Here is a 72,089-nt window from a genome sequence, read left to right as displayed (position 1 = left end):
AGATGAAGGTGGCATACTTTGAGAAACGATCCACCACGACTAAAATAGAACTGAGGCCCTCTACCTTTGGCAGACTAACAATGAAGTCCATAGAGATGCTTTCCCAAGGACGTTCTGGAATTGGTAGAGGCTCAAGGAGACCGGCAGCCTTCTGGTTTGTCCCCTTATCTTGCTGACAGATGAGGCATGTCCGCACATACCCCTCAACATCGTCTCTCATCTGCGGCCAATAGTAGCCGCGCTCAAGGAGTGCTAAGGTCCGCTCCTGACCAGGATGGCCGGCCCATAGTGTATCATGGCACTCCTTGAGTAGCTCTCGGCGAAGGCTTCCCCACCGTGGTACAAAGATGCGTCCCCCTTTTGTTACCAAAAGGCCATCCTGTAGCCAAAATCGTCGAGTCTTCCCTGCCTGCGCCAGAGAAACAAGGTGTTGTGCGGTCGGATCCTGCTGTGTACCCTCGCGGATGCGAATCAGCAATGCACCCACCAAATGCACTTCAGAAGGCTCTGCGCGCGCAGCAGCTAATTCAGCCCTACGGCTCAAAGCATCCGCCACAACATTGGTTTTTCCAACCTTGTACTCTAAGGCAAAGTCGAACTCAGCCAAAAACATCTGCCATCGAGCTTGCTTGGGCGTCAGCTTCTTTTGCGTCTGAAAATAGCTGGTGGCCACATTGTCCGTCTTGACGACGAACTCGGCACCCAAAAGGTAGTGCCGCCAGGTCCTGAGGCAATACACAATGGCGGTCATCTCACGTTCGTGCACTGTGTACCGCCTCTCTGCATCCTTCAGCTTACGACTCTCATATGCGATCGGATGCCCGTCTTGCATAATAACCCCGCCAATGGCAAAGTCTGAGGCATCAGTGTGGACTTCGAAGGGTCTCGAATGATCAGGCAGTCGCAGCACTGGCTCTCTCACTAAGGCTTTCTTCAAGCCCTCGAAGGCATCTTGGCACGCTCCTGTCTAGAGCCATACCCGATTCTTCTTCAACAAATCTGTGAGGGGCGCAGCAATGAGAGAATAACCTTCGATGAAACGCCGATAATAATTTGCCAAGCCGAGGAATGACCGCAATTCTGGCACTTTGCTTGGCGGAACCCATTCCTGGATGGCCCTTATCTTCTGCCCATCCATACGCAGCACACCACGCCCCACAACGTGGCCAAGGAAGCTGATCTCCTCCTGCCCGAAGAGACACTTTTCTCGTTTAACACAGAGGTCATTCTCCTTCAGCACCTGAAACACTGTTCGCAAGTGCCCGACATGTTCCTCCATGTTACTGCTGTAGATCACGATATCATCCAGATAGACTACCACAAACTTGTCTAAGTAAGGGTAGAAAATTTGGTTCATTAAAGTCGTGAACGTGGCTGGAGCATTTGTCAACCCGAATGGCATTACTAGAAATTCGTAAGCACCATAGCGGGTGACACAAGTTGTTTTCGGCTCATCACCTTCGGCAATCCTCACCTGCCAGTAACCCGATCGCAGATCTAGCTTGGAAAAGATACGGGCACTGCCTAGCTGATCGAACAAGTCTACTATCAATGGCAATGGGTACTTGTTCTTCACTGTGACCTTGTTCAAGGCCCGATAATCCACACATAACCGTTTAGAGCCATCATGTTTCATCTGAAAAAGGACCGGGGCACCAAATGGGGCTTTTGATGGACGAACAATGCCTGCGTCCAACATCTCGTCTAGCTGCCTGCGCAGCTCCTTCAACTCTGCTGGCCCCATACGGTATGGAACCATTGTGGGAGGCTTTGCTCCCGGGGTCAACTCAATCTTGTGGTCGACCTCGCGTCTTGGCGGAAGACGCTTTGGCAATTCCGGAGGCATCACCCCCCGAAACTCCTCCAATAGAGGGGCTAGGGTCGGCGGCACTGCTGCTTCTACCTTCCCTTCATCTGCACGCACTGCAACTAAGAATGTCTGCTCTCCATGCTTGACACCCTTCTTCAGTTGCATTGCTGATAACACTGAAGACTTGCCTTTCTGCGTAAGGCATTGCACTGTGTGGGACAGGTCTGATCCCATGATCGTCAACGTGTTAAACTTTGGCAGCATCATCACATTCTGGCTTCGCAGAAACTCCATACCCAGAATCACCTTGAAATCGTCCAGGGGCACCACAGAGAAGTTGGCTTTGCCGACCCAACTCCCCACTTGAGTAGCCACATCTCTTGCTTCACCAAGAATGGGCTTGGCCTCAGAGTTTACTGTTTTGATAGTCCTCTGTTTTGGCCCAGTTTTCAAGCCCAACCGCTCTGCCTCTTCCTGCGAGACAAAGTTGTGTGTGGCCCCGGAGTCTACCATTGCCGAAGTAGACTTTCCATTCATAATGACTTCTACGTACATAAGTTCCTTACTGACCTGCATGTTCTTAGCTGCGCAACTTCTAGCTGCGTTAATCGATCGCATGGCGCCCATCCTCGGTTGCATGGTCTCAGTGTCACTGCCTTCAGTATCGCTGCATTCTTCCTGTGCAGTATTGGCTTGCCCGTCGTCCTTTACAAGGCGCTTTGGGCATTGCCGGGCGATATGTCTATCACCACAGAACCAACATGTCACAACCGCACCCTTGTTGCTGTTGTTATGCTTTGTGTAGTTCTGTTTCTTTTCGAATTTATGGCGTGTCGACGCCTCACCTTTATCGTTGCGCTGCTCATCCTTCTTGCCTCCGTGGTCAGGCTTCTTCCCAACTTTGGTTGATGGGGTGAAAGGTTTGCGCTGAGTATCAACTAAGCGCTCTGCCGCCACATATGCATCTTCCAAAATACGGGGGTTGCTCCTTTCCACTTCGGACTGTGCCCATGGTTGAAGTCCCACAATGAACCAGTTGAGCATGTCATCTTCTGGCATGTTAGGTATCTCCAGCATAAGCTTCTGGAACGTTCGGACATAGTCTTGCAACGAACCAGTATGTTTGAGTTCACGAACCATCCGGTAAGCCTGTCTCTGCGCATTTCTTGGCATGAAGTAGTTGCGCAACTCTACTTTGAAGTCGTCAAAGGTGTCTATCACACATTGACCCCTCTCCATGTCATTGCGCTTCCGCCTCCACCAAGCGATAGCATCACCATCAAGTAAGGCCGCTGCAGCCTTGATCCTCAGATCTTCAAGGGTCACATTTTGGATATCCAAGTAGTCTTCTACTTGGAACAAGAAGTTCTCAATGGCCTTGCTGTCGCGAGAACCATTGAATTTTGCGGGTCTAGGTACATCAATCCTTGACGGTCTCTCACCATTTCCGCCATTCAGGGTCACCGTCCGCTGCAACGTACGGTTCCTCAACTCAAGATCGGTCACTGTAGTCGTCAACGAAGTGACCTGCCCCATTAGTAAGTTCACCTGCTCTTGCAGGCTCGCCACCACATCATTCAATCCATTGAATGATTCACATGCGCGTGAGATCGCTTCATCATGCGAAGTCACATCTTCCACCAACTTGTTAACAGTTGCAGCCAACTCTTCTTGGCCCCGAGGTGAACCCATCTCCTCAGCTTCGGCAACTGCCTTGCCTCTGGTGTTGCGCAAGTGTTGATAAGGCGCCACGATGTCTTGCTCACAAATCGCAGCCTGTCGGCGTGTCTGTCGACACCGACTCCGGAGTCCCTTCCCCAGCACGAGAACGGGCTCTGGTACCACTTGTCACGGGCCTATTTCCTTCAATGGGCCAGCGCGGCGCGACGGTCCTTCCTTACCGCCGCAAGCCTACTCGTCAGCTCGCTTGCCGGTCGCGGAAGCTTATGATCAGAGTGCAAGAGAGCAAGAGAGAATAGAGGGAGAGAAGTTGCAATCACAAGAAGCAATCACAACGAGGGTGAACAAAAGAAAGCTCAACGCATTTAATTCATTCACAATTTTGCCCGCAGGCTATTACAGTTCAAGTATACGGGCTGTCCCTTCGGGGTATTGATTCACCTGAACCGGGCAGCTTACATCAGACTCAACAAAAGCAAAACAGACTCTAGCGCAACTGTACAATGTAAGTCGCAAGGGAACAGCCATATTTCATTGCATTAATTAGGGTATTTAAAACCAAACACATCGCCGCTAATCTTCCAAATTGCATCAGAAACTTAGACGATATTAAAGTTGGTCTGGATATCAAACCAGTTGGTATTGGAGGAGAACTAGAGGATCGTGACACCGCTGAGCCTGAGGAGTCGGCTGAACAGCAGCGGCGAGTTGAAGTCAGTTATCAGTGAAGGCGAAGTCGTCCCACCTCTTTCTTTCTTTGATGGCTGCCTCATCAATGATATTAGGGGGTGAAAGGACGCTGTCATAGGTGAACACTCAACACTCGGATCATAACAACCTCCGACAGACCCAGCGTGTTTCATAATTTTATTTTTTCAACAAGAAGGGCAAAATGGAACCCTGAATTGCTTGGACACGTGGCAAGAGCAGATAAGTGATCTGACATCCTCACCGGTTTCGTGGTAAATACAAATGGGGGTAATAATGTGTTTGCGAGTGCGTGTCAGGTTTACACAAGCTCTCCCCATCGTCGTCGGCAAGAACCCAAGCACAAGCGCCTTCTGGTATCCATGGCTTTGATGACGGTATTGGTCACCGGAGCCGGCGGACGAACTGGTAAATTTTTTTCCTAGGAAACCCAATCACCATTTACTCTCTCTCACTCCCATCTTGAATGAGTGCTTTGTGGGATTTCAGGGAAAATTGTTTATAAGAAACTGAAGGAGAGGAGCGATCAGTTCATCGCAAGGGCTTTGGTTAGGAGAGAGGAGAGTAAGGGGCAACTAGGAGGAGGTGACGATGTGTTTGTTGGGGATATTACAGACCCCAGCAGCATTCTTCCAGCCTTTGAAGGTGGTATCGATGCATTGGTGATTGTCACAAGCTCACCTGACGATCCAAAGACAAAGGCAAACCCTGAACAGGTCTGACTCTGGAGTTTGATTTCTGGAATTCGTGTACCTTTTTTTCGAGCATTTTATGTGCAATTCTATTTACGTTTTACTTTTTGGATTTTAGATTGATTGGTGGGGACAAAAGCATCAGATTGATGCCGGTTGGTATTATTTATCTGTTTTTTTTCTTTGTTCAATAACCTACTATTTTTGGGTTATGCCATTTAAAACACTAAGCGCACAATCTGAATTCACAAAAGAATAAAGAAAGCACCCAGTTTGGATGACAAAAGGCGAACCCAGATTTTTCAAAAGCTGGCTTGTAAACTTGGTTTACCAAAAATCAGATTTTGTTTGTGTTTGGATTAAGGTTTCAAGACTAGGAAGCTGAAGCCGAAATTAATAATGGAAGCGGAAGACAGAAGTTATGCATTTTAAAATATATAAGAAGGGAAAAGCGAAAAATAAAAAAAGAACAATATAAGAATTGAATGAGAATAGAAATAGAATACAAATAAAATGAATTCTAAAATTTGATTATTCTTAAATTTCATGATTTTTTTACTGGAGTTAAATTTTTAACAAAATCTAAAAATAATGACTGTCAATTTAAAGAAAGCACATAAAAATAAATGAATGAGGTGTGATATAAAACACAAAAAACATGAAAAGTAGAGTAAAAAACATGTATAAAGAATATATGATGCCACAGGAGAAGTGTGGAAGAATCAAGTTTCTCATCAAGTTTTAGAAGCGAGAACTATAGCGCTTTTGAATCAAGTTTCTGGAAAGCGGGCTTTCAACTTATCTAATAAGCTTTTAGTAACTCTGGTTTGGATGACAGAAACCTTAAAAACCAAGTTTAGGATTTCCAAACCTCAAAAAAAAGTCAAAATAAATTGGCTAGACGTTTTTCGGCCAACACTGACCGGAAAATGGCAGAAAGTAGAAAATTACAACTAATTGTTAGAAAAAATTAAAAATAAAAAAAATTTGTGGCCATTTTCCAGCCAGCCAGTGGCAGGATCACCCCCACGAGGGTGTTTGTTACACTCAAAAGGAAGCATCATTCCTTTGAAAGGGCCTTTCAGTGCCATGTTATTACGGTTTATCTTTAATTACTTAAAGAGTTATGCAGCTATAAATGCGGGAGCAAAGCAAATTGTTGTGGTGGGGGCCATGGGTGGATCGGATCCTGATCGTCATTTTGCTGACCAACCTCTATATCATAAGATAGTGGTAAGTTGGCTTTCGTTAGAAATTCTTTTAAAGTCCTTTTATGACGTTTTGTTGGTTAGTTGTTTTGGCTTTCATGTCCTTTACTCCTTTTTTTTATTGTTTGACCTGTTCATCTTTCCTTTTGTTTTTTTTTTTTTGAAGAATGATTTTGTCTAAGTTTTTTTTTTTCTGTAAATAATATGAAATGCTTTGCTCATGAAAATTGTTGGAACTTTATAGAGGACTGAAATTGAATGTCAATTGACAATGTTTTGTGCTTTCAGACAATGAAGCGTAAATCTGAGGATTACTTGGTAAACTCAGGTGTACCATATACAATCATAAGGTACCTTCTAGAATTTCTTATGATCTGAACGTATTTAATTAGTTACTATATGGATGTCCTACACAAATTTGTTGGAACATTTCTGTTATGCATCCTTTGGTTCAGTAAAGAAGTGATCATTTGTTTTAATTGGCCTTAAAGATCCTGTTCAGTAATTTCTTTCTCTAACTCGCATCTGCGATTTATGTCCTAGGGAACACAGAATCAACTATTTTTAAGTAATTGCTTTTTTCCGCTTTGATCTGGATAGCCAGATGTATTTTTACTGTCAAAATGTCAAAGTTCCTAATATTATTTCAAGATCTAGATTTTTAGTATTATTTATGGAACCACCGTGTCGAAGAAATAGTGGGTTGAGGCTTAGGTTTGGGTCTGAAACCTAGTATTGTGACGGGACGTCACCATTTTATGTAAAATGCATTACCAAAAAAATACATTTTTTTGGAGTCGAAAGTAACACTGTATAATATGACTACAAAAAGGACAGTCTGAGAGTTTGGAAGGAGTAAGATTTTATCTCGATACCTATTGCTTGCAAGCCATATAGTTCAATTATTTGTTCCACACTATATTATGTGATGTAAACAATGTCTAAATTATATTTATTACTATTTAATGAGCTTATACATGCTGAGCCAATCTGAACACCTACCGTTCATGTTCGGCTTACCGAGTATGTTTTAAGAGTTCGAACAAGCTCTTTAAGAGCCCAACACAAGCGGCTCATCTCATTTCCCAGCCCTCAGCCTGAGCCAGCATAAGTTGGTTAGTGCTTGAATGATCTAAGCTCAGCTTGTTTGGTTGGTTTACCAGCTCTACTTCTCAAATCTTATCAAGCTTGTGTATTGAATGCTTAAATAATAAGTGCACTTCTCCGTTATGCTCATCATTCTTATTCTTTGAATGCATGACCTTGCCAGTTAATTTAAAGCAATCAACCTAAGGCCAAGGTATGTGCATCACAATCATGTCATTGGTCCATGAATCACCATGCTTATGTGATCATAGCCCTATATTCAGTAGCTAGTACCTCCACAGCAATCCAGATGCCATCAATTATGGAAAGTAGAGAATACTCATGTTGGTGTGTTTGCATGTTTGATGCACATTCACAGAGACAACATGGTTAGACTAAATGAGCACAATTTTCCTCTAATCTTCATTCTTATTTGCTATTTGTCCTCTGTGTTCAAGACCTGGAATGTTGCTGGACGAAGAAGGCGGTCGACGAGAGTTGCTGTTTGGAAAAGATGACGAGTTGGGAACAACAGAAACAGTGTCAGTTACCAGGGATGATGTAGCAGAGGTTGGCATTCAGGTATGTTAATAGCTGTGGTGCACAGATGCACATGCATCAACATGTTTGCTGCAGGTTTCCGCATACAACATACAGGCATCCTGTTCTCTGCCTGAAAATTGCTTTGATTTCTTGTCTGCAGGCACTGCAGTTTCAGGAGGCAAAGAATAAAGCATTCGACCTGGTATCAAAGGCTGAGGATGCTGGCCCGCCTACAAAAGATTTCAAGGCGTTTTTCTCACAAATCACCACATCTTTTTGAAAGCTCGGTGCTGAAGCTGAGCTCGCTGTGCATGACAATTAAGCAGCTACTCTTTTATAATCTTGGAGTCATGGCTGACAAACATGCTACAATAAGGCACTATGAAGTACAAACTGAAGGAATGAATTAACAAGTGGTTGCTCATGCATGCACTTCGTTTTCAAATCTGAGTGATTAGGCCACAACTGAAATACAATGCAATATCTGAGCTTACATCACTTCTCTAGACCAATCGGAACATCCAAGTAACCCGTAGTCTGAATGCACCAGTTTGTCTAGAAAAACAGGATAAGTTGGGACATCAGATATAATGCAATATCCCGTTTTATCCCAGCTTCCTGGACAAGTGGGTACATCCAAATCCATTTATCCAAAAAAAGAGGATAATTTGGGACATCAACTTCTGCTCCATAATGTGATGTCCCAGATAATACATCCAAATCCATTTATCCAGAAAAAGAGGATAATTTGGGACATCAACTTCTGCTCCATAATGTGATGACCCAGATAATCCCAGTTTCCTGGACAAGTGAGTGCATCCAAACCCATTTATCCGGAAACAGGATAAGTTGTGGGATCAAATTCTGCTCTATAATGCAGTAACCCAGATAATCTCAGTTTCCTGTACAGGTGGGTGCGTCCAAACCCATTTATCCAGAAAAAGAGGATAAATTGGGATCTGCTCTATAATGCAATACCCCAGACAATCCCAGTTTCCTGGACAAAGTGGGTGCATCCAAACCCATTTATCCAGAAAAACAGGATAAGTTGGGGCATCAAATTCTGAAACCCACAGTCAAGGCTTCTCAGTGACCGTGGGCCCCACCAAATCCCAAGCCTCGGCGTGTTTGTTTCACCCCCTTCAGAAAATGCTCATTTTCATATGAAACAGAACCGTTTCATATGAAAACAATGGGAAGCAAATGCCCCCTATCAGTTAGCATACCTTCTTCAACTAACATGTCTCTTTTCCACTTCTTTCCTTCAAAAATGAATTCATTTCTGCAGTTCCATATTTTCCATACGATGATTTGAAAACAGAGAACCCAGCTGCGGTAAACAGACTTGTCTTTGAAACGGAATGAGCCCCACTTCCTCAATTCACCGTCTAAGGCTATGTTTGGGAGCCTTGAATCGGCAGTTGTGTTGTGGTTTTCGCTATGTTCCCATACTCTCTTGCTGTTTGGGAGCACTGGCATTGCTGAAACAATGCATTGGGACTGCCTGCCAACACCACATTTCAACACCTTTCACGAGAGGGTGTTTTTGGCAACTCCATCTCTCAACATCACATTGGCAAAATGATATTTTGGCAATACGTTGAAACCTTCTTTCCATCCCGTTGCAAATAGAAATTTCTTTCATAAGGGTGAAGTGGGTCTGGCATCAAACGTCATGGCTCAGCAACTTATCCATTTTTTAACACAGGATGGTTCTAGACTTTGCTGAGTTCACATACTGTGGTTCAGACCTGGCCTAAGGCTGTCAACAGGCCGGAGATGGGTTATATATCTGTCCTGCCCAAATAACTAGTTGTCAGATTTGAGTTTTGCTGCGGTAATGAAACAAAATCCCAAATCTGGTTACATATAACTTGAGGAGTTTATTTTAATTAAGAAAACATATAAAATGTGAAAAATGACCGTACTAGATGGAAATAATGTGTTTTTCGAAGAATCCTATAATTTTCAAAAATGCCCAATGTCCAAAATCACAAACATTTAGCTTTAAAAAGACTATTTTACCCTTCACACAACGGACCTCTTGAGGTGAGGTCCGCGTGATATATTGGTCTACTCATCGGTTATCGCAAACACTCACTTAAATGTAGATTCATATGTTTTTTTTCTTTTGACGTCACGAAGTTCACAAAACCAAATTTGTGAACCTCCTGTTAAACTGAAACCTAGAAACTTTGCAAATATCATACTAAATTCTCATATATAACATGAAATTCATGAGATACAATGTGAACGCTATATTAATATATTGTAACAGCACAAATATTATACTAAATTGGCATATATAATACGAACTTTGTGAGATATAGTGTGAACTTCTTATGATCCTCAAAGAGATCTGTAAATATGTGGGGATCTACACAAATAATATGTTGATAATTTTCGAAAAGTTTGCACAGAAAAGAAGTCGGCAAATTAGGTACTAACTTTACAAATCATGTCATTGTGAATATGCTTTTTATATGTGGATTTTTTGAGAAATTTGCAGATTTGTTTTATACATCACAAATATTAGATAGGAATACAATACAGATTTCTTTCTTCTTTGTATATTTTTATATGACCATTAAATGTGAATTTCCTTTATTGTATAAAAATCGATTATCGCACTCCAGGGCTATTTTTGCACAAACTAGGATTTTTTGTGGTTTCTGTGTTTTTTCATACAATAATTTTTGGCGATTCATCGATAGAAAATCATTGAGAGTAAGTTTTGTAGGTAAGCACATCTTTAATAGTTGAATCTGTTATTTTTTTAAACGACTTGAATCAGTTGTTTTTTTAAGACATTAGCATGAGTTAGTTATGTTATAAAAGAATTGCATGATTTTGAGTTATCATTGCATGTTCAATAGCCTATTCTGTTGTTTTTCTTTAATTAAATCATTTGTGTGTGAGAGTTTGTATGATTATATGTTGCATATCTTGTATTATAAATATGATTAGGAAACACTCTTTGTTTCTTTTGGTTGTCTCCTTAACGGTTCAAATTTTTTATAAGCTACTTTGTTTGTTTTTTGCAATATTTTTTCAATAGTCGATACCCTATCTTTATTGCTCGCTTGTTTATTTATATTCAACATGTTATTATAGAAAATTCTGAAATTGTTTAATATAACGACTAAGAATATTGACTTGAAAGGGGCCACATCCACAACATCCAATAGTATTGGAACACAACAAAAAAAAAAGGAAAAAATTTTGCATATTGGGTGATAGTTCATATCATGAAGTACGGAGTAGGCTTGACACATGGGTAGAGAATGTGCCTGATCCATGGCCAAAAGCTTGGGTGATTGATTTTTTCTATAAAAAATGCAACATCAAAAATTTGAGACCCAAACTTTAATGCTCAAACGCAAAACAATTAATACCTTTAATACATGCTAAACAATAGCAAACACTTGAAGTTTGGCCCAAATTTGAGGATGAATATAAGAAAATTGTTGATGAGTTTATAGCCACATTCATGTATCTCATCCCATAAGCATATAAGGAGGGGAAGGGGGACTCAGTGGTGGAGAAGTTCAACCCATTGGCTGACTCTGAGGTTGTTTCTAACTTCAATCTCTGGATAGAGGAAGCTAGAGATGTGGCCACCAGTACTTGCAATGACAATAGCAAGATGGAGACAATACCTCAACAAGAGAAGGATGTGAACTAATGTGGTATTGATTGTGGGTCAGTCTACGATCCAAGATCTGAATGGATCCTCACGTGCAGAATCTATAAACAGGTACGCTAGATTTTGATAGGGTTCAGACTGGAATCATTCAGACTCAGTTACATGCTTAATCTACCAATTATGGCAACATAAAAAATTAAGGTCACGTGTTCGCCTTTCCAATGAACCTAAGTTTATAATTTTCTAACCACAGGTTATCGAGAAATAGCTCATACAAGAAGACTGATGACTGGTTTTGAAACCTGTCACTCCTAGAATAACCCAACTGGGATAGACCAAAATGATGATCTTTAAGGAATCTGCCAAAGTTTCAAACACGAAAGTTTTAGGAAATACTATTGTGGTTTTAGAGAAATAAAAATCAGTTTGATTAGAGTTTGGATGGCTAAGATATGACTCAATCACTGGGCCAGACTGATACACTCCTGGGCAGTCACCTGCGTGATTGTCTACTCTATTCTAGAGAATTTTTTACTGAGTAAATGCTAGAACCAGGAAATAAGCAAAACATAAAACTTGTAGGTGTGTTTGATAGCTTTTTAATAAGCTATCACATGCACAGTTTTGATTCAGAATTAGAGAGTTATGTTCTGAACAAAGACGACTGGTTCTCTTTGAAAGAGTTTGGAAAATCACTAATACATTTATATACTCTTTCAAGCACCAAAAATTATATTAGGCCAATTTTAGTTTATTGTTTAAAGTTCAACTTGCACAGACAATCGCTTTAAATGATGGATTCTATAATGAGGTTTCTCTTCCACCTTACCCCAACTTCAATTAGTCTAAGCAAAGGAATATCACACACACAAAAATAAATCTGTCTAAGCAAGTATTTCTAATAAAATCACTTTTGTGAAATCATTTTTCTTCAGACAATAAATACAACAAACTAGAATCTATTAATGTAAGTTCTAGTCAAACCAGAGTTGCAGACAATAGGCAAATGGTTCTAGCCATATTTCAGAAGTTCATGATGACACCAACAAGTCATGTCCAACAATAACAAGATTCGGTTCAAGATAGCTGATGGAAATGGACAGCAGCAACAATGGACTAAGATAAAGGTTGAGAATTGTGTAGGTCACAGCAGCAACAAACCCACAGTTTGCATATTCTCCATAGGGTTTCTTTAACAATATGAGAAACAACAACTTGACACAGTGATAGTCACGATTCTTTTGGACTAATGGCAGTAGCAAAGGTTCACAGCTCACTAGAAATGGCAACAAAGACTTGGATAACAACTAACGGTTCACTCATTCAGGTTGGAGCTTCACAACAGCAAAATCTTCACCCATACAACAACTACAGCAACCAACACACTAGTCTAGTTGAAAAAACCTTTAGAAAAAATCGTTCAAAGGTAGAGGACGACTATGGAGTTTCTACCATATTCAAAAGTAAAAAAAAAATTAAAGATAGCAGTCTCTTCCATGATTTTCTAAAAGGGGCTTATAGGACTCAGCAAAGGCTGGATAAAGGTTGATGTTTGATTCCAATGCCACCTCCAATGTGGCCAATGGTAGCATAACATTTGAATTTTCTTTTTAAACTTAGCCTTAACTTTTTTTGCCAACAATCAAATGCAATAATAAGCTTACACAAATTTTTTGGGACCCTCATAACTCACCTTTGATGCCCTTTGTGGCTGGTTTAAATAGCTAGAGTGTGGGTCTACATTGGCTCAACCCTAAGGGTGCCAATGTGGATCCAACATGAGTCGTATTGGATTTTTTGCAAGATCCAATATTGCAAGTTAAGAATAAGTTATCCATGATTAACAAGTGATGTCATATCTTATGTTTTAATGTATTACAATATTTGATGTGAATGATTTGAATGTATTGAAATGTATTGCAATGATTTGAAGGTATTGCAATGTTTGAATATATTGCATAACATTTTTTATTTGTTAGAATATGGTTCGTAGAGGTCACAGTCGTCGAGCACCCAGTGGTAGCCAGTCTCAGCCTTCATCTTCACGGGCTGCTTTGATAGGTATATCATTTAAATAATTGTATACTTGATTAGTTTAAATGTGTATTGTATGAATTTCTAACTCATCTTTTTGCCTACACATGACCCACCTACACCAGTTACTCATACACATCACAAGACAACGCCGAATGCAAGGTCTTCTCAGTGTGACACACGACGAGTAATTCAAATAGTGTATATCGATAGTCGACCGTAAGTATTTCATTGTCACTTGTTCAATACTTATCTTATAAATAGTGTATATCGACAGTCAATTGTTAATGTGTATCAATTCATGTGCAGTGTGAGGTTTAAGCAGCAAGAAGTAATATGAGAAACTAGAAAGTCACTACTATAGCAGCTTTCAGGACCGGTAGCGCAATAGAAAGAGTACTCGACGAAGGTGTTGGACAAATTAATGTCATCATTCATGGTATGCAATCGTTTATCATAACTAATATGTTTCATATTTAATTTTTTGTTATACTCATGTGTGCTAACTTTCTGAAAGTATTTATAGGCTTTTCATCGCTTCGCGACTGCGAACGAGAAGAAAGACGCGAGGGTAGTGTGGCAGAAGGTGGCTGCTAATCAATTTGCCGACATGTTGCACAATATGAAGACTATAGCAAAAAAAAACAGTTGGTTGGATAGATGATCCACTGCAGTGGAAGGGTCATGGGGCCTTCTACTATCAGGAGAGATTATTGAGACAGCATGTGCGACAAGTGGGCGTGCAATAAATTTCGAAACCGCTCAACACAGGATGCACAAAACCGAGCAAAGATATTTGATGCCCATCTATACACAGGTGGATATAGGACTTTTGGGAGCCACCAGAAGAAAATGGTAACTCATCAATATATATATATATATATATATATATATATATATATATATATATATATATATATATATATATATATATATATATATATATATATATATATATTGTCAAATTTGTAAGTACTTCTGCATACTTATTAATCAATTTTTTATTATTTAACATTGCATAAAGCAGAAAAAAGAGACATTATGCCTTACAAGGATATGTTTGTTAAAACACATAAACGCAAAAACACGAAAAATTTTGTATCAGAGAAGGCGAGAACGACATCGATATGTATTTATTGTATTAATAATCATTGTATTATACAAGTTACTATGAATTACATTATCATAAATATTGTAATTCTTAATTATTAATTCATATTCTAATCATTACTTTGTATGAGTCATACGAACAACAAATGGTACAACGATATGGTGATGACTCCATTGAGCCTTTTGATCATGCAGCATGGGTGACTGCAATCGGTGAACCCAAAAAGGGTCGTATGTTCTAGTTTGGGAGTAACATGAACACCACAGCAGTCGTTGCCTCCTGCAGCCATGGCTCTCAGAGTTCTCCCGCCAGCATCAACTTCCAACGTCTGATTGACCCTGTTATGTCTTGGGATGGTGTTTGTCAGCGTCTTGAGGACAAAATACAGTACTTTTTAAATAAAGTCATTCTCAACATTATCCGTAATGAGTTGTGCAATTTTTTTCAGGATAGAGGAACTTCGTCTGCATTCAATATGAGCTTCGATGCCCGTCAGGTATAAAGATTTATGTCATTTGTTTTATGTCGTTAGATTTCAAGCTAGTATATGCATGATTGAATGCATATATACATGATTGCCTCACTATGAATTTTTTTGACACCTTATAACACATATATGCATGATTGATTCACTATACATTTTTTATGACACTCTTATAACACATATACGCATGATTGAATCACTATGAAAGTTTTTTTACAACCTTACAACACATATATGCATGATTTCATCACTATAAAATTTTCTTAGTACCTTATAACACATATATGCATGATTGAATCACTATGAAAGTTTGTTGACAACCTTAGAACACATACAAGCAAACTTTCATCACTATGACAACCTTAGAACACATATGAGCATGATATTAGCATATATGAAAGTTTTTTAATGCCTTATAACACATATATGCATGATTGAGTCACTATAATATTTTTTGATTGCCTTAGAACACGATACGCATGATTGAATCACATATAAAGTTTTTTTATTGTCTTAGAACACATATGAGCATGATTGAATCACTATAAAAGTCTTTTGACTTCCTTATAACACATATGAGCATGATATTAGCATATATGAAAGTTTTTTTACTACCTTGTAACACATATATGCATGATTGAATCAATATCAAAGTTGTTTGACAACCTTAGAACACATATATGCATGATTGAATCAATATGAAAGTTTTTTGACAACCTTAGAACACATATATGCATGATTGAATTAATATAAAATTTTCCTTAGAACACATTTATGAATGATTGAATCACTATGAAATTGTTTTACTGCCTTAGAACACATATATGCATGATTGAATTACTATAAAAATTTTCTTATAACACATTTATGCATGATTGAATCAATATGAAAGTTTTTTTATTGCTTTAGAACACATATGAGCATGATTGAATCACTATAAAAGTTTTTTGACAACATTAGAACACATATAAGCTTGATTTCATCACTATGAAAGTTTTTTGACTGCCTTGTAACACATATATGCATGATTGTGATACATAACACATTTATTTGACGGCCTTATAAACCATATATGCATGCGTGAATCACTGTGACATTCTTTGACAACCTTAGAACACATATCTGCATGATTGAATCACTATAAATTTGTTTTCCAGTCTTAGAACACATATCTAAATTTTGTTAATGTCCTTCAGTTTATTGCTAGTCTATGTGTCATTCAGCCATTTACTTTGTTGCATTAGATTAGGTGCATTGCATATAAATTATTTCATTATATTTTGTTTATAAATACTAACATTTTGGTTCGATTGTAGGATGTTGGAGATGATCACCGTAAAGGAGCTGATGGAGGCACGGAGGGAGGGATAGATTGAGAAAATGAAGAGGATGATGCCCAGAATCTTGACGAGGATTAGATTCATTTGTTTAATTTGTTTGATGTACTTGCAACTAATTATAACTTGGCAAGGGTTGTATTTGGTTGTTAAAGTTTGTTTAACTTAGAACTTGTGTTAAATTTGTTTCACATGTATATGTATTCTTTATGTGTACTTTGTTTTTTATAAGCAGGTTATATGAATTGTATAACGAGAAATTTTTCTCAAGTTTCAAAATAACTAAAAAAAATCAATTTTTTTAAAATTTAGTGACGGATTAGCGATGGATAAAATCCATCACTAATTCGTTGCCAATTTAAAGCAGTTGTTGGTTTGCGACAGAATTTAAGTTGTCGCTAATATCCATCACCAAATTGGCAATGGACATTAGCGACAGATACATACCCCTCGTTACAGCCTAGCGATGGATTAACGACAAATTAAATTTTGTCGCATAACCAAATCAGTCTCTATTTAGCGACGGGTTAGCGACAGACATAATCCGACGCTAATCCATCGCTAAGTAGCGATGGATTGGTGACAGAAAAATTCTACCGCAGTTTGGCAACTAGGGTTATGCGACAGACGCTATCCATCGCTAAGTCATTGCTAATTCGTCGCTAAACACGTTAGCGACGGATTTGGCGATGGATTAGCGACAGATAGCATCTGTCCCTAATACACATTTTTCTTGTAGTGTGAATATGATACTTTGTTGGTATTTTTTATATCTGATTTTATGCTAAAATGAATGGTACTAAAAAAGTAAACCCATTACTAATTTTATGCAGATAGTGAGTGCCCAAATAGGGGCATGATTTGAAGAAGGTGCTTATTGGACAAAATGGCTTTCAGTAAAAATTGCTATCGAATTGAATGAAATATACATGGAATGCGAGTATACGTGGATGCATTTACTTATGTATGACCAATGCCTATTGATGAATGAATTGTAAAGTCAAAAGTATAAAAATGTTCAATGATGCATGACTATTCTTTGGCATTTGAAATTTATGCATCCACGAGCCCGAAAGAGGCATGAAATATATATATGGATATTGTTTTTAGCACGGAAGGTTGCACTTCTCCAACCTCGAAGATGGAAGAAGCTTTCACAGTAGATTGCAAGGTGAAGGGTAAGAAACTCATGAGTAAAAATTAGATGCATCAAGATGACAGTGTTGGAAGCGCTCTCTCAATATGGTAATCCCTCACCTGAGACTAATGAAAGGTGCTAGGTCAAGTCAAAGATACAATTATATGAATACACTACCTGCGCCATGATCTGAATCTAGGTGTCTATCTGTGTTCATACCAAGAGGGCTAAGAAGTGAGAATTTAACTTTATTGTGCATTTAGTTAATCATGGCATTAATTATTTAAAAGAAAATTTTAATTAAAGATAATTAAGCAACTCATGCATAAATGGTCACCCATTCTACAATGGTTAGTACATGCATCCTTAACAATTCATGCATATTTAATTGTTCATGGATATGTAACTACTTATGATTGAAAAAAATATGTAAGTTTGTATGATTGGTAATCGTGTGAGGCATTGCAACATACGCATCCTTAAATTGGGCATAGCTGATTAGCTCGAATCTGATGCATGAAGGGTTTTTGAATAAAAACCCTTCATGGATTATAATGGGTGTTAAAGAGCTGGGGATTGATCATATCCCACAATGGGGGTTGGTTCAGTACCTATAAAAAAATGAAAATACATAGGATTATGAAAATGTGTGTGTTGGATTAATTGAAAAAAAGAATTGGCTTTCGAGTTCAATCGGGGGATATATAATTATTTTTCATAAAATAAACTAGTATTCTTGCATTATTTTTTTCATTTGTGGTATATGTTGTTAATAAAAGGAAATTAAAAATATAAAATATTAGTTTAAAAAAATATATGCATTAAATTAAAAAAAATACTGAAAACTTTTCTTCATAAATAGTTTTCGAGATGACAGTTTATTTTCCGATTTAATGACTTTGAAATTATGGTTTATTTGCAAGAAAATTTTATATTGTTAGTAGTTGAAATTTTTATAATGAAGTATGACATATTGTTAGTAAAAATTAATGAAAAACTCAATTCATTTAGCCTATTTTTGCTCACCCGAATGCATATTACCCATTACTGTGCATATCTAACCTCACACTTGTTCGATAAATCATTCTTATCTCTCTTGTCTGAAGGAGTTTTAATTAATGGTTTACTGCATTGAAAAGGTAAAAAAATTCACATAATCTAAATTTTGGACATTGTTCCCTGACTATGCACAAAATAGTGACAGTCGGAACAAAAAAGTATAGGCAAACACTAAACCAGCGTATCTCCCTCGTTCAAATGAATTTTTATGAATGGTTTGTGCCATTGAAAAGCTGACAATTTTTTTTATAATCTCTTAAAAATTGAGCTCCATTTAAAAAATATACAAAGTTTTGTGATAGTCATAATAGTAAGATAATTTAGGTATCTAATGGGACCCGAACCAGCTAAGGATCAGGATAACGGTGAATGCGATACTTTACTGGTATTTGAATCTAATTTTGTGTTAAAATGAATGGTACTAAAAATATGAATCAAACACTAATTTTATGCAAGTAGTGAGTGCCCAAATAGGGGCATGATTTGAAGAAGGCGCTTATTGAACAAAATGGCTTTCAGTGCAAATTGCTATTGAATCGAATGAAATATGCATGGAATGTGAGCGTATGTGGATCCATCTACTTATGTATGACCAATGCCTATTGATGAATGAATGGTAAAGTCAAAAGTGTAAAAATGTGCAATGATGCATGACTATTCTTTGGCATTTGAAATTTGTGCATCCACGAGCCCGAAAGAGGCTTGAATCTTGAATTAGATTCCTATTGTGTATTGTGTAGACTTAATGAATTAAAGAGGTTAATCATGTGACACTAAAGTCCGATGCTTACAATGAGAGAGTAAGCGGTACGTCTGACTTCATCAATATTGTTTTTTAGCATGAAAGGTTGCTTATCCCCAGCCCCAAAGATGGAGGAAGCTTTCACAGTAGACTGCAATGTAGAGGGTAAAAAGCTCATGAGCAGAAATCTGATGTATCAGAATGACGGTGTTGGGAGCTCTCTTTCGATACAGTCGTTCCTCGCATGAAACTGGTGAAAGATGTTTGGTCGAGTCAAAACTATAATTATATGAATACACTACCTGCACCATGACTCTAATCTAGGTGTTTGCCTGTGTTCATACCAACAAGGCTAAGAAGTGAGAACATAACTTTATTGTGCATTTAGTTAGTCATGGCATGCATTATTTAAAAGAAAAATCCAATTAAAAATATTTAAGCAACTCATGCATAAATGGCCGCATGTTGTGCAATGGTAAGTGCATGCATCCTAAATAGTTCATGCATATTTAACTGTTCATAGATATATAATTGCTTATGATTGAAAAAAATATGCAAGTTTGTATGAGTGGTAATCGTGTGAGACATTACAATGTATGCATACTTAAATTGGTGGTTTATTTCTGCATGTGTGAGTTACAAGAATATTCTTTTGCATACTTGTTTTAATTTACGTATACTGAATAACACTTTTCTACCAGGCTTTCATGATTCGAACCCATCTTATGAGGTTTCAAGTAAATTATGATGTGCAATTGTGGAGCAGATGTAGAATGCTTGGGCGTCATCGAGCGCCAGTCTTTTCCTTTCCTAGGGATAATTTTGGAAAAAAATAATTTTATTATTTTGGATTAAAAAGACTTTGATATAAATCGTAAATTATTGAAACTGAATTAAATTTTAATAGTGAATGTTATTTATATTTTAATTCAATATAATGATTGATCATATTGTAACCCGCTCAAAATATTTAATGCAAATAAAAGTTTGTTTTCACTGTTTAAAGAAAAAATCATTTAAAATTTTGAGTTAAAATTTTGGGGTGTTACATTCCTGCAAGTTAAGATAGAACATCAATGACCTGATGGTATAATGAAATGGATCAAAATTCTACAATAAAAAAGAAAAGACATTACGATAAATTTCATCATAAGATTACTTCGATCCAAGAGACAACATGACTCAATCTGGTTTATTGTGGACAGACTCACCAAGTGTGCTCGCTTCCTGCAAATCAATATCAAGTTATCAACAAAAAAATTGGTAGCGCTCTACGTTTTGGAGATAGTTAGAGTGCATGGAGTGTCTATCATAATTATCTCTGATCATGACCAAAAGTTTACCTCTCACTTCTTAGAGCACGTGTAGGGAGCCTCGAGGATAAAACTAAAGTTTAACATGATATTCTATTCTCAAACCGACGAACAATCTGAGCACATCATACATACTCTAGAAGATATGTTGAAATAAAAAAGGGATTGAGATTCACACCTAGCATTGGCGAAGTTTACCTACAACAATAGCTATCATGCTTGCATCAGAATGACAACATACGAAGCCCTTTACAAAAAGGTCATGTTGATAACCAATCCACTGAGATGAAGTTGGTTAGCGAACTTTGGACTCACCGATCGTGCTTCAACACTATACTCAACAACTGTGTATGATTCAAGAGAAACTACTTACTGCTCGGAGCTGACAGAAAAGCTACGCAAATCTACAGCGTAGGAAACTCATTTTTTTTTGTTAAAGACAAGTTTTTTTGTTAAATTCTCTCCGACCAATAGTGTTTTTTGCTTTGAAAAAGAAGGAAAAATTAAGTCTCAAATTTGTTGGTCCCTTCGAGATCCTAAGAAGAATCAAGGAGACAATATACCAGATAGGATTATCACCCCAATATGCTCAAATACACAATGTGTTTCACGTGTCAATGCTTAGAAAATATATTCATGACCCTTTTCACATCATTCAACACAAGGACATTGACATATGGAAAGACATGATTGTGAAAGAAAGACTTGTAGAGATCATAGCCAGTCGAGAACAAGTGCTTAGATTGAAGGTCATCACACTTATTAAAGTGAGATGACAATACCAGAGAAATATCCTGAGCTATTCATATAGTACCCACAATAGAATTTTGAGGATAAAATTCTTTTAAGGGGTAATGATGTAAGATCCATAATTTTTCAGTAAACTTTTGAAAAAAAATAAGAGGTATTTTTACATAATTTTATCATATTGACCGAAATATTAAATAAAGGAATTTCATAAAGCCAATTATACTTAGGATGCATACATCCTTTGGGATATACGCTAAAAATATTCAGGGAGCCATATCGCACTCATTCGACAAAATGAGAGAATTTCTCAGAGACAATTTGCTTCATTCATAAAGACAGAGAATGATGTACTTACTTTTTTCGCAAAAAATATCAGCGAAACCCAAAAAATGTGCGGGTTGCACACAAAAAAATTTCATAAAAATATCTTTTGGGCTGCACAAGAATATCTCATGAAAATATCTAGGTGGGACCCATAGATGACATATTTGTTCTTATCCAAAAAAGATAAGAAAAAATCGAGAAGAAGGGGCATGTTTATCCCTTATGTAGGGCCCACACCCAAAGTCTATAAATAAGACCCCTATCCTCCTTTTTAGAAATCGCCACCACATTCTTTTTTTTTCTAGTTTTGTCTCTCTACTCTCCTCTTTCTCTTTCTTGGTTCTAGCCTAGGTCAAGCCTATTTGACATGGATCAAGCTCACTAAAGGTGATCTTGGACTTTCCTAACCTAGATTGAGCCCACTTAGGTTAAGTCTACTTGACCTACCTGGTTAGCTTTTTTTTTCTCTTATTTTATTTCTTGGTCTTAGCCTCGGTCAAGCCCACTTGAAGTGAGCATGGACCTAGCTGACTTAGACTGAATCCACTTGAGTCAAGACCACTTAACCTTGACAGGTTAACTTTCTTTAACTTCTTGCCTAAGTCTAACCTATTTGACCTAGGTCGAGTACACTTGAGCTAGGCTTGAACCCAATTAGACCTAAGCTAGATCAGATCCATTCATGGCCTATATCTCTTTGTTTCTTTGCGTTGATGAGTTCTATATGAGACACTCTTGGTTGTTACCGTACCGGATGTAAGGACGTGCCAACCATGACCTAAGAGCACCTTTACGCTTGCACTGGGCTACCTCAATGAGATTTTTTTTTTTTAATTTGCATGTCGCTCTCTAGTTTAATTTATATCTGTTAAAATAACTATCATGTCCAGTTAGATTTCCCTAACCATACACCTTTCTAAAATAATATTGAGTCTTAGTCCACCACAAACTTGCTTCAATGTTCACGCATGTATCCTTGCGACTACTTCTTGATATTTATGGTGAAATATGTATCATAGGGTCCTAGTCCTTGGTTTATGCTTTCTATGATACTGCAAGCTTTCTTTGGTATTCACGTGCATATCTTTGCAACTACTTTCCTATTTACTATATATATGTTATTTTACACAAGTTACTTAGCCCGATACATTGTTTTATTCATTGAGCACTGCATTACATACTTTACTTAGCCCAATGCATGATTTTATTGACTGATCCCTGCTTTACGCACTTTACTTAACTCGATGCATGGTTTCATTCATCGGACCCTACTTTACGCACTTTATTTAGCCCAATTTATAGTTTTATTCATCGAGACCCTACTTTGTTATCACACTATTATGTACACAGGCTTCTATTTTTAATAAATATAATTACATTGTAATAAGCATACAAATGGTGTTTGATCCCTATTGCTCAAAGCAATTTAAAAATCTTTCTGCGTTCAAAATATTGATTGACAAAGAAACCCTTGTTGAAAATGTTTCATATTTGCGTAAAATCATATTAACATAAACATTTAAGTCACCAACGTAAGGCCTTATTACGACCTAGGTTTCCAACAAACCATGGGAGATGCAACGTATGCACAATGGTGCACATCTATCCAAAAATGAATATAACATTTTTCTCATTAAATATGAGTAAGGCTGCCAAAATTTCTGACAAGGTGCTCTCTGAGCTAAAAAGGAATGTAAATTTTTTTTTCGCTAAATAAGAGATATGTTGCCAAAATTTATGACAGAATACTCACCTAAGATAGTATGGCTGGCACAATGATGCCCGCATTGTTGGAACTCTGCCATGATGAATCATTCTCTTTCCGCCTTCAAGGGATGATACTCATATGGGAAGCTTCGTCAGAGTAGCTATTATGCCTTGTTGGGCCAGTGCTCATTGCGGCTAAATACTTTTGAGCATTCGATTAAAAGTGATTTTTGATTATGCATGCCTCTATAAACTATTGTATAATAATAATACTCGTAAGAGCCGTTGTGCCAGAGTTGGTTATCTATTCATAAGGGGTGAAGTACTCGTGAAGGCTATAAATGCCAAGAGCAATGTTTTCTTGCATATAAACAAATATAACAATCGTTTCTCTTCACATAGAAACTGACATATGCTTTGAAAAACTAATTGAGGTTGAGTTCATATTTTTCTTTATGCATAATGCACTAGATTGCCTATGTGACACTCAACGTTTTAATAATAAAGATTATGCTTTCAAACTCCTTCAAAACTTATGTTCATCGAGGCAGACGACGATAGTACCACCTTAAGTGACAAGCTTTATTTGATGAACCAAAGAGTTTGGGCGGTCTTCCGTCACTTTGAGGTCAAGAGACCGGGTTATCCCTAAGATATAGGGGTTGACCTTGCTACTGCAGTAGTAGGATGCATCCAAACCAGCCTAATGGGGTTTATCTCAATAAAAAATTGTCGGCCCGCAATGGGTAGAGTTACTTAGGCTTTTGAGCACAAAAATTACATAGCATAATAAACACTCAGATGACTTCGTTTGACCCCGAAGTTATGTTCTCTTGCATACCACGAAGTAAACTTGTACTTTTTAAAATAACATATTAGTTATAGGTACACTGTTAAATGAATAAGTGAATGAATACACGTTACTAGTACTCATGCATCACCTTATGTAAGCAACTGATCTCAGTACACTCGTGGACCAATTAGGCAAAGGACCCAAATTGTATATGCATGACTAAGATAGGCTCGAGGAGCTTATGCTTCGGTCTATGGGATACCCATACATTAAGTCGTGGAGACTTGAGTTACGTTGTTTCCGACTGCGATCCTAAAGTGACTTATGCCTTCAACATATTATACTTGTTAGAATTAAAATGCTTTTGTATCAGATAATGAATGATTTTAACCTCGTTTTATGAGATATATAGGTACTCAACCTGCAATGTGATATGCGGGGCAGGACGACATCAAGATCCAAGTTTTTTCTAAATTTTGTTAGATATTTAATTTATAAACCCAATATTTAGTACTGCTTGTAATAAATAACTCGTTTGGTTTGCTTAAATGAAATATTTTGGTAGACAACGAGTGATTGACATACCTGCGACTTGCTCGAGATCTTTTAAAAGTCGACAACTAACTATGGTTTATTTCTGTTGTTAAAGTCTTTTCTAAATTTTACTATAAAAAAATAAAATATTTTAAATTTGAACAAAATTTTATTTTAAAAATTTGAAGAGTTACAACAAGCCGAGGAGAAGGTTCGCGAAAAGAATTTCACACTGTTTGTCAAGAAGCAAAAGTAACACGAATAGATTGAGCCTTAACTAGAGTAGGATCTAAAGATGCCCAAAGTGCTACAATCTCTTACACCAATGGTATAGTTGTATAACCGGCAGGGGTCTGCCTAAGCTCATTTTGACTTAAAAAAAAAAAAGGTGCTAGACAACAATTTTTGAAGAGATTATTAACAAAGTAACGCTAAAAAGGGTTAGGAAAATACAATGGCTAGTTTAGCATTTGTTATGCATTTAATTGTGTTTTATAACTACCACCGCAGGGTCCGCGCGTAGCCAGTAGGGTGGTTGTAAGAGTGCTGAGATAAAGGCTCTAGATCAAACCCTGCTGCCGAAGAGGAGCCCAGCCCCTTTTCTCTTGTACATACGTTGAGAGGAGGGTGATTTTTTGTGCCCGGCGTTAGTAAAGCATTTCAGTTTCCCTTAAAAATAAAATGACGGTTTCACCCATCATTAAAAAAAAAAAGGCCATTTTTTGCAAATTAGTCCCAACCATACGAGATATTTGTAAGATCAAACTTCCCTAATGCAAATTTGCAAATCAATCCCTCCTTTTTGCTTAACAGTTGCGAACCGTCCCCACTTTCTAATGACAACAGTTGAATACTCATACGATGAAACGATTACCATTTTGGCATCATTAAAAGACCCTTATGCAAAACATCAATAAGTTATGTTCATGTTAGTTCACGCGTTAGATTAGACATTTTAGATGGACTTCAAACATGATTATTGTGTAATCATAGACTCATAGTTAATTTAACACATTTTTAACAAAGACCCCTTCGCACCAAGGTCAACATAAAGCAGGAGTGTTTTACAAAATGGCATAAGGTAGGGATTTGAGTTCCAGGACTGACCCGCCGGCGCCAAAGGTTAAAACCCTTGTTGAACCCTACCTAAACCCTAAACCGTAAACCCTCCGTCCCTCCACCTCTCTCTCTCTCTGTGGGACATTTGGTTTCCGTTGCGGGTGAAGGAGTCTACGTTACATCTCTGGGCTGAATCTTCGCCGGGAAGTATTTGTGGTTGAAGTCTTTCGACTTCGGGTTCCGGGAATTCTTGCGTTTTCTATCTCTTTGTTCCGGAGATTCTTGCTTGGTGGGCTTTTCTTTTTGTCTCGTTTTTTTCACTGATTCTGGTTGTTTTCCTCTTGGTTTGGCTTCGTAGGAAGGGTTTTAATTGGTGGTGATTCACCGGTATATTTGGGTTCTTCTGGCCTTTCTTTGATTGTTATTTTTGGGTTTCTTTGAGTTCCTGTCTTTTCTGGAAAATCGATGTTTTTTCTGGTGCCTTATGGTGTGGTGGATGACGATGGTTTTAATGAAGGTGGTGTGATGAAAATATTTATATATCTTTTTTGTTCTCAGAAAATTTCATTGTTAGGAGTCATTTTGTGGCTTTATCTCACTATTGATTGAGGAAAATGAAAACTAAGGTTGAAAAGATTGGTAGTTCCTGTTTCTTTTATGCTTTCATCTTGAAATCTAATTATGGTGGCTTGTATTTCTAAGATATTAGTGTTACCTTGGGTTTGGTGTTGATATGAATATGGATCCGCTTTGAAATTCTGTGAATTATTGGTTAGATAGTGGAATCTTGATCTCTTTGATGAAAATTGTTTTTGTTTGGTGATGTAAAATGGGTTTCTTGGTGCTGAATGACAATTGAAAAATATCATTAAAATTTAGTTTCCTGAAGTATTTTAATTTGCTGTGCAAAGATTCCTCCCTCATTTTATTGATGATTTTTTTGTGGGTCTTTTTGATACTTGATGGATAGCCGTATAATATCTTTTAGAGCTAAACTGTGGATTAGGCGCAAATGAATTTTGATACTGAACAATCACAGTTTGGTGGCAGTCGCCTAAGGACTCAGGCCCATTTCATGAATTTCTTGTTGAAATCTGGATATTTTTCCATATTTTCAACTGCATTCAAACATTACACTTTTCTAGAATTTGAAAATTTTGATTCTCAAGATTTGCAACCAAACACACCCTTACTATTGCACTAGTTCTTTATTTTGTTTTTCTGTGGTAAATGTGAAGTAAGTAGCGTAGAGTCACAATAATTTTGTTGAAGGTAACAGAAAATCGAGGCATTTAATCATATTTTAGCCACTAATTTTCGTTCACTTTGTGTTCATTGTTTTAGCTTTAATTTTATATTGATTTCACTTATTTTAGTGATAGGATTTATGATTACTATGACATTGGTACACCTTGAAGATGAATAACTGAGGGAGGTTCCATCACAAAAACAGACAAAGATTGGAGGCTGTAATGGAGTTGGACACAATCAATTTCAAGGTTGAGCAACTCCTGAAGGAGATTGAACTGGATTATTCTTCAATCAAGAAGCCACTTGGTGATGCCTTGTCAGCCATTAAGGAAACTCTGACTAGTATCCCAGAGCAAAAGGTTCCATTCCAGACCCCCTGCTTAGAAGTCTGCTATGAATTGTAGAACGCTGCTTATTCTTCTTTTTCATGTCTTGTATACCTTTGTTGTTGATGGAGGTGAATGGATACCTTATTTCAGGTTGATTCCAGCCTAGCTCCCAACTTCATCAGAGACCTCGGTGCACCTGCTGATAAAATAGAATTTACATTCAGGAAGCCGGAAACCTTTGAAATAGTAGGTAGTTATGCAATTGAAGCAGTTGCAAATCCAGTCACAAATATTGATGTGCTTATCCGTATGCCTAAGGTGGGCCCTTCTATAAAAAACTTTTTCCCCATCCAATCTTTATTAGTATTAATAACCATATTGTAACTTTACAACATTTTTAAAAACTATCATGATAGGAAGTCAAAAATTTAAAAAGGGGATGTTATTTCATTGTGTTCAAAATATTGCAATATTTGAAATATATCATGATTTTATTGCAAGTTTTGAATTTTATAGGCAAAATCTCGGAAAAAAATCTTTCTTCTGATATTTACTCATTTTCTTGCTTATGCAATTTTTATACTTCTAATATTTCAACTCTCTTGGTTTAGCATTTCCCAATAAAAACATGAGAAAAATAAAAGAAGAATATTAATACTCCCCAAGACAATCATCAGTAATAAAAGAATTTGTTTTTTCTAGAACTTTTGTCACTGTGCTAGTAAAAACTTCTGGACTACTTGAACATATAGATGTTTTATTTTGACAGGGGTGCTTCCGCGAGAAGGACTTTTTGGACCACAGATATCATGCAAAAAGATGTTTATATCTCTCTGTCATTGCGAGGTATTTGAAAATGTGTGCAGCTGTTCGTAAGCTAGAATGGTCAACTTTCCAAAATGAGGCCAGGAAACCAATTTTGGTTGTACACCTAGGCATGTATACCAAACCTTCTCCCATTCCCACCCCTCTGAGACATGATTCTGATATTTTTACAATTGGTTTGGTAAATTGAAATCTTGTATCCTATATAAAAGCTCTAGAAGTTAATATAATTACTAGAAGCTAATATAATTAACTGTTCCTATTCAAGTTTTTATCTTCAGGCCTTTAAAAAAGAAAAAATATGTATATACAGAATTCCTTTAGCATAGCTTTCACCTTGTTATTGATGGCATTTCTGTATTTGTTAGTTACTTGTCAAATGTGAAGGACATTCTATTATAATGCAAATGCTACATGTTATGCAGTGTAAATTTTTTATTTATCTCCATTATTGTTTAATCTTGTGTAGATATCTCATATATGGACTGCTATCTCTTTATATAGATGTTGAACATTAATTTTTGCTTAGAGGATCTTAGATCCATAGTTGGTTCACCTTCTTTATCTGTTTGCAATGTTTAATTGTGCTCTGTTTATTTTTGTTATACTTCTCCATAATTTCAGACCAGATGATGATCTATGCTTTAGGTATCTGCTCATCTCCATACGAGGCACTCCAGTTTTATATGCAAATTCAGGCACTTCATCTATGCACAAACTTGTTATTTCTAGTTAATTTCAGGAACCAGCAAGTTCTTCTAAACACTTTTGCGTCTTTTCAATTCCTTGTTAAGTTTACTTCCTTAGCTACTTCTTGTAAATAGCAATCCTCTAGTTGCAGGTTGCCTCTTTCTGACCCTGTTTCCTCGAAGAGATCAAGACTCCACTTGTGCTTTCTTAGCACTTACTGATCAACCTTCTCGTGAACTTCCAACTTGGTGGAAGAATCTTAGTTGTCTTTCTCTACTGTCGATAAATGCTTATTCTCAGATTTACCTCTCTCATCTATTGTGCTCCCAAGCTCCTTGGTGTAGTTAACCCATGGAGAAATCACATGCCCCTAAATCTCCTCTTCCCATTTGAAATTAAAAAAACAGATTTTGTTAATATTTCTAGCTTTTACATGTATATACTCATATGTTATATATATATATATATATATATATATATATATATATATATATGTATTTTTAACAGGTAACTGGCACATTGAACTTTATCAGGGAAGAAAAACAGTTGTTTGAACTACATCATGTCTGCAATCAATGTCACTTCCTTTCCTCCTGTTCTGAAAGATTTGTCAAGGAACAATAGGACAACTATTTTGTACGTGTTAGATTTAAAATAAAGGGAACTTTGTTTTTCAAAATTTTAGGTCATGAACCTTAAATCAGTGAGCCTCTTGTTATTTGGATAAGCTTTAAAATGGTTAACTGACCCAATAGTGTGTATATATATATATTTCTTATTTTTTGAACCAGTAGTTGCTCCGTGCATAAATTTTTGATTCTAGAGTCCTAGACTTAGAATCTTGTCTTGATTTATTGTCTGATATATTACTAATAGTTATGGTGGTTGGACCAGAGTTACCAAAAGTTTCTTAAATACGCGATACTCCTCGCTTCTGAAACTTGATGAGAACCTCGATTCCCCCACTCTTCTCCTATACTTTCCACATGCTTCATCTATTCTTCTTATATGTTCTCTTACTCAAATTTTCATGTTTTATGTGTTTTCTCTCACTCTTCTCACTCACTTCCATGTGCTTTCTCTAAATTGGTAGTCATCGTTTTTATATTTTGTTAAAAATTTAATTCTTACACTAAAAAATCATGAAATTTAATATTAGTGACTTATTTTAGTTTTTATTTGTGTTTCATTTTTATTCTCATTCGATTCTTATATTTCTTTTTTATTACTCGCATCCCACTTCCTATACATTTTAAAATGCATTGCTTCTCACTTCCGCTTCCCGTGTCGTTTCCCGCTTCCGGTTCCTAGTCTGGCAACCATGGGTTGGACACAAGTGCAATGTGGTTTACATGTGAAACTTGTGTTTCACTTTGTTCATATTGCTCTAGCCTGTTTATGATCGGATTTTGAATTGCATTGATCCTTCCATTTTGGCAGGTCTGGGTCTTGGGGCAGCTTCAGAATTTCTTGTACGGATCATCCCAACTACAACCAGTGTCTTTGCAATTTCAAAATTAAATTTAAGCCGCAATAACATCCGTTCTGCAAATCAAGGTACTCATCAAAGTTTATCTGATATTTTTATGGTTTCTGATTATGAAAAATTGTTGGCATTAAACTCTATTCAAATAAAAGAGTTGATCTCTCGAAACCTGAAGGTTGTGCCTGTATGTTGCTTGAAACTTTTTGAAACTAGATTCTCAAGCTACACCAAATTACAACAGTAGCATATTGGAGGATATGTTCTTAGAGAAAAATGCAGATTTTGTGAAAAATATTTTCATTGGTTGGAGAGACTTGGGGCAGGCTTTACTTCTGCTGAAAGTAAGTAATCTGAATCTTTAATGATGACAATTGATTTGTTATGTCTCAGTCTGTTCTTCATATCCGAGCAAATTCTTAAGATTTTGAACCTTTCTCCTCATCTTAAGTTGTATACCATTTCGCTTGATCATGACACATTAGAGTTTCTGTCACTTTGTTTTGTGCGCAACTCATTGCATTATTTAGATGGATTATACTACATAATGATATTGATGAAGTATCGATATGTTGAGGACATTTAACTCTTGTTATGGGATCATGTATATGTTACCTGTCTTTTGTAGTTAATGCCCTTGGGCTATGATTTTTGTATTGACAATTGCAGGTTTGGGCTAGAAATAGAAGTTCCATATATATGCATGACTGCTTGAATGGGTTCCTTTTGTCTGTTATACTGGCATATCTTACAACGGAATCTGGTGGGGCTCGTGTCAACAGGTCCATGAAACCAATCCAGATATTTCGAGTCACCTTGGACTTCATCGGTATGTCCATCCTCCAATTTGTTTGCAAATATTGGTGTATGTTTTGTTTTCTGAGCTTTCTATTTCCCTTAATTGATTCGAGGCTTGCTTTTTTTTTTTTTAATTTTATTTTCTTGTTTGAGTCTTCTGTGAACTTGGTCAGATTTTATTTTTCTTTGGGGGTGGGGTGGGGTGGGGTGGGGTGGGGTGGGGTGGGGAGAGATTGAGATGATTTTTCAGTGATGATAACCAACTCTTATCTATGAGCACATACCAGTATCTATTAAATGATGCAAACACATTGATCTATGAAGATCAGCAATGTTGCACAAAAATGATGCATTATGCTACACCTCAGCAGTGATAAATATGAACCTGTGCATTTGTTTGTAGTCTAGTCTTTGTAAAACAAGCAACAGTTTTAGGGTTAGGTCCATGCAGTAAGTTTGAGGCTGATGAACTGATAAATCTACCTGAATACACTTGGTACTCATAATGCAGTTTTGCATATTTAATTGAGCAATGTTTCATTTACTGTTCACTTTTTCATTGTTTACTAGTCTCTATTAGATGCTTTACTGTGATTGTTTACTTCTATTAGTGTCACCAAGGAATGTGGTTGCATATGATATTGGCATATTTAATCAACCTTTTTCTTCATGCGTTTATCAGTTTTCTTTTTCGCCTTAACCTAGGTATTTTCAAGTTCTCATTTTCATTTCCTGCCATTGGAGTAACTCCCCCTTTCTCTTTTAAATTGGTTTCTTTGTCTTTCCTTTTGTAATGACATGCTGGTGAATGCCTTGACCTTGTTCTGCTAATTTATGCAGCCAAATCAAAATTGTTGGACAAAGTATTGTTTCTTCAGCCCTTATCACAGCATAACGTGTCAGAAGAGGTTGGTTATTGAAGTATTTCTTGAGATGATTTAGTTTTTGCTTGCATTGGGTGGTTTAAAAATGATGTGGCAACAAGAAGCCTTGTTTCGAATGAGCTAAAATCTTTTTCATGCTTTTACATGATTTTAAGGTGATGCCCTGCTATTAAAATTTAATTACTTGGCCAACAAGAGTGGCAAGTTACTTGACCAACAAGGGTGTGGAAGTTAGAAAGACCATACATATGTATGCATGAATGTATCTGTTTCTTGTCTGTGCACCCTTTTTTGTGTCTAGTCTTTTGTTTCCCCTACTTTTTAATCATTCTTATTGGGAATGCATATATATATATATATATATTTATACATTTGTTTTTTAAGTTGTTTCAATGTAACAATTCCAAAAGCATGTTGGTTATTCAGTTTCATATTTAAGGATATTTTTAGAAGTCAACTGGGACACTTCCCTTTATTTGCCAAACAGTCTTTGTCTTTTGTTTTTTAACATAATTCTGGCTTTGAATTTTGACAGGAAAGGCTGAAGTATATGCAGGTGTTTAGTGTAGTGTTGTGTGATTCATTTGGTTTTAACCTTGCATTTAGAATGACCAGGAGTGCCTTTCTGGAGGTATTTGTATATTTATTTATCTCAAGTTTTCTTTTGTCCCATTCTTTTGTGGAATAAAAAACTCTTTGACCATTCAAGACTTCCAGCTTCGGGATGAGGCCATGAGGACTCTAAATTACATGGACAAACAAAATGACACTGGATTTGAAGAGGTTTTTATGATCAAAGTGGATTTTGCTGCCAAGTTTGATTATTGCATAAGGTATACTTCTTAAAATGGTTGTTCAAGTAGGTTTCCCTTTAGAAAATTGCATCTTATGTCTGCTAAGTTCATTTCAATCAGTATGTCATTTGTTGATACTTGCAGTGTGGTAAATGGTTATTGGTTGCCTTTGGTATATGCTTTTACTTTCTCATGGCATGTTACAGGAGGTTGGAAACTCTTGTTTCATTGGGTGGACAAAACTAAATTGGCATACATCTAGGTTGTGCTTATGTCCATTCAATTTCATATCGTTTTTTTCTTCTCCTGTCTGCATGCACTGGTTGCCCAAGGAAGTGCTTCATATCTAATTATTGTTGTGGCCACTTAAGATGGTTGGCTACTGAATCATATGTATCTCCTCACCTTTGCAATTGGTGCCCAGCTCCTTGTGTGTGTCTCCTTAAATCCCTAATCCACAACAAGAGCTTCATTTGCTTGCCTTTTTCTCTTGGAAAAGTAAAGGCCTCTCCGGTGTTGACTGGAGTTGATGTAGATAAGGTTTCCAAAGGAAACGTGACAATGGTGAGGTGCAGTAGAGATAAACCGCTATGCACGATAACTTCTGGAAGTGTGAATGAGAGGAACCAGTTTTTATAATAAGAGATAATGGCATTTATGGGAGACATCATATAAGATAAACTATGATGGACAAGTTAGTGAAATAGTTGTCTTGAGGATTCCTTCTTGTGTTCACATCTCTTATTGTAGACATGTAGCTGTGATTGTTTCCTGATGGTTCTCAGGATGTTTTTTTTTTCATTTTAACGTTTTAATCTTCCATATGAGCTGTGAAGAAATATTGATCTTGTCAAATGATCCTGTTCAAGTTCCTTCTTTTGAGAGGAGGTTGTGACCTATGTCACATGTGTGCGGGTGCGGGGGTGCTGCACTTTTAAAAAACTTGGGTGTGGGGGTGCGGCAAAAATATAAAAAATTATATATATATATATATATATATATATATATATATATATATAAAGTCCAAAAGTTGGACATAAATGACCCTGGGTGCGTTGACTGCACCTAGGGTTGGGTTGACTGCACCGGGTGCTGCACCCGCGTCACGTCGACGCGGGTGCAGCACCTAGTTGGTCGAATCCCTGTAACATAGGTTGTGACTTATATGCACACCATATTTTTCACCTTTTTAACACCTGCTGTATATTTGTCTGGGTAACATGAAAACTCTACTGTATTAGTGTACTGGGTTACAATTATGCCTGGAAAGTGTGTGCCCACTTGGTTTTATGTGGGACCAGGCTGGAGCTTGTAAGTGGCAGTAGCACTTCCCTAATGTGGTCTAAAAGAAGTGTGATTGATCTAATAATATGCACTTGAAAATGCGTGCAACCATAATGTTACATGTTGCTTTGGAGAAGTATAGATTTTACGACTTGCAATTTACGTTTTCTTCAGATTATTGTTCTTTGGTGAATGTGAATAGTGATAATATGTGTGAAGATCATTATACTGGTGGTCTGGAGTTCATTAACCACCATGGTAGTGGAGGGTGCATGATGGTGATTCCATTCATAGTTCCCTTTTGCATACATGGACCCAATGTTTTCCCTGAAGCAAATATGTCACCTGCAAGAGTGATTTAGAAACATCCATGCACATGTTGTAACAGCTTTTTTTTTTCTACTCTTTTCACACTTGCATGGCTAGACGGTTCATATAGGCAAGATTTTCAAATTCATCACCAGTTTGTGCACATGCTTAACAAGTTAATATTGCATTGTAGTCGACGCAATAAGGTAGAAGTGGAGAAAATTTTGGAAGGCTTTCAAACTTGGATGTAAGGTATCATTAGACTTTGTGAACTGATGATCCTATGATGACCTATTGGTAAGTTTTAGTTGTATCTGACATAGGAATTAAAGCAACTGTTTCTATAATTTTTTTGTGTTTTTCAATGATTAACTGTATCAATACCAGAGAAATTTGAGGGTAGAGGATTTGAATTCACATTAACTTAACAAATGGATATCATCTCTCATTTCTTAGTAACCCCAACGAATGCCAAATTGCATGCCTCAAACAAGTATATACATGAATGGAGGTGAGGAGAAAATCCTAATGCCACAAGGGTGATAATAACATGCGCCTTGAAGCATATACAGAAAAAATATTGATGATCTTGGGGTTCTGTACTTATATTTGGTACTTTGCATTTTTCTTTCTTTTCTGGTCTCTTTCCACTTTCTCTTTTGATTCAGATTTTGCTTTGTTTGATTTGAAGTAAATAAAAGACAAACATGAGAACCATGCATTAGACAGCAAGATTTATTAGACCTTGAATTTTCATTCACTGTGAAAGACTGAAAGTCCTTGAATAAAAGTTAAAACACCTTTTAGTTTTAGAGGGACGGAAATGGTAAAGTTGTGGACTAAATTGAAGTGTCCATATTCATAGTGATTATGGCAGCAATCACATGCATTTTTTTGAGTTATAACTTGGTTGTTGCAACTGCATTTCCTTTATTCTTAATATTTATATTGTTTTTCAGGATATACTTGAAAGATGATGTTGAGACTGATTCGACTAAACTTTGCTTGGATAAGGAGCACTGGAGAGTCTCTGAAGAGAATGTGCATTCTCTTTTGGTACAAGGACTAACTGATAGAGCAAAATTTGTCCGTGTTATTTGGAGAAGTACCCCTGTTGAATGGAGTATCGAAGATGTTAGTTCTTCTATTTTGTAACATCTTGAATTTCAATACTAGGTTTTCCAAAAGGTTCTGATCTTCTAAAATATGCTTTCTTTTGGTTGATAGGGTCTCAAAAGTTTTGGCAATGGACCCCTGGTTGTTGGAGTCATAATCAGCTCTTCTGAGAAGGGTTTTCGATTAAAAGATATTGGTCCAAATCCGGAGAATAAAGAGGAGGTACTGAATTTGTTGTTTCTTCTTATATTGCTAGATTGAAATGAAGGTCATGAACTTGTTGTTTTCTGTTTCATCACTTATTGTTTGTCATGAAGTCACTCTTATTTCATGAAACAGGTTATTAAATACAAGAACTTTTGGGGATCTAAAGTTGAGACACGGCGTTTTCTTGATGGAACCATTGCAGAATCTGTAGGTATTGTTTTTTATTGATTGCTATTGTTTGTAGACTTGGTGTATTTTCCAGAATGTACTATGCAAAATGGATTTTTACCCTTTTGGACAGTGTGGGAGTTTCGTGAGTGGGAAAATCATCTTATCATAAAAGCAATCGCTGAGCATGTTCTTTCTTTTCATCTTGCCATACCCAAGGAGAAGATTGTTGTTGTTTCTGACCAGCTTGATTTTTGTCTTCTAAATGGGACTAGAGGTACTACCTGCAGGCCTCTACTTGTCTGGTTTGATTTTTTTTGAAGATCTTGGTTTCTCTGGCAAAGTAGATTTCCCAGAGTAACTAATAGCTTCTGAATTGTGCAGACCCAATTTTGTTTACTGGTGATATTATGAAGGCATTTGATGTTCTATCCAAACGTTTGCGGTGTCTAGAAGATCTTCCTTTGCGCATCTCCAGTGTGCAGTCACTAGACTCAGGTTTCCAACCGTTTGAATATGCTTCTTTATGCAATATTTGTTACTTTTACTTTTGATGCTTCTCCCATGATACTGTATTACAAACATGTCATTATCTTTGATTGGTTTCGTTGGTCTTTCCTTTATTTGATAATTCTGATTGAGTGTTCTGTGTCTATGGATGCATTGGGATATACATCAGTTTCAGAAATCTTTGGTGTTATGTTTGTAGATCATGGAATTTACGTGAAAAACATAATTTCCTGATAATTGCATGCCTTTACCTATATGAACTTGCAATCTATTCTGAGAATTGTTGTGTTAGTAGGGATGTCAATGGGTCGGGTTTGGCTCAGATGTCTGACTGACCGAACCGGATTAGATGGGTTTGGTACAAAAAGCTGAATCTGATTACAAAATCGGGCCGGTTTCAGTTTTGTACAACTGAATTTGGATTCAAAGTCATTTTTTTTACCGAGATCCAATTGGATTCTCAGGGGCACACATGGCATATATATTTTCAATAAAAAAAGTCACCCACGAAACTCGAACTGCAAACATCACTGCCTATCATCGACTTTAGTTTTAGCCGCTAACCACCCAAACACTTTTGCACTTGCGATAAATGGCGGAACGTTATTTCTTATAAACACTGGCAACAAATCCCACTTTTTAAAGCAGATTTTGGGTCGGATTCGGTTATTCGATGTTTACTCGGATTTGGATTTGGTTTCAATAATCTCTTATCTGTCTCCAAATCCGAATCCGAGTCTGAGTCCGATTTAAGCATATTCGATTTGTCGGATTTGGTAATAGCCACAAGCGACCCCAATCCGATCTGTTGACATCCCTGTGATCATTATTTTGTTTGTTTTTTTGTCTTAATGCATCTATGGTCTCTAGTGGCAGCAAAATGATGCTAAGACTCTAGATATCTGGAATACATTTGATATAAAATTAGTTTTATTAATTGATGGCAATTAAATTGCTTCTATCTGAGAAACGGTAAATGCTGAGGTAGTACCCATATGTTACAGAGATGTACAACAATGTGCTATGGAAACTCCATTAAAGAACATGGTAATAAATCATTATAATCTGTGGCTTTCACATTTTCCCATATGAAGTTTACTTGGATTTGATCAAGGGCTACTTGGAGAAATATGTAGAGTTGTTATGTACTGGCAACATGGATGATGAATTGATGATATTTACCAAAGAAGTGATGAAGATAGAGAAATAAACCTGGTTAAGGCTAATAAGAGGTGTATGTGTGATGACAACAATCGTTATACACCATAATTAGTTTTGACAATAATGCCTATAGTCTTGTAAGTTACAGATCAATTACAATTACAATTACAACTAGGAGAAATTTAGATGTTTGGTGCTTAGCAGGTGATATTTGGAGAAACCATACACGAAGAAACCATATTGGAAAAGGGAAAAGGCTTATAGGGGAAGAAATGCCATTTGCTTGAAGCCTTCACACCACAAGCATTAGCCAGCAAAAAAATATCTGAAATGGTAGAAGCAATCTTATTGAGGATAAAACAGAAGACAATAGGTGAAACTAGAGTACATTGTCTAAGAGAAATGGTTCTCATTGCGTCCAGTTCCTGGTAGTCAACTAAACCGCATTTGTTCTTTGAAGCAGAAAGGTTTATGATATAATTGGAATATTTTTGAGAAAAAGTTGAAAAATAAGCAGGACTGGTATCCTGTTTGACAACTACCCTGCTGTGGTTGTTTAAAATCATTTACCATCTTTTGACGTGGTTCAACTTGCTGATCGTCAAGGATTGAAACCAAGATTGGGACACAGATGAGTGACTTCACAAGGACTAGTACATTGGTCGGGTCAATGAGATTTCATCCATCTTGACAAAGAACTTGCCATATTCCCACTAACTAGTCTTTAAGATCCATACCATGTCTTAAGCTTTGTGAATGAAGTCTCATAAGATTCCAAGTTTTATAAGAGCCTGGCCTGGACTCAACTGACTTGAATTGTATCTGTATGCATTACGAACAAGCATTTACAGAAGGAAACACCAATAGCAATAGGTCCAAAATTATGATTGTGGATACCTCAATAAGAGGGTTGAAGTAGCACCACTGGGAACTTGTGTGACCAATTACATTCTTATAATGGCATACATATTCAAAGAAAAAGGCAAGTGACAGTTGCTTGTAACTAATTTCTTGTATAATCAAGTACAACCAGTTCCAGATTTGTCCTTTTATGAGTTTGAAACTTCTGCTGTATGTTGGATGACATGCAATTTGAGGACTTTTGTTAGTCCATGGTGAAGCTGAAAATGTCTATAAAGCTACACAAATTTCTCGCAAGATGAAAACATTCAGCTTATGGAAGTTGACCCTACATAGATATAATAATGCAAGTGATCTGTACTTACATTGCCCCATTTAGGGAAACTGAGTGTGCATTATTCCTTGATTAGTTTAAAAGTGATATTCTGATCTTTCGTTTGGCAAGGTAAGTAGAGGACCATATACTGCTGATAGGATTAGCCTGATATCTTTGTATAGGGAATTAATATTTCACCTTGATATCTCTTGTTTGTTTGCACAACTTTTTTGTATGAGCCATGAGAGAATATTGCTAAAGCCTACTTAACTTTAAGCCTAATTAATAAAGATCATTGATTTTTCTTGTTGCCTATAATTACTAAAACGCCACCTAATCCATCATCACATTAGAAACTGACCTAGTTCAAGTTCCATTCAAGCTTGTATAAAGCGAGGATCAAAATAAGATATATATCATATCATATAAAAAAATCACATTTTCACTAAAAAGTTCTCTAAAAATATAAAAAAATCCAAAAAAATTATAGAATACAATATAAGTGTAACTAAACATAGATGTCATTAAAGATTCATGATTCAACTAAACATAGATGTCTCATCTCATGTCATAATCAACTAAATATGGATTTTGTTACGCACAAGTTTTGTGACAAAAGATACAAAACAAAAACACCAATTATCTTCACCATCAAACATGCCACTTTCAGCATTAGAGATGACATCTTGTTGTGGGCCTTGTGACTTTTCATTTGGTTGTGCAACCACTACCCGGGCATATGCCAATACTTATGCCACTCGCTCCCTTAATTTAATATTCATATTTCTGATTTCTTCTATATCAACACACATCTCAGCTCGTGCCTCATCTATAGACTGTAGCTAATGGACATCGTGACATTCTTCCACCAACTCTTGCAATATGCTCTTTCATGCGGTTTCGGTCCCTGTGAAACAGTAAATGACAAAAGCTGCATCTCAAAGTAGCATGCCTTATATGACATTCAAAAACCTCACAATATTGCCATACTGGCCCATCACCACATTGGGGACGTTGAGCCATTGGTAAATCTGATCACGACAAGTACATTCATTTAAAACAACATAACACTACATTAAAAAACCAAAAGGTTTTCAATTCATAACTCATTACATAAGTTAAAGTTACAATTTTTAGTCATGTTTAGTATCAGGCTTCAACTCAATGATTTTCTCCGTTTATTGCATTGTTCAATAGCTTGAGATGATGATAGTTCATCTTTATCTTCTAAATGAGATTACCTCTGGCAATTTCACTCCCGCAATTACTGAACATTCTCGTGCCTTTTTTTATTGTATTCAATAATACTAGTAAGAAATTCAATATAAATATCAGTAGCAATGAGATGGGTACATAATTTCACGGTAGAGTTGCTATGACCCACAACATGACATTTAAATATATTCAATCCTCCATGCATTACAAAACTACAAGGGTTACACTTCACTACTCCTTTCAATAGGGACCCCAAGTCAACTGGTGTATAATATTTCAATTCAGAATCCTTTGTGAGGCATCCTCCAAGACCGCCACCCTCCACTGACCTCTTAGGGCACACATTAATTAAATATTATCACCATGAATATGTAAAACAATAATAAATAACACTTAGGGACATATTTTGAGTTTTAAGGTCGAAAAAAGGAGATTAAGGTTAAAAATGAAAAAATATCTTCTAAAAAATATAAAAAAGAAAGGAGTCTACAATCCTCCAACTTCAATCATACACAAATGAAACAAAAAATAAATTTTTTTACTTTATCTTACTTGAGTGAAAATGAGTGAAAATGCATTCTTAAGCGAGAAAACTGCAAAAGCCTTTTCCCTTGGGCAAGAATCAGACCCCAAAACGATCTCAAACCTCCTGTGGTGCGTGGATTTCTTTCAAATAGCCTCTACACAAATGGGAAAGTCAGCCCTCAAGATGTCTTCAAAACCCAAAACTTAAAACATAAGTTTTGGCCCTTTTTAAAGTGCATCGCTAGTGTATCGTATGATATTGGTATGGTACAGTATAGAGTTGTATTGTACGATACACACTCATATCGCGATACACATACGAGTGTATCATATCGAAAAACCTAAAAGTATCGATCGTACTGTATTGTCCGATACAGTATGATACTTACAACATCGGTTCCATTGTATGATTGGGTCAAAAATGTTTGATGTTGTGATGGTTGAGATGTATACTTTGTTATTTGGCCCTTATGGCTTACTGTTATCATTGGCCCTAACTTTTCAGCCTTGTGACAGCTTGGTTGATAGCTCACAAGCGTTGTTTTGTGAAAATCCTCTATGCCACTACTATTATATAACTAAAATTTATGACTTTATCTCTAAAAGGCGGATACCAAAAGCTCTGGCTATGGAAACATGTTGAACTAAGACAACCTTGATGTTACCGTTAAAGAACGATAAAGATGTGTCACCATCAGATATCTAAACTTGTTAGGGTGCTTCCATTGTGAGTGTTAAGGGTGTTTTACTTCATCTTGTTATGAGGTAATGCTGCTCTATTGTTCCCTTTTCTGTTCACTTCAAAGCTGATATCTTGATCTTCTTTTCCAGTGTGCTGGCACGAACAATTGTTCATGTGCTTACGTGATTCATGACTTGTTTTGCTTGTTCTTTTCTTTTTTTTCCCTTTCTTCTGGATGGTTAATCCCAAGATCTTAGGGGTTATTTTCTTGATTCAGTTCTATTACATTTGATAGCATTTGTCATCTTGCTTGATGAGATCAAATTTTATTGTTGTGTACCTTATATTTATATTAGTTTTTTTTGGTCGTACCCATATGCTTAGCATCTCGGCGTACATCAGTCTTCCCTCCTGAACCTCATCCCCTTGCTCACGAAAAGGATGGTAGGCTTGGAACAAGAAGCTCGATTCCAACTTGTGTTCAATCAATGGAAGTCATGATTCAGGTAATAATCTTATTATGGGCATCCTGCCTGAGAGTATTTCTGTATGATAATTAGTGTTTTCTTTCTTGTTTGTAGATGGAAGGATCAGGAAATTGGCCGCTAGATAATATTGCACTTGAGAAGACAAAATCTGCTTTTCTTCTCAAGATTGGAGAAAGGTACTTGGGAGCATTTTCAGTTTGTACCCTCAGATGCATTGCATTTTTTTTCTTCATTTCGTTTAGTATATTCTTCCTATTTTCTATACATGATTGGATGGTCTTTCTTGCAGCTTGCAGAAGCACTGGGGAATGATGTGTATAGCTACTGAAGATGAGGTGAATGTCCTAATCTCAGGATATGCATTTCATCTCAGAATATTGCATGAGAGAGATGGAAGCTTGCTGAAGAAACAAGGTAGAGGTCCTCTAGGAACCTGCTAATATTTCTATACTGTAAATTGTATGTTCTCAAGTTTGACTTCAATTTATTTTGAGTAGGTGTGGGTGGTCCAATACAGAATGACACTCCTGTAGACAAGGACCTCTTGGTCCGGAGTTGCCATTCTTCTATGCTTAATGGTTTACAAGGTCGTTATCCTATGTACGGATCAATTGTACGGTGAGATACGATGTCTGGTCCAGTTTGGAAGATGCTGTTTATTTTTTTCTGATTTCTTCTTTTCACATTTTGTTTTAATGTGAAGCCTTGCAAAACGATGGGTTGCGTCACATCTATTTTCCGACTTTTTGAAAGAGGAAGCAGTTGAGTTGCTGGTTGCTTACTTATTTGTGAAGCCTTTTCCATTTTATGCTCCATGTTCACGGGTCACTGGATTTTTAAGGTACAAACTTGTGGCTACCTTTTTCCAAAATGATCGTCATTTTTTTAAAGGAAGAATAATAGTCAGTTGATGCCTTATGTTCTGAGATGTATATCAATCAAGTAGGTGTAGCAAGGTTGGTAAACTTTTGGTTTCCTTCTCTTCATCTTTGAACATTCATATTTCTGCTAATATACAACCTCAGAGTCAAAAAGAAAAAGTAATCAGTGTTGTAGAATGCACCTAGAGAATTAATAGGACCGATAAAAGGGGGCAAGTTAGCTTTGAATTGAAGCATTTTGTATGGGACAAAATTCAGAAAAATGCCAAACAAGTAAGGATAATGTGATCTGTAGAAAATTTGGAAAAAGAGTGAGCTCAAAAGCAACACAACTAACTAGTAGTCATACCTTGCACAAGCAAATGGAGCATTTGTTTTATGAAAGATGGAAGAGAAAGAGTTTACTAGGGACAAGTCTGAAAAGTGAGGAAGTGATTTATTTTCATATGAAAAATGAATACTTCACTATAAGGATGAGGATCAATAGCTGCAAATTTTCTCACCTCTATTGCCCTATTTATCGTTGCTATAGGTCTATAACGGCGACAAAAAATAGCCGCCAATTTTTGGCCTTAATTGAGTAATAATGGTGATATTTATAGGTCGTCGTTAATGTATGACGCAACATCGACGAAGAATCTCGTCGGAACTGGGGACACCAATAGCGGCAACCCATGCATATAACAGTGACATTTTTGTGTCGCCTTTATAGCATGTAAAGAGGAGAATTAACTCGCTGTTATAGTTGATAACAACGAGAAGTAAGTCACCGTTATATAGGCTATGAAGGCGACAAATAAGTCGCCGCTATAGGTAGTAACGATGATATAGGTTCAGGCCGATAACGATGACACATGAATGTCGTCGTTATAGGCTTTAACCCTGCAAAAATGAATTTTTTATATTAGTGTTAATTTTTTTTACATTACATTAAACAAAGCGGCACATACAATTCAAATATACACTTCAAACATCTTCAAATATACATCCATTCAAATATAAACATACACTTCAAACATTAATTCAAATATAAACATATACTAGTCTTTATACATCCTGAAACATCCATTCAAATGTAAACATATACTTCTTCAACCTCCTCAAACATTCATCATCTCCAACCTTCTCAAACATTTAACTTCAAACATACATTTAAATATAAACATATACTTCAAAAAACAAACATACATTCCTCTCTAACCTCCTCCCTTACATCCTCTCCAAATCTGCAACAAACCCACTTCAAAAAACAAACCCACATCCTCTCCAATTCCCTCCCCCACATCCTCTCCAAACCTGCAATAAATACACTTCAAAAAACAAACATACATCCTCTCCAACGATGCAATACCATCCTCTCCAAACCTGCAACAAATGCACTTCAAAAAACAAACATACATCATTTCCAACCCCTTCCCCTACATCGTATCCAAACCTACAATAAATACACTTGAAAAAACAAACATACATTCTCTCCAACCCCCTACATGCTCTCCAAACCTTCAACAAACACACTTCAAGAATGAATATAATCTGATAATTTAAAAAAATTATTATGACAATGTTAATGATGATGATAGCGGTACGAGAATTCAGTCCGATAACTTATGAACATTTTAATCATATTACGATTGAAGGCTTTATAATGCTTTCGCCTTTTCCTGCACTTCCATGAGAATATGAAAAAACATAAAGATAATATTAACAAAACATCTTTTTACATTTAAGAGGATATCAACTTCAATTCAATATATATATATATATATATATATATATATATAATCAGTTTCACACCAATTACAATATCTCACTATGGTAAAAATTAATACAGATCAATCGTAAGAAGAAGATATAAACAAACACGTGTCCTTAAAACATAACATGATATAGACATCTGACGGTCTTATCTACAAGAAAATAAGAGAGATCTAAAATGGGAGGTTCTATCGGAGAAAATCTATGGTCTTCATTTACTCTATGAGCTTCCTAATTTCTTCTCTCTCTCGTTCTCGGTTTTCTCTCTCACACTTCAAATATTTGCTTGGTTTGCTTCTAGTGGGTTATACATTTATTTTTTCTAGGTTTGCATTGAGAAGATTCTGTATTTGGTAATTTGTTATAAGAAACAAATGTTAATAAGAATGACAGTAATAATTTTTTAATTGTGTTAAAGAAATACTGGATTAATATTTACTTGAAGCCGCCATGAACAACTCTGGAGCTGCAGGGGCCTATGGTGTGTGGGGGGTCTTCTCTTCCTCCCTTGAAATATCACCCACTTGTGATATGAAGTCGATTCCATCTAGATGTTCACCTTGGTTGGCGGGTGGTGAACTGATCCACAGAGAGGAAAAATGCCCACCTCCTTGTCGTGAACGATATGTTGACATCTGTTAATTTTATGAAAACAATATTAGCTCAGACTACACCGTACAAAATTGAATAATAAAAGAATATTCACTATCATACAAAAACAACATTAAATCAAATGAACGTTAACAATAAGATCATGGAGTTAAGATAACACACAATTATGAAATATAAATAAGGGCCATATACATTTTTTAACTCATTTTCAAGAGGAAAAAAGAACACAAAACACTTACATTACACTTCATTTGTGACCTTAAATGCTTTGTCAACTCTTCAATATATAGATGCTCAATTGCACTTATATCAATTTCTGGGTTTAACCATGAGTCCAACCAATTGGGACTTTCTGACAACATTTTATGGTAAAAATTTAAAAATAAAACAAAAACAACTACAAATAGATTATGATAATTGATATCATCTGTATCTTTTATTGAACACATTCTCTAGTCTTATCTTATATACATGGGTCAAGAAAATTGCCACAGGTTTACTCATGAAAATGCAAGTAGATCAACTGTTTATAATGAAGGTTTGAAGTCAACCAACCATATAATCTGCAATATTCCTGAACTCTCTTAGGAAAACAGAAACAGGAAACCTTGACTCTATATTTAAGCAAAGAGAAACAAAGCATGTCATGGTTGCTATCTTCAATCAATATGTATGGACATGGATATCCATTTCTGCCATATGTGTGCACGGGATGAAAAAACAGTTTGGTTTTTGTTTCAGGCATTGTTGGATACTTCAAGATTTTCTTTACGCTTATTTTGCACCTAGTGAGAGGTAGGTCCCATTTTACATTTTGCTTTATGCCTCCAAAGCAAGTATGTATGATTAGGGTTGGCCACAATGAAATATCTCAGTCACGAGCATTCACATGGAGGAGAGCTATAGTTGTTACCATTGAATTTAAAAGTTTAAAGGCATCCTGTGTAAGATGTTTTTTTTTTTCTCCTATGAGGCTTTAAAGACTAAGTCTCAGTGGAACATCCTAAGCTCATGCTGACTAATCTAGGCCCCATGATGATGACCATCCATCTCTTCCTCCCAAATATCTTTGATCAAGATTCAAAACCGTCTTTATGATAACCCTCTTAATAGATTGAATACGTTGCCTATGCGACAGATAGGGAAATTAAACATACACTTTCAACGAACACCACAAGTCCACAGATGGGTGGTGAAAACCAAGACACAAACGATTTATCAAAAAGTGCAATGTACAACATAAATATTTCACTGCCAACAAGTAATAGCTTGAGCATATTTAAAGAGGATAAATACCAGACAGACACTATTACCCCCTCTAACATTTCTGTTTTGCAAATATTTACCAATATTTCAGGTGATAGGCTTAGTACCAAATTTATGATAATGAACACAATTGAAGCTTCATATCAAAGAGCAAAGAGTTGTGCCACTTTTGGTGTAGATGTCTAGCAACTCTGTCTCTACCTTATATCAAATAACAAGAAGCTAATGCAAATCAAGCAGAATAATACGGTTAAGTCAATGATTTCTGAAACTAGAATCAGATTGAATCTTGTGATAAAGAATTTTCTTCCTGCCAAGTACATCAGCAGATTACATGGCCACAATCTTCAAACAAAGATAAATCCCTAGGTAAAAGATCAGTCAAGGTGTGCACACGCACACACACACACACACATGGGCAATACCTTACTGTGGTTCATTCTTGCTTAGCATAGATCCAATCCCTAAAAACGAAAACTAACCCTTCAATCACATTTGGCACATGTTAAGATAGGTTAACCTTAGAACCAACATGACAATATGGGTTATTTCTAAACCATACTTATCTAGAGGAGTTCATGGTGAGACAAACCAAGCCGAACCATGAGATTCTCAGATTGTTTCCAGTGGCTGCTTGCACCAGACCATTTTTCTTTAACATGTTAAGTGTAAAGCAAAAGTGAAACAAACAGAGAAATGCTTGGGAAACAAAACTGGATTTTTAGATTTCTAAAATGCCAGGAAGGCTCAAAATAATATGAACATGATGATTTATCTTGTTCTATTGTACAAATTTAACAATATGCTTCTATTCAAATGATTGAAACATTCTTGGTTTTCTTTGTGCACTTTTATGTCGGATGCTAAAATGAAAAATTACATTTAAAATGAAAATGAAACCTACACTAATATCACTAAGGCAATGGTACAAAAAATGTTTGTCATTGCATAATTTATTTTTGCATTTTCAATCTTCTGCACTAGAAACACCCAAGAAGCAACCCATTAAGAGCTGTTGTATTTCAGAAAAAAATAGAGATTTTTCAATTTCCTAACATCTCATTTAATTTTCTCTGTTCCCATTATATGTACACATATCAACATGCCAAAAAGGTTAGTTTTAGAAAAAGAAAATTTTCATGCCACTGATTTGATGTTAAAAGCATGGCCATCATGCTTGATCAGGGAACATATAAGGCACTACATCTATCTTACTGAAGCATGTAAAAGATTAACTTGGGCAAAGTAGATGCAATCATGCAAGTTGCCAGAATTACCATCCATTCCTACACTCATTATCCTAAATAGCTCTTTTATAGGAAAATTCAGAGGGAAGTAGCATACAAGAATGAAACAAAGCTACATACTGTGCTAACTGCTTGCTCAAATAACTCCCTTGATTGCTCTAGTTTCGACTAACCATATCTCTTCACAAACTTAGATAAATAGCTAATTCAACTATCTTTCACATGTGGATACTTGAAAATCTTCACACCTCTCTTGTAGACCTTAAATGCATCTTCAAAGTATTTATGCCCCTCGGAAAGTATAAAACAAAGAAATGCATAAATCAACAATGAACAACTCAGTTTAAATTTTTTCTAAAATTGGAAGATGAAAATATAAGGTCGGTCAAATATTTTCCTCTAGAAAAAATGCATAGTTTAGTATAATTTGTGGGGTTGCCATTCTTAGATCAAGGTAAAATGTCCACAACTTCCAACATGACAGCGATGAGGCACATATCAATCCGATCGACACAACCAACAAATTCCATTATCTGAATCCCGTTACCCTAAAAACAAGATTCTGAGACCCGCTGATTCATTGCAACCATTCGATCTCCAGCAAGGCAATAAAAAAGATTCAAAAAATTCCATTATGTAAACCAACCGATCATGATCTTCTCCGTCAGTGTTGCTTCTCCGCAAATAGCATGTAATAAACACACAAATTCCCTAAAAAATCCTAAAACCCTAAAATATGATTATTTTTAAAGAAACCCAGGGGGCTGGGTTCGGCAGAGCCCAACCCAGCCCTACTGGCTAGGTTCAACTGCAACAAGGAGAGAGAGAGAGAGAGCAGGCACTCTGGCAGCGGTTCAGTGAGAGTGCAGAGAGATCATAGAGAGAGAGAGATAGAGAGAGGGAAAAAGAAGAAGGGTCCGTTGGGCCGTTTTAAAATTCTAGGCTATAACGACAACAAAAATGTCACCCTTATAGAATAAGGCTATAACGGCGAGATTTATATCTGGCCGTTATATATCAATATCGGCGATATTATATGCCCACTAAATATGCTTGTAAAAGTTTTTAATGGCAATAATTAACTGCCATATAATGTCGCCGCTATAAACATACCTATAACAACGATATCTAAAGTCACTGTTATAGGTATATTTATAACGACGATGTATGTAATGGCCATATAATGTCACCATTATAAACATACTTATAACGACGATATCTAAAGGCACCATTATAGACGTTTCTTTAACGGCGACATTTGTTCGGGGCCAAGGCATTCATGGAGATATTTAAAATTGCTGTTAATGCTAGTCCATAGCGGCGACTTTTATTGTTGCCATTAAAGAGTCGCCGCTATTGACTTTGTTCCTTGTAGTGCTTTCACATGTTACAACAAGTTCAAGGCAAACATATCATCTGTTACTGCAAGTCAGTGGGAAAATAGATCTTGGTTAAATGCACTTCTTGGGATTTGAAGTCGCATCTCACTCATGTGGCTTCTGTTATCATGAAAGATTCTCATAAAAAATTTGTGTGCTTCTCTCTCTCACACACAAAATCTAAATAGGTGGGAAAGGAAAATTATCAAAATCAACAGCAATTTGGTTTTAATATAGGATCAGATGTTTTCCCATTCAAATGCATTTGGTTCTTCATTTAAGTTTTAAACTATAACTAAGAATGAAATTGAATCTGACCTATTGGATCTATAATCAAATCCAATTTAAGAACACACTGTCCCAAATAGTGCCCCAAATTATCAAATATGAATAATTAGAGATCAAGCATGCAAAAGAAATTGACCTTGGGCATTGTCCCCTGCTCCAAATGATCTTTTTAGGGACTGGAGATGACCATTGCAGATGGTTGAATACGTTTTCATCCTGTATTCCGTTGAGTAGAACTTAGTGTTTAATGTGTAAGTTTGAATAATATAAATCAGTCTAAATCTATTAATAAATTGGTTAAAAAACCTGTTATGGTAAATGATCAAGGATATAATTATTTAACCTGTAGCATAAGATATGGCTTGTCAAAAAATAGAAATAAGGCAAATTGAAGGAAACAACTCTGAATTAGGATTTGAAGCCCATATTTGAAAGTATAACCTTTATAATTAAGGTTGTCTTGGAAAATATAGATACAAGCTTCCAGTGATCTTGTAAAGAGAACAAAGAATTGCTTCCTAAGCTGTCCGAGACACTAACGGGTGTTTGGTTACTTCCATTCATTTTGTTAGATGGGGTATTTGATATTTTTTTCATTTTTCTTAAGTTTGCTTCGTTGTGTGGCTAGTAAAATGGATAACCAAAACTAGGATAATTTAGAAAACCATGACATATATAGTTCTATCTAATAGTTGGAGCTACCAAAACACGGGGAAATTTTTTCTTTAAATTGGGAAATACAGTTGCCATCATTGTGCTCTTTGCATCTCCCTCTCATTGCTGTTTCCCCCATCTTCCCTGCACTATCTTGGAGTCCGCTCAGGCAAACTCTCTCTCTCTCTCTGTCTGACACACACACTAACAACAATACAATGTCATCGATGCACATGGGTTTCTCTTTCTTGAATTTTTTGGTCGCTTCTGCATGTTTCCTAATTTGTATTTTTTTCCAGAAAATTTCAGATAATCATTGCCCTGCCCTTGCATTGATCATGTTGTTTATTTATTTTTCATTGCCAGGTTTCTGCGCTTGCTCTCTGAGTATGATTGGTCTCATGCTCCTTTAATAATCGATATAAATGGTGATTTGACCTCAACAGATGAAGCTGAAATAAATGTAAGTTCACCAGATCAGTTGGTCTCTCTCTCTCTTCCTTTTTAATTTGATCATTTTGATTATGGTTTTGTTAGAGCAGGAAAGCTTCGTCCAGATTAGAAAAACTAATGAAAACAATGCTGACAATGGACTGCTAGCACTGTTCCTAGCCACAAAATATGATAAGAAGTCTGAAGCTTGGACCAAGTTCTCCCCGAGCATAACTGTATGTTGTGTTATCTTTTTTGTTCCTTAATCGATGGTTGATTTCTTTTTAACAGCATATTTAACTATTCTCAAGGTCAAACAAATAAATGTCTATGACATGCTATCATTTATTTTTCAACTAAGTTGTAGGGAGCTTAAGATTTGTCATGCAACTTAGAATGAGGACATTTGGGTGTCCATCTAATATCATTTCCTTCTACAATCAGCTTTCCTTCTCCATGACAGGATGATTATCATTCTTGTTAGAGCTGAAATGCAGTGTATACTTGTAAATCAGAGTTATGCTTGCTGTTATTTATCTATTTCAACATCAGAATTTCTTGGTTGTGTGTGTGCATCTGCATGCATGTGTTCCTCTGCTCTTAACATATACCGGCAGCCAAGCTGGTAACCGAGGGGCAATTTTAGGAAATTCCATCCCCAAGCTCGTGGCGTGGTGTTGTGATTCTCGTTTTATGAAGTGGGAGAAGGCCATTGCATGTTCATATTTGAATGGGAACAGTCTCTTACTGAAGGGAACATGAAACCTCTCACATGAACCTATGAAAGGAGGGTGCCTCCGTTCATTTCAAGTTGCCTGCCCTTCATATGAGCTGGCAGACAGCATTTATTGCTTGCCTATCCAGTTTGATTTTTCCCGATTTGGTGTGACTTTGTTTACTTGTTCTAGCTTCATTTGTGTGTGCATGTGTGAACATGAACTTTTACCTATTTAAATGCTGGATTTTTTGGGCATTCCTACATTAGCTCTCGTTTGGTTTGTAAAGGCCATGTTTACTACATCATGTGTCTGTTCTGTGCATATGAATGTTGTTGGAGCCTGTGCTGCATATCATGCTTGCGTATGTATTTGTGTGCATGGATGAGAGGAAGAGGGTGCTTGTTCCTCCACATCAAATCTTTGTTATCTTTAGATCTTAAACTTATCAAATTTAGTGTTGATCAATAGTTGATAAGTTCGCCTTTGGCATGTTAATCAATATTACAGGTCTTAAAGAGGATTGTATCCTATGCTCGGAGTGCAGAGAGTTTTCTTACAGACCTAATTTTACAGGGTGACAGCGGCCAAAGGAGGTGGGAGGTAAGATGAGTGAGTTTCAATACGTACTGATCTTTGTACATAGTCCTAACAAGTGATTTGCAGTCCCTATTTAGGACTCCCTTGAAGAATTATGATGCTGTAATCTTGCTACATGAAGATAGGCTTCTCCATCCAGAACGGCTTCTTTTCTCGTCTGACCTAAACTTAGGTAGGTTGAACCAAGTATACAAGGGTCATATGGATTTCTGTTCTAGAGAAATACTAAATGCTTGTATTTTGTAGGGGTGAGGCCGCTTGTTCATGGGAACATAAGCAATGACTTTGCTCCATACATCCCGTTGAAGGAGTTGATTGGGGGTTTCCGAGAAGCAAAGAAGAAGCTGATGGTAAATTTTGATCCTGCAAGGTGTCTTATAGAGGACATAAAGGTAAATCCGTTTTGTTTACTGCCTGAAGAACAATTTTCTTTGTTGAGTGCTCAGACCTGATATGATTATTTGCAGCAAGAGTTTCGTGATGCATTTGGATTGTGGTATGATTCTCTTGGTGGTGATGCCATTGGTCTGACTTGGGAGAAGTCTTTGAAGGTAATGGTGCCACTTGGACTAAATTTGGGGTTTCCAAGGTGCTGTACGACACTAACAGATAATTATGTTTCTCAGAGAAGGAAAATTGAAGGCAATGGTGCTGCAATGGCGCGCGAACCTGTGGAACTTCTGAAATGTGTGGGTGATGTTGGTAAAGGATTGGTAAAGAGCATTTACCTTCTAAAGTCTAAAAGAATCAGGGAAGACTAAATTATCCACAATCACAAGGACACCTGGTTGCGGCGTGTGCTCACAGAGAGTGAGAGAGTTTTAATCCATCGTGAGCATTTTCTCATGTAGCATTACAATTTTGTATTTGCTAGTTTTGGGAAATGTTTGGATCCATGTTGCAATTTTGTATTTGCAAGATTTCGGAAATGTTTGGATCCCAACATAATTGCTAGTGTCTGCAGTGTCTTGGAAAATTCCTTCTTTTTTGCTTCATAAATTTGGACTAGAAATATTCGTACTTTTTTTTTCTGTCTAATGAATCAAACACAGAATTTTGTTTCGAGGAGAGGATTTCAGAAACCATGAGATCTTTATACATTTCATAGTATATTTGAAATGGAGCATTGTGACCAAAATCTTTATTCTAACGGAGATTGCCTTGCTTCAACACCGTCTTGGTTGGTTCAGTAAGATTTTGCTTATTTAAATCCTTAATAACAAACTTGTCAATGAGATTCTGAATCCTTACAGCCATAATGGGTGGTACACTCACGGGCAATGTTGATCTGACATGAATCACCATCCTCAGCAAAATAATTTGTGAACTAAATGAAGCTCCAGTATGTAAACTCGCCAACCAAATAAGTTTTTTCATTGAAGAAAAAACAATCAATATTTGAACGTCATTTGAAATATTCATTGGAATATAATTTACTTTCGCTCAAGAAAAAAAAAGAATGATCGTATATTGTAGAATTCTCAGTTTGAATTTTGCATTTAATTGGATGTTTAATATAGTAATGGTTGGCCTTCATATATATATATATATATATATATATAGAGAGAGAGAGAGAGAGAGAGAGAGAGAGAGAGAGCTAAGCTGGTTAACCTCATTTGTTTCAGCTTCTTTTTCATTCGCTAAACTGGTTATTATATTGTATGTTTCATTGACCTCGTTTCTCTCTCATTATTTCATTCCAGCCCATTTGTTGAATGCCCATACACAATCAGCAGGACTGCTTGGATATATCAATTGCACCTTAATTCTATCTTTTGATGCACCCACTTATCAACATGTGCTAAGTTGGGATATAGCTGCATCGAAATTCAATACCAGGACCCAGTATGATATATAGATTCACCTAAACACAACATAAGAGTCTGTGAATGCATGAAATATAACCAAGTCAATGAACAATGAAATTGAATTCATAAACTTGCATTTAGGATGCTGTGATCGAAGATTCTGTTGCATTGCATATATTGTTGACAGTTTTTGGAATCTCTAAAACCAAGTGCTTCTTTGATGCTTCTGAAACTTTATGAGAAGCTGATTTCTGGAACATATTAAGTTGTTTTTCTAAATATGAATTTTAGTTAACTTTTTTCATGTTGAAAATACACTTTAATGTTGGAAGAAGTGTATTTTTTGAACTAAAATTTTCCTAAATAGATGATGGATAGTTTGGGTAAAAGTTTAGAAGATGCATTTAAAACAAAAGGGCAAAATTTATTTACTTTTTTTGTTATTATTTTCTGCTTGCTTCAATTGTTGCGTTTTAATGACTTTCCCTAGTGCTTCTTAAATGATTCATGCTTCACTTACCATGCATTTCACACAAACTCTCGCTGCTCATTTCAAGCTTCGTGCATTGCTTCTCGCACCCACTTCTTATAATCTTGCCAAGCCATTAAAGGAGACATGACTTATGGCTCATCGCCCTCTTCCCACTGCCATCACCACAATTTCTCATAAAAAAAGGAAAAAGATCGTACATGTAGACACGGACACTGACACGCACAACCAATATTTTAATATTTTAATATTTTAATGGTTTAAAGTATTATTTTAATAAAAAATAAATTTTGATATTAAAATATAAAAAAATAGTTTTTATTGATTAAAACAATGAAAATTCTCTGTCCTCGTGTTCTAGTTAAAAAAAATTAATTCAAAGTTACGCGTTGAATCCCCGTCACGCCTCGTGTCAACGTGTATTTGTGACATGGGATCCCAGTTATTTAGAAAGAAAAAAAAAACAGCTCATTTTTTTACCATATTATTCTATATAACGTAAAAGCTTGTTTCTGTATTTCCCATGAAAGCATGATCTTGTCCGTTGCTTCCTTTCCATGGACCGTCTCTACTTTTCTTTCTTTTGTGAATTTCCAACAAATTGATCTAGCGATGGAACCATTATGTCATGTTGCCTCTGACCTAGTTACAAACGTAAAATATCACAAAAAAAAAAGAGACAGTTAGATCACCGTTTTAAACTCCAAGTTTTTTTAAATGTATATTATCACTTTTTATTCATGATATTTGTTTTTTTAGCAGCTATTTTTAGTGAAAAATGTGTAATTCTATTTTTATTTCATCTTTCAAATTGCCTTTTTTTAAAAAAAAAAAAATTCTTAATTTAGTTTTGTCCATAAAAGACAAGAAATACGAATAATTTCAGATTCTCACAAGAATTTGGCGGTCATTATTTTTTCATTTTTAGATGTTTGTCTTATAATATAAAAAAGGATGTTTGTCTTATGACTAAGAATCATTGTTGCAAGTTGCATTGATTAGCCCCAAAGGGGTTTGGTGTAGTGGGATGAGGCCTACTCTGCTAGGCAGGCGGTCTAGTTTCAAATCTCATGGGTTGTCACCTCTTGCGCAAGCCAAAACGTGGTGACTCTCTAGGGGAGAGGGGCAAGCGTTAAGTACTGCACTGCAAGCCAGCATGGCTAGGTCTATGTTCTTGGGGGCAGTTTCTCCGTATAAATATTAAAAAAAAAGTTGCATCTATTCGATTAGAAAGAATATGATATTTCAAAACCGCGAAATTTGGTATATTACAGACTTTTGATTTTTTAAGCTCCTTAAAAACCAGATTACAGGTTGTATGATCAGAAGATCCAAAGGCCAATTCCTAAAAAAAAAACCATGTATATCACATCTATAAGGTCAAATTAACTAGAACATTGAACGATCCTAAGCCACATTATGTAATGGTACCATGACCATGGTTCAATCCAATTCTTATTTGGTGTGTTGTGAAGGTTTACAAGTCGGCTGGGGATAGCAAACAGACCTGGAAGGTGAAAAGAGAGACAGTCATGATAGTTAACTTGGACTAATTTGACCCATCAAGCCGAAGCAAGTCTACGAATAACCAGTCTGAACCATTAACGAAGGCTCAGCGATGTCAAACCTGGTCTTGATGCAGCCATGTTGGGTTATGGACCACCTTTTGGTCAAAGGTTCGTGTAAAAAAAAAGACACTGACTCTTATTTGACTAAGGCGAGCCAAGCAAGACCCAAAATGCTTTGGAGGAGTTAAAAATTATGAAAAATGACCGTACTGTATGACAAATATGATACATTTTCTTAAATGCTTTACAATTTTTGTTATTCTTTCCATGTCCAAAATCCTAAATATCTAATTAAAAAAAAACCTTTTTATCGTTCACACATGCAATTTCCTAAATATATATAAAATTTCTTTTTAAATATGTGATTGTTTATTACACAACAATCTTTTTTCTTAAATTTATATTTCTTTAATCCGATGTAAAAAACTTGTGTTTTTACCGGCATTGGAAAGTTGAAATATAGGCCTATAATTTTACTATTTTGAGTCTGAACCGAAAACCCTTATAGAGTTTTCGTTTATGTATTCCAAAACCAAAATAAAAGCATGCTTGGCAGATTGGAATATGCAGGATTGCACCTTTTTGGTCTGGTATTATTTTTCAACCACATGCATTAAAAATTAAGAGAAATAGAAAATAGATTGAGATAGATCAAGACGTTAGATTTTCAATGTCACTAAGATCACCTTGATCTGATGAACAATTAAGGAAAAACATCATCTGGAAGAGAGATTGTTCGAATCTGCAGAACATGCTTTTATTCTGATTTTAAAACTCAAAATAGGAAGCTTAGTAAGATTCTTGGCTCTGACTCAAAACATAAAAGTTATAGGTCTATGTCTTAGTTTTTCAATGACTATAAAAATGAAGGTTTTTGACATCAGAACTAAGAGATAAAGACTCGAGAACATAGACTATTTTGCAGAAAAAATATATGCGATTTTAGCATAATTTTTTTACAATTTTCTCTTAAATATATCAATTTTTCTTCTAAACATACCATTTTTCTTCTACATATGCAATTTCCTCCTATATATGATTTTTTAAACATGTGATTTTTACATATATTTTATTTGATTTTCTCTTAAATATATGCATGCTTCTCCTATATATGCTATTTTTTCTTAGATATATGCATAATATAAAGCATATATAAAAATTCTGATTTAATTTGCATTTACTCAATAAATTACATAAATAACAATTATAATGCAAAATTCTTAAAATCTAAAGGATATTGAAAAAATGATGCCACCAGAAGCGAATGAAGCTAAAGAGGACGTCATCGGAAGCGAAGGACGGGGGAGTGGATAACGTCGGTCAGACGCAAAGAGAGAGAGAGAGAGAGAGAGAGAGAGAGAGAGAGAGCCCACGACTGTGTGAAAAATCTTTTTAATGAGCTTTTTTTTATTGCCACTAAAAAAAACAGTTTTACTGGCACACTTATTTGTTACGCCAGAAAAAAACAGTATAGCCCAGAAATTTTTTATTGTAATGGCACTAAAAGAGTTTTTCCTTATAGTGTTCCAAGGGGCATCTTGGTTGCAGCGCAACTGAAGCGCTAAAAATACATTTGCAGAGTTTGGTGACTAACGGCTTGGAAACTACTCTGGACTGAGCGAAACCACTGTATATTTAAGGGCCTCCAAAGTGATGAAACTGCCCCCCATGGTTTGCTATGATGAGAAGTTACACAGAAAAGTTTGTGTGAAATGGCCTGGTTGTCCGATCGACTGGATTGGGGGAAATAGCGCGATCATCTGGCGATTTTTTGTAGGGTCATCACCATTTGATTTTCTGTTCTCTGTTTCTGGGTCATGAGGTACCCTGTTCGGTTATGGTCCCTATTGTAACACTGTTATAGCGGGTGTGATATCTCATCACCGGTCTATACGATCTGTCTGATTTCACTGCAATATCAATACAATTAATAGACGTTTATGAGGTGGGAGTGCTCATCCGATGACGAGAGCTGGTCTTTGTTTAAAGCTAAAGTGTTAAGAAGGTATGAGAAGGAGGAAGTGCTGGATAGAGTAGAAGAGATTGGGAAGGTTATAGTTGAGAAATGCAAGGGATTGCTTCGTGCACTAAATGTCGCTGCAAGCTTGTTTCACAAGGAGAGGACAGTGTCTGCTGGGCTGCAACACTGTTGCGCGCGCTGTGGCTGCTGCATTCCTGCTGTGATGCACCTGCGATGCGCATGCAAACGGGGTTGTGCATCTCATGTGTGCACAAAGGAGGGTGCTGTCGCACACTGTGCACGGGGGGTGCACACGACGCACAGAGTCTGTGGCTGATGCTTTTGCTACGTGTGGCGGGCGGACTGTGGGGCACACGCCTATGCGCAGTGCACGAGTGGCTTGCGCGGACAAGGAGTTTGATGCACCTATTCAGGCTTGCACACAACAGACCGTGCGCGAGCTGCTGTGCTGCGCCTATGCTGGCTTTCGCGTGTGCATGGGCTTCAATAATCTACCTTTTCCCTTGAAGCAATGCCTTACATAATGTTGTATATTTTCAAAGGATTTCGAGATGCATCTTAGTTAAGTTATGGTTGAGGAGGCCGTAGCTAGCAGAGGGATACCTTGAAGCATTGATGGACTGTTCTATGATTCAAATTTATGATTTTTTTTTTTGGAAATGAAACATACCACAAATTGCATGACATAGTTCATGATTTTGCCCTCTATGTAAGAGGTCAAGAACATTTAGATGCAAGTTGCTTAAGATCAGGAAGGGGATTCGATCAAGCACGCTTCTTGTTTTCATCATACAAAGATGAATATCCACATGAAGCTCTTGTAGACAGACAAAACTTCACACGATGTATTTTGGGATCCCAACAAATCCGAAATCCAAACCATTTACATCCCAAATTACTGGAACAAAAATTACATGCTATATTAACCTAATTTGTTTTGGATCTTTTGATTTTTGGACCATTAACGGATCCTGAAAGTTGCATTAAACCATAACATTTATTACTTATTAGTCGGACACAGCTGGGTCTTGGGGCTCACCAATGACTGAGCAGATCAGGCAACAATTGGATATCCAACCCAAAACCATACCATTGATATCATTAATCCTACAATGAATCAATTAATGGCCTGATTTCCTATGGGTCTCGGCTTTGTCTTTATTCTGGGGATGGAAACAGGTCGGCTATGGGTTGGATCAGGCTTGACCTGAACCTGGATCCAAATGTCAAAATTGAATCCCATTCTGGATCAGATCTTACTCATATCCATAGTCAAGTTCCAGATCCAGATATATATAGTTCGAGATGCTGTGCTACTGGGTTCACTGAAAACAGGCTTAATATGTTGTTTTTTATGTTGAAAAAGCAAAATGTAATCAATAACCACCCATATTAATGTATTCTATTTCAACCTGGATCTGACTAGAGCCTACCACATTTGCTTCTATCCACAACCGAGATTCAAATATCTAGGCCGGATCTCGATCAGAAACGGGTCAGATATTCAACCCATTTGTGTCCCTAGTTTTATTGTTGCTGGAATAAACTGAGTCATTGACAACAATATAGGATCTCCCAAGAAGGAAAATATATGGATATTGGATCCCATAAACTACACTCATTCATGATTAACGGCCAATTAAACGATCTAAAGAGGCCGATCTTTCCTTTTTTTTCCGGTTTCATCTTTTCTGTAAATTGTGAGAAGTAAAACCATGACTTAAGTACACAGCCATGCACAGAACATAACTGGATCCGGATCCAATTATATATCCTGAATCCAGCAAAACCTAGATATGATTATACTCCTATCTGGTCTAAATCAATCTGTTTACAGCACTATATTCAGATAGGGTGTCTAGTCTAGACATTCATAAGATACGAGTACAATCTGACTCGCAACCAGACCGACATGCGAAAATGTAAGAGATTTTGTAAATTTTAATTAATAAAAAGCTTTTTATAATGTAACATTTATAATATATTTTCTATCAAAATATTATCAAAAGAAATTGAATAATTATTAAATAACAATAAAATGTTACATGCACGTGTCCGTCTCTTATCATCTTGCCATGGCATGTTGTATCGGTATAACAAAGGTACGCAGCCAAAATGGCGTATCCCTGTGACGTAGCTTTCAGCGTCAAATTAATTGCAAGATTATTTTCGTATCCACTGTGGACATGTATTACAATATGATCATTTTTATTTGTTCTACTAAATCACACAGACATTTTTTGGTCATACATCATTATTTCTTAGGCCAATCAAAGTAAAACAGGAGCTACAAACACAATCTATATATAAAAACTAGAATTAACATAAAACGGTATTTTAGTCAGTTTGCCATCACGGCCACGGGAAGTAGTGGTATGGTGGAGGTGGTGGGGAAGGCGGCGGTGGAGATGGTGGTGGTGGGGACGGTGGCGGTGGTGGTGGAGACGGCGGCGGTGGTGGTGCCGGGTCGCAACTCACGACCTGGCAGTCGATGTGGTGGCTGAGGAATGCCTCACACTCCTTCTCCAGCCGCTGGTCCGGCCGGTAATGGATGCAATTCTGTCGGTCATCGGACCTTGCGTTCCTCCGGGGCAGTTTCAGGCAGCCGGGTGGCTCGCTGTAGAAGTAATTGTACGAGTACGTGAAATTCTCGAGCCTTGGCAGCTCGCAGATGCTTGCCGGGATCTCGCCGGAAAGTTTGTTATGGGCCACGTTGAGCTGCTCCAGCTTCTCCAAGCCTCCTATGCTCTCCGGTAAGGGTCCAACAAGCTCATTATACCCTAGATCCAGAACTGTTAGGTTCTTCAGATACCCGATCTCCTCTGGAATGCAAGAAGTCAACGAGTTGTTGAGTAGCAAGATCTCGTTGACCGAGCTCAGCCTGCCTATGGACTTAGGCAGGCACCCCCTTATGTTGTTGTTAGCAAATACCACTACGGAAACGGTCGAGTTCCCGAAATTTTTTGGGATCTTCGTCTGAAACCTGTTATTGTTCACGAACAATGCATCCAATTTCATGTCAAAGAGCTTGGAGGGGAGGCTTCCCTCGAACTCGTTAAACCGGATGTCAAGGTACTTGAGCGATGGGAGGGACAGGAGTACCGGCGGGAACTTGCCGACAAACCGGTTGTTGCTCAAGTCGAGCTCGAATAGTAGATGTAGGTGAGCGAAGGACTCCGGGACCGTGCCACAGAACCGGTTTGAGTTGATGTGGAAAAGTGCTAGATCGGTCAATAGGCCTAGTGAGTCCGGCAACGAGCCTGCGATGTCCTTGTGGTTGAGGTCTATGCCGGCCACGACCGTGGTGCAGTTGTCGTCGAGGGCCGGCGCACAGAAGACGCCAGTGTAGTTGCAGACCTCGTGGCCGACCCAGTTTCCAGTGACGTTTTTCGGGTCGGAGTAGATCACTGACTTCCATGACTGGAGTGCAATGTAGGCTTCTAGCAGGCGGGGGTTGGGCAGGGCAGCCATGGAAGCAAAGGGAAGGGTGAAGAGGGTGAGGAAGAAGAAAAACAGAGGATGGTGTTGGGATGCCATCCTTGGCGATCACGCAATTTGGTATGTGTTATTTGATGTCACTCATTTGTGGTGTTCTCGAGAGAGAGAGAGAGAGAGAGAGAGAGAGAGAGAGAGAGAGAGAGAGATGGCATGGGTATGAAAATGATGAAGACAGAAGCATATATATACACGGGAGATGATGAGAGAGAGAAAAAGAGCTCTAAATTTCTAATCCTTGAATGGACTAGACCTACTACAATTTGTTTATTTGTTTTCTGCGGTTGTTATTTTTTAATATTTATTGGATCAGTGCAGAGATTAAGTGGCTATTTATAAGTAATTAGGTAACTAATTTTTTTTGTTAATTTGACGTGGGGTGTCTTTAGACCAGAACCAAGTCCCTTATTGAATCTACTAATTGGCAGTGGAGGGCAGCGTGGGATCCATATTCAACTTGGGCTCAAGCTAGGTCCGGATATAGTCAATATATATAAAACTGGACTTCACTTGAGCCTAAGACTGCACAAAGCTCATGTACAGCCCGGGCTTGGCCTAGGCTCAACTTGTTTGCCCGAGCTTGTCTGAGAACATAAATTATCCGAGCTCAGGCATCAAGCCCAAACACAGTTATATAAAGAAGCTGAGCTTGATCACGCAAACAAGCTTGATTAAGTTCATTAAGGTTGGTTAGACTCAGAAATAATATATATATAGAGATCTTGTTCACCAAATTAATCAATGTCAAAAAAAAAAATATAAGGCCTACCTTGGGATAGGTCTTCTATCTTTGATTCATGAAAAGAATGATTTTCTTCTTTTTTCATGAAAAGAAGTGACCTGCTCATTCTTAACCAAGCTTGCTTGATCTCACTCTAGGTTCAACCCATCGGAGCTTGAAATGTTTCAAGCTTGACTTGAGCTCGAGCTAGACTCGAGATAGAGCTTGAGCTTGAGCTTGAGCTTGCTTCTTTGTCAGATGAGCTGAGCTTGACAGACCCAAGCTCGGGCCGAGCTTTGTTCATGTAGCCCTACTTGAGCCTAATACATTTGATATACAGTTAGTAAAATTAATATACCAGATTAGATGTGGATCTAAGACTTGTGAAGATTCGAATAGGTCTAAACTGACAGGATCCAGACTGAACCCCTGACGCGCAAAACATAGCTTTGTTTTCCAATAAAGGTTCTTTATTCTGATTTGTTTGTTTCATGGGTTTGGGTTGATTAAGAGACTAATAAGTAACTGGTGATTAGTTTCTTGGGGTACAATATTTCTTTTTAAAACACGCTTTGAAGTGGTCCAGGAACAGGTAGGCATGGGTTGAATTTTAGATAAAAAACGAGTGAAGCTTCAAATTGGTTGGGGTTTGGTAGGAGTGTCTTTTTTTTTTTCTTCTTTTCACCCTTCTCATTTTTATTTTGCCTTTCATTTTCATGAATGATTGACAACATTGTGCTGCACTGCAATCAGGACTACTGCATACGACCTAAAACTATTGTGCTGCACTGCAATCCTTTTGAACTTAATTTCTGATTTGAAAACCGTCTAACCTTTCATTAGAATGTAATGGTGTGTTCCAAACAAATATTGGTGTTCATTCATGTGTGTGATGATCAAAATCAGGAAGTGGACCAGGTAAAACGTTTTATTTGTAAAACAACTTAGAAGTGACACGTGTCCTGTGTAGTGGGATCCGCTAGCGACTTTGGATGTCAAACAAGGTGATAACCTTGTAAAACACTGATTTACCTGATCTGCTCTCAGTTTACTCTGTGCCAGCATATATGGGCCATTGTATACAATTACTGAGGGAGTGTTTGGATGACATCCAAAACCTGGTTAATAACCAGGTTTTGGGTGTTAACCTGATTTAAGTCTCAAAACCTGGTTCGGTGGCTTATTGGCCACTCAAACCCGGTTTTGTTAGCATCGAGTTTTTACAAAACTGGGTTTAATATAATTCGCAATTATATTCACCAATTGGTAGTAAAAACGTGATTATATGTGGTGGGTGGCTTGTTTTGCTAGTTTGTTATATCACTACTGATTGCACTGTTTTTTGAAGTTCAACTAGGAGTTAGGTACTCCCGTTTCTTGTATCTGTTTAATGTGATTCTTTAATTTGATTCCTAGTGTAAATGATTTATTAAAAAAGAGTGGGTGGATAAGTTTTTCTTAGTAATTCTATTTATTAAACAAAGATTCTTATGTCATTTTCTTCTTATACATGTTTAATTGACTTACAAAACTTCCACTAAGTACAACATATTTTTCCCTTTTTTTTTTTCTGGTAGGCCGAAAGAAAACCCCCAATCATGATCACATCTTGGTAGGCTTCTGGTTGGTAATGCCCCTGAGGAGAGTACAACCAACTTAGATCTTGCAACAAGCTGGAGTTAGGCAAACCCCTACCAGTTATACAACAAGCTATATACCCATGGGTTTCAAACTCATGACGTCCCAGCCCTTGGCCGCATTTACAAGCCCCTTCGATAGGGATTCTATAAACGACCTCCTTCAAGAAGGATTGCACATGATTCCACGCACTTAGTGTATGTAGAGATGAATTAAACTCAATTGGTGTAGCCGTTTACATCACAAATTTAATATATTTTAATATATTATAATGCATTTTTAATGCATATGTTTATGAGCCCACCATTGTATGGCTCTTTGGATTTCAGTGTGAGTCACTATGGCCACACTAGATCCAATTATCAAGATCCAACATCTTCTACTTAGCCATATGGGGCGAACAACCATATTATATCATAATCGGTGCATCACGTATCAGGTATACTACTTCTTGACAAAACCATGCACCAAATAATAATGCATATTTCTTTGAGTAATATCAGGTTTTCACACATGCTATAAGCTATTTACCACACAATCATGTAATCTTTCTATCATTCATATTCAAGTATGAGATTTTTGCATATGCTATGGGCTATTTTACACATGGTATGGTTTATTTTTCACAGTCATGTGGTACTTTCATCATCACATGAATTATGATTCTTTTTACATATAATATGAGTTAAACCATGACATCATCCTTTCGTGCACTTATTTCATATAGCCATATGAGTTTCTCATCATGTCATAATTTTAATTATAACCTTTAATGTGCAATATCATATTTAAACAAATATATTATTTTGTGGGTCTCACTTTCTTTAGTTAGCCATGGAGTTTCTATATCTCTTTCATGACCATATCATCAGACATCATTATGTTCACATGCACATCAGTGAAGTACTATGCATTTTTGTATCAACTCATGAATACATGATAAAATATGATTTGTCAAACATAATAAATACTATCACCTATCAAAATTTTATCATAGTAAATACTCTCACTATCTATGTGCATCATCATTACATGTTACATGCTTTAATTCTCATAAGGTAAACCACCACCTAATTTGGATCAATATATCCATATCCAAATAGATATAAACATAAGTACTACCATGTTGCATAACATGCATAAAGCTTTTAAAACATGAAAATACCTCTTCATGCATTCATACAAGCAAACCATATGAAGCATGATTGATGATTATTATTTATCATCATATGCAAATAAATATCTACAAGTATGTATGAAATTATAATTCAGCTCTCACTTTTCTAATATATTGTAATTACGCAATTCTTGCATTAAGACATCACAAAATAGAAACAATATGTATTAAGAAACAAACATAAGTCTTAATATCCATATTCAATTTTGGATATAATCAAAACCAAATCCAATGAAAGTTATCATTTACTATCTCATTACCTTTTGGATATGCCAGATATTATAAGCCCATTCATTTTTCAAACTTATAAAATATGATAAATAATAATTAAATAATAAGCATGTCAACATATAAGTTCAAATCCATTACCGAATCTATTAAAAACATCTATACCCATATCCAAAACTAACTTGAGATGTTATCATCAAGTCCAACACTATCCATATTAAAAATGAATCTATATGCAAGCTTAAGCAAAACCACAGATCAATCGAATTTGAATATAGTTCAAATCCATAGGTTTCAAATTTAAATAAATTCACACCACACATTCAACATTATAATTATTTGGATCTATCCGGGTCAAACCAGGACCATAGCAAATATATTATTAGGTCAAAAATATTTGGTTTGATACTAAATGAATTAATCATAAAACCTGAATCAAATCTAGATCCATACAATATATTTTTTAATATATTTTTCAGATCCGTATCTTGATCAAATATCAAACCAACAATATATCCACCATTATACTAATTTGGAACCATAATAGTTTCATAATTAAATCAAACAAGCATTATCCATAAGTATATGCAATAAAGTAACATGCAAACATATAAAATATTCTTAGATCTCATATGGATGCAACTCACCTGTATCATATACGAATTCTGTACCATAAAGTTTTGAGTTATAAAATAGTTTCAAAACATAATCTATATACTTGATCCATATTGAGTTATTTGCTCAATATAAAAATAATCTTAAAACTCACAAGATGACGTATTCAGGTATATGATAATTATGCAAGAAATTTCAATAGGTTCAACCAAATCCAATAGCATTGCCTAGATTCAAACTAATTCAACTGGATCTATTCATATCCATATATATTCAACCAGATCCAATATAGATCTTGATCCAATTAAACTTGATATATCATAAAAAATGGATCAATAGTAGGCAATACTAGATTCATATATTAATATGATCAACACCACAAAAACAAAAGATTATCCACACTTAGATCCAAAATGTATCTAGCATTCTACGATCAGGATTGCTAATAAAAGTAGATAAAAAACTAGACAAATACCCAAAACTTATTATTAGTTTCAACTACTCTGCTTTATCTAGATTCACCATAAAATCTGGATCAAATCTAGACTCATACAATCAGTGGATCAAAAGAGGTACCATACAAAGCACACATATATGTAAATCAATTATGCCAATAAATAAATTATGGATCTTATCATGCTAATTTGGATCTAAACTTACCCCCAATCCAGATCATAACTAGATCAAAATCAGTTTTTGCCAAAAAATTAAAGTGTTAAGAGGTTTTCAACAAATTAGAAAATACCTTTTTGTAATATTAAAAAGTTAGAAGACTGTTATGAAAAAAAATAATAAATTAGAACACTAAAACAAAATTTTCTACTTACTGAGTTAAACAAAAAAGTTAAGGGAGTTTTCTAAAATATCAAAAAGATTGAGAGTCGGTTTTGGAAAAAACATAGACTGAAACCTGCCTCGAGTAATTTTCATGGAACATGCATGTTTCTGGAATTTCCCATAAACAAAGTTCTTGTTTTAAAATAAAAAGGGCACATGCATAATTAACTGGAAAGAGTAGGGGTAATACCATAAAGTTACTCAAAACGATCTCTTTTCCTCTTTTTCTTTCTCTGTTTTTCCTTTGTTTTTTTTTTTGTTTTTTTTTTCCTTTTTCTCCTTTTCCTTTCTTTTCTACCCTTTTCCGTAAAAGGGAAGCATTAGGGTTTCCCCTCTTACTAAAAGGAAAAGCTTAAGAGAGAAGAAGAAGGGAGCAACTGACCCTTCTCCAACAGTTTTTCCCTTCCGACACATGCATCTGGTGGGACGATCGGCGAAGGGGCGTCCTCCACCTCTTCTACAACCTTTGATGCCGACAACAAAAACTATCAAGATCGATTGCAATTCGGCAGAGGGATATATTCCCTTCATCGCTGTCTTTTTTTCGACAACATTGTCTTCTTGTAACTCGATCAAGCATGAACAATTGTCCAACCGTGGCGTGCGATCGAAAATAAGGAGCCTGGTGGAGGTGCGCGATCGTTGATGCTCAATAAAAAAACACGTGGAGCGGGAAATCCGATGAGGGTGTTTCTGGTTTTGACAAGGGTATGTTATCCTCCTCCTTCCTCAATGTTTCTCTTTTTGTTTCTTTTTCTACATCTTCCTTCGCCGCCACAGCAAGGGCCTAGGCACTGTCGTCTGGCGAGGATGACCTTTCGACAGAGACCCTCCCTCCTCTGCAGCCATTGTTCCTCCCCTTTTATTTTATTTTTAGATTTCTTTGTTTTTTTCCTTTAAACCTCCTACGTCATTGATGGCTCTATCGGACCCAGCCGTTCGGAGATGCTTGACCGTCCGTGAGAGCCTGCGCTATGTGTATATATATATATATATATTCTCTGCACAATTTGTTAGGTGTAAGAAGGAAGGGAGAGAGAAATTCCAAGAAGAAACGTGGGTTGTTTTAACTTTTGGAAAAGGTTGGTTTTGAATAGTCGCATATTGATTGTGCTTGAGTTTTTTGTGGGCTTTATAAGCCACATGTAAACTCATACACTTGTTCCTGAGAACAAGTGAGTGGGATGACCACCACACACACGTGCGCGCGCGCGCCCACCCGTCGTGCCGTGTCGTGTCATGCCGAGCCGAGCCGGGCTCGGGTAATTGGCCCTTTAGGGCCATATCCATTCAAGACCAAAGTACCTTTTTACCCAAAGTTTCTGTGGATACGGGTTATGAGAAATGATAACGGGTCACGACTCCTCGGAGTCTGTGCCCATTATGGCTCTTCAAATTCCGTAACGGATCTTGATCTTTCGAAGTCCGTTAAATGGGTCACGTCCCCTCGGATTCCGTAACGGGTTCCTTCCACGTTTCATAACCGTTCGTGGGTTATAAAAGCGTGATCGGGGCTGAGACCGATTCTCTAGGTTTCTGAAGTTCTGCGAGTTTTCGCTCTCTTTCTCTCCTCAGTTATCCCGAAAGGGGTTGTTCTGCAACGTTGGTTCGAAGAGGTTGTTTTCGAAGGACGATCCGCCGGAGTGCACCGTTCGGTTCGTCGTGGCTATTGTATCCTGAGGGAATGACACTGGACCCTGATTTGCACTGTATGTGGGGGCGAATCTTCTCTAAAGGGAGTACTGTCGTACGCCTTAGCCTGTTACATAATCTAAACATGTTGCTGTTGTTTTCTTTATGTTCTTTGCATATGTTTGCTCTTATGTTGTCGTCTGGATTTTGGTTGTTTGCGAAAACCGACATGCCTGCTCCCTGTTATTGTTTCGATCGTCTGTTGATCATGTTGTATACACTGTTGTATTTTCGGATTTATATTGTGTTTTATATCATGATGACTATTGTGAAACTGTGTGATCCGAAAAATGATCCAACACAATTGTCCTCTCTAGTGGCCGATTCAGCTAGGGTCATGCATCACTATTTTTTCTCTTTCTCTTTTCCCGCAATAGTGTACAACTCCTTGCGCAAGGTTGTTGGGTCTGTCACTCATCCGGTGGAGGAGTTTCCTTTTCCCCTCTATCGTCGGTCGTCAGGTTTAGTTGACTGATGGGATTTTCCGATCAAGGAGATGGCCTCTACATGGGTTTCTCTAGTGCAAGGCACGATCATTCGGCAACAGCAGGGCATGGTGCCTCGTGCTTGTAGCCTTCTCCTATGGTGCAGAGCATGGCAGTCCAGAGGAGGTACCATTCTCCGCACCGTGCACACCCGTGTGCTTTGATACCAATGTTGGAATTATAGGACCAGGCTATGCGCAGTGAGGGAGGAGAAAACAGATAAACAAAGAGAAAAATAGGGATTCGGTAAACGACCTCCTTAAAGGAGGATTGCACATAATTCTATCAACTTAGCGTATGTACAAGGATGAATTTAACCTGGGTTGGTGTAGCCATTTACATCCCTAATTTAATATATTATAATGCATTTTCAATGCATACATTTTGGGTTTCTGGTGAGTTGCGAGCCCAGCATTGTGAGCCTCCTTGGTTTTCAGTGTGAGCCCATATGGCCACACTCGATCCAATTACCAAGATCCAACAACTGTATACTACATATGTGTTGAGAGAAAGAAATCGTACAAAGAGATTAACTGTATCACATTAAGCGGATTGATTTCATTTTTAAGAATAAATATCTGGAGATACTTTCAAATAGAAGAAAACTGCTACCACTTTATCAGAGAGAGAGAGAGAGAGAGAGAGAGAGAGAGAGAGAGAGAGAGAGAGAGATCACGATGTCTACGTCATGTTGAATTGTTCACGATGATAATGTCATGATGTGAAATCTCATCTACGTCTATTGACTAGTGAAATGCCGCATAATGTTGCATGACAATTCACACAATGCTCACCAACCATTTCATTATAATTACCCAGAGGACTTATTTTTCTAATGATCCAATTGAAAGCGTGATAAGGTCTAGGTTTTCATTAAGATGTTGTAACTTTTAATTAGGATAATTATCTATTTTATAACTTACATGATTGCACCTTGGCCCACAAAGGTCCGGTCTGCCTGCTTAGAGGGGTTGTCATAGGGCATGTTTGGAAGCAAGAAAAAATCTCGTAATGAAAGAAAATTTTGCCTATGAGAAGTTTTGATATGATATGTTTTCCAAAAGAATTTTTTAGCTTGTTTGTGTAGCATTAGAAAAATGGGTTGGAAAAGTATGCTAAATTTTTTCGCTTGTTTGTTTGTGCATAAAAAAGTTTTCCTAAAATATTTTTCGACTGAGAAAGCTGGGGTTAGGCAGACCCCTGCCAGTCATACAGCTATACCATTGGGATTCAAACTTGCAATGTCCCAACACAAGGTGGCGTGACAAGCCGAGCACCCGCTGTTAAAATTTTCCAAAAATATTGCTAACAAATGGCAGTTCTTGTCCAAAAATATTGCTAACAAAATAAAACATGCACTAATAAAATTTTGATGTCTGCATGCAATCATGAAACTTTGGCTTTTGGTACGTTTTGTGCGTTGTGAGTGAGCCCAGTACATAGTAGGTTTGGTCCAATGTCCAAATCCACATGCCGGATTCTAGTCAAGGCTAAACTGTAAACCCAATGGAGTGTCGTCTGGCCCGACATGTTTATTGGTTGTGCTTAAAGGGCTCAGCTCAACCCACTCAAAACCTGACCCGATAAGACTTGGGCCTAGCCCAAGACCAATAATAGTTGGATCGAGCTCTCTCTCGATCGGCCTGGGTCCAGGTTAACTTCTTTTGCACATATACCATTTATGGGTTTCTTCACCCTTTGTCGTAGGACATGCATATTCATCCAAAGGAGAAGCATCACAAACAACTCCATCACCCATCATAAAAAATGCACCCCACCAACCAAGTAAAAGAAAAACCACAAAAGAAATTCAATTCATCCCAAAACACATACGTAATCCAAGCATTAAAATCATAATCATACAATAAAAAATTGACATTCATAGTCTTAGCATTACAATCATAGTCAAGGTTGTTAAATGCGATGAGGCGAAGCGAGGCGTTGAGCCTGCGCTTCGCCTCTGGTACTGAGGCGTACGCCTCTCACAACTGGTAATGAAGTGAAGCGGTGGGAGGGGAGGTAGTAAGAGAAGGACCACGCACCCAGCTGGTACGGAAGCGAGGGATATGCCGGTCGTCCGGTGGTCGGAGAAGACTGAGCAGCAGCTGCAGCACAGCAACTCCGGTGGTCGGTGGTCACAACTGTTCGGAGGTTGATGAGGGGCGCATCACAGCAACGCCTCAGTAACTTGAGCGTGCGCCTCGCCTCAGAGGCGTACGCTTCAGGTACTGAGGCGTACGCCTCTCACAACACTGATCATAGTTTCTCCAAAGTATTTTTCTTATAAATCAAGTAACTGTAAGATGACAACATTCTTTTCAAAGCATGCTTGCAATTAGTAAGAAGAACTTTGTTGCTCCCTCAATGGGCACTTCGAGAGATGACTTCAGTTTTATTTCATCAAGACAACGACTTAAGTTTCTGTTACTTGTGACATCATCTGATTCAAACCGATTATCATTTAGGTTTTGTTCAAGAATAAAATTGTGAAACAGACACACTTCAAGCACAATATTTACTTGTGTCTCCTACTTGTATTGTTGAGGTGCTTTAAACATAAAAAAACGAGCTTTCAATAAACAAAATGTAAGCTCAACAACATTCTTGAATGATGCATGATGATAATTGAATATTTCTTCAATTTTTGGGGTGGCTGCTCTCCATTATAAAAATAAAAAATAAAAAAATAAAGAAAAAACCTACCTTGAGATGCCTTTGTGCAAAGCTATTTTCTTCTTCAAAAGGCATGGTTTTGGGTCATTGGATATGAGCCTTTGCAACACTTAGGTGCATGTTTTAACTCCATCCCTCTAAAGGCTAAAACTTGAGGCTCTAATTGCTTGGTAATTGTAATATCAAAATTGTGATGTTGATTTCTCACACTCTCGATGCTTATGTTTCTATTAAGAAACTTGAGTGCCAATGTACATGTGCAAGGGGCCCTTATTCAAAATATCACCTCCTTGCCACTAATGTAACAACAAAGCTCATAAAGTCGATGTATGCACTATGTTTAATTAGTGTTAAATTACATGAAAGGCTCAATTGTAGTCGTTTTGAAAGAAATAATCCCACAATTTATAATAAAGATGTATGTTTTTTGGAGAAGGTATTTGCTATATACTCTTGGATAAGAGACCCCTAGCTAGAACTCATAGGTGAGATAGTTTTGACCAAATCTGACCTCATGAATGTGTTCAGCATAGTAATCGACACTTGGATTATATTCTTTTGACATAAAAATTTAATTTTTTGAGGTTTGAAAATTTGCTTCAATTTATGCAGTTGATTTTTCAACAATTAAAAAATCTGATATACATGTCAGAAAAACGTTATACGAGAACTAGTTTTCACAAAACCAAATATTTAGATCACATCTGGAGGGTAAAATGTGCAAAAGTTATTAAAAAAAACCAAATAATAAAACAACTATAATTTTTTTACTAAGGGATTCCTTACCCATGGTAGCAAACGTTACACCTTTTCTTAGCATCTCTTTCATCTTTGTGGTTAATTCCCTCCATAACCCTGACAGTGACAGCAAACATGGCAGCACCAATATGTTGGCTTTAGTATAAGAAATGCTGGGAGTCTCACGCAGGAGTGGGAGCAGAAAAACACCGGGCTATAGGATCCTTTTATTATTATTTAGGCTTTTATAAAATTATTTAGTTTGGATCTTAATTTGAGATCATATTTTAGATCTTATTTGATATCGGGTTTATCTCATATCCTTATTAGGATTAAGGTTCTCTTTTGTATACTATATATACTCATTGTAGAGAGACGGAAAAGAGCTTGGTGATGAATTGTTAATTAATTTTTATCTTTTTTCTTGTAAATTTTTATTATTTTTAAATTTTTTCTAGT

At 36.9% G+C, this 72,089-nt stretch overlaps 3 protein-coding genes across 4 annotated transcripts; 2 read left to right on the top strand and 1 right to left on the bottom strand.

Moving 5' to 3' along the window:
- The first annotated feature begins 4,482 nt into the window (after nucleotides 1-4,482).
- LOC149831629 (uncharacterized protein At5g02240-like) lies at nucleotides 4,483-8,172 on the top strand. Its single transcript, XM_090014023.1, has 7 exons — nucleotides 4,483-4,606; nucleotides 4,688-4,914; nucleotides 5,009-5,045; nucleotides 6,023-6,123; nucleotides 6,387-6,448; nucleotides 7,643-7,766; nucleotides 7,888-8,172. The coding sequence occupies exons 1-7, from the start codon at nucleotides 4,561-4,563 to the stop codon at nucleotides 8,005-8,007; spliced, it is 717 nt and encodes a 238-aa protein (XP_089870149.1). The 5' UTR covers nucleotides 4,483-4,560; the 3' UTR covers nucleotides 8,008-8,172.
- Nucleotides 8,173-25,881: 17,709 nt separating this feature from the next.
- On the top strand, nucleotides 25,882-52,552 carry LOC149831628 (nucleolar protein). Of its 2 annotated transcripts, none has more exons than XM_090012154.1 (27): nucleotides 25,882-26,047; nucleotides 27,141-27,368; nucleotides 27,489-27,656; nucleotides 28,108-28,273; nucleotides 30,294-30,410; nucleotides 30,553-30,680; nucleotides 31,006-31,165; nucleotides 31,975-32,042; nucleotides 32,554-32,649; nucleotides 32,736-32,851; nucleotides 35,365-35,539; nucleotides 35,633-35,743; nucleotides 35,861-35,939; nucleotides 36,030-36,173; nucleotides 36,281-36,394; nucleotides 41,551-41,672; nucleotides 41,748-41,830; nucleotides 41,944-42,068; nucleotides 42,152-42,272; nucleotides 42,358-42,495; nucleotides 50,103-50,199; nucleotides 50,279-50,404; nucleotides 51,395-51,487; nucleotides 51,551-51,656; nucleotides 51,731-51,876; nucleotides 51,952-52,035; nucleotides 52,111-52,552. In XM_090012154.1, exons 2-27 carry the CDS (start codon nucleotides 27,231-27,233, stop codon nucleotides 52,243-52,245), a joined length of 3,156 nt encoding a protein of 1,051 aa, XP_089868280.1. In that variant the 5' UTR covers nucleotides 25,882-26,047; nucleotides 27,141-27,230; the 3' UTR covers nucleotides 52,246-52,552. The 2 variants fall into 2 exon arrangements, with proteins under 2 accessions (XP_089868280.1, XP_089868279.1); XM_090012153.1 differs by having other exon boundaries at nucleotides 27,135-27,368.
- A 6,970-nt stretch (nucleotides 52,553-59,522) lies between these two features.
- Nucleotides 59,523-60,802, bottom strand: LOC149831627 (leucine-rich repeat extensin-like protein 4). The gene has a single exon (XM_090013053.1). The coding sequence runs from the start codon at nucleotides 60,800-60,802 to the stop codon at nucleotides 59,684-59,686; it is 1,119 nt and encodes a 372-aa protein (XP_089869179.1). The 3' UTR covers nucleotides 59,523-59,683.
- Between the last annotated feature and the right edge of the window lie 11,287 nt (nucleotides 60,803-72,089).

The sequence above is a fragment of the Nuphar pumila genome, chromosome 7 (assembly GCF_984573655.1).
Source record: "Nuphar pumila chromosome 7, dmNupPumi1.hap1.1, whole genome shotgun sequence".
Taxonomy (NCBI): Eukaryota; Viridiplantae; Streptophyta; class Magnoliopsida; order Nymphaeales; family Nymphaeaceae; genus Nuphar; species Nuphar pumila.
This window is presented reverse-complemented; position numbering and strand designations above follow the sequence as displayed.

What these genes read in the sequence shown, in the direction of transcription:
- LOC149831629 (XM_090014023.1), top strand. Translation starts at nt 4,561, where the DNA reads ATGGCTTTGATGACGGTATTGGTCACCGGAGCCGGCGGACGAACTG. An exon ending in CGGAGCCGGCGGACGAACTG is followed by an intron (nt 4,607 to 4,687) that starts GTAAATTTTTTT and finishes GTGGGATTTCAG; the next exon opens with GGAAAATTGTTTATAAGAAA. An exon ending in CAAAGGCAAACCCTGAACAG is followed by an intron (nt 4,915 to 5,008) that starts GTCTGACTCTGG and finishes TTTGGATTTTAG; the next exon opens with ATTGATTGGTGGGGACAAAA.
- LOC149831628 (XM_090012154.1), top strand. Translation starts at nt 27,231, where the DNA reads ATGGAGTTGGACACAATCAATTTCAAGGTTGAGCAACTCCTGAAGGAG. An exon ending in ATCCGGAGAATAAAGAGGAG is followed by an intron (nt 35,744 to 35,860) that starts GTACTGAATTTG and finishes TTCATGAAACAG; the next exon opens with GTTATTAAATACAAGAACTT. An exon ending in GTCTTATAGAGGACATAAAG is followed by an intron (nt 51,877 to 51,951) that starts GTAAATCCGTTT and finishes GATTATTTGCAG; the next exon opens with CAAGAGTTTCGTGATGCATT.
- LOC149831627 (XM_090013053.1), bottom strand. Translation starts at nt 60,802, where the DNA reads ATGGCTGCCCTGCCCAACCCCCGCCTGCTAGAAGCCTACATTGCACTC.